This window comes from Solea senegalensis, linkage group LG1 (genome assembly GCF_019176455.1).
Source record: "Solea senegalensis isolate Sse05_10M linkage group LG1, IFAPA_SoseM_1, whole genome shotgun sequence".
Taxonomy (NCBI): Eukaryota; Metazoa; Chordata; class Actinopteri; order Pleuronectiformes; family Soleidae; genus Solea; species Solea senegalensis.
This window is the reverse complement of record NC_058021.1, coordinates 37,015,915-37,072,638: the sequence shown is the minus strand read 5'-3', so window position 1 is coordinate 37,072,638 and position 56,724 is coordinate 37,015,915. Positions and strand designations below refer to the sequence as shown.

Here is a 56,724-nt window from a genome sequence, read left to right as displayed (position 1 = left end):
TATATTGTATATATGACTGTCGATTGCGACAGTCGTCTAATCGACTGAAGTCAAAGGTGTGGAGCAGTTGTTCCACGAGTCCTTTAAAGGGGACATATTATGCAAAATCAACTTTTTAACCATTTTAACACTTATATTTGGGACTCAAATATAAGTGGTCCCCCTTAGTGTAAGTATACTACACAAGTATACTTTGACGAAATCCTACAGTTCTTGTAAATGTAGCAAGTGGGCGGGGCCGGACCTTCCAATCCCGGTGTGGGCGGAATTGGATGTCCAACCTCCCGCAGGCCGCAGCCTTTAGCACTTGGATCTTTCGGCTCCCAAACGGCTCTTCATTTTTATTTATTTTTTCATTTATAACTTTTATTTCAGCCACATTTAGCGCTATTTATGTATGTGTGTGTATATGTACATATATATGTATTCCTCTGTACTGAAGTAAAAGTAAAAAGATATGTTTGCATGGAGCACCTGTAGTGTGTATTAGTTAAAACAATCTTTCAATATCAACACATTACTGGTATTAAAGGTTTTCACCAATAATTATCCCACGATTGAATTACTGACAGAATGTTGTGAATTATATGACATATGTTTACAAAAATATATATACAATATACATGACAATAATAATTGTGTTTAAAGTGTTCTATACATAAATAAAGATACATGATAATAATTGTGTTTAAAGAGTTCTATACATAACTAAATAAAGATACATTATAATAATAATTGTGTTTAAAGTGTTCTATACATAAATAAATAAATAAATATTTGTACATGATAATAATAATTGTGTTATATTAATATTCAGGAGCATGAATGTAGTTTTTTATTAGTTAAAAAACACACAACAACGTTGTTTCACCGTGATGTTGCGTAATAAAGAGGAAACAATTGTTGAATCTGATCGTCTCACTTTTATTCAAACATATTTGTATATTGATATTTAAAACAAAAACACAGACTTTTTGTCTGTGTTTTTGAGATAAATCACAGGCGTTTTTTGAAGTTTCCATTTTGATCCAGAAGAACTTTGTCTCTTCACAGCTGTTACATCTTACTTCAGATGTCGCTGAGAGACAGAAACAGATATTTTAGTTGTTAGAAGCCGTCGGGACTTCACTGATGATAAAGTGATTCTTCTCTGTGATCCAAACATCGTGAACGTTCATCAAACATATCAAGCATCATGAACGTTCGTCAAGCATCATGAACGTTCATCAAACATCATGAAGGTTCATGTTTGATGAATGTTCGTCAAACGTGAACGTTCATGATGTGGGTCAAAGGTCATCTGCTCGAAAAAACAAACGGCTCCTACTTGAGTTTACAGAAGTCAAACGTGTCTCCAGGGAAAGAGAAATAAAGTCCAACTCCAGCATAGAGAGGCTGAGTGAACGTGGTCTGGACTCTGTGAAGCAGACTCATGGTGTCAGAGACTCTGTAGAAGGACAGAAGACCTGCAATGTTGTCTAAGTAAACGCCCACTCTGGAAAACTCGACGTCTGAGACTTTAGTCCTGATGGAGTTGTGATAAAAGTCACAGCTGTTCTGGTAACAATACAAAGCCCACGACTTGTCATTGTATCCAAATTTACATTTGTGTGAGTCTCCTGATCTGCTGATGCTCTTGTACGTCACGGCGACGCGGACTCCGCCCCCTCTCCACTCCACCTCCCAGTAACAGTGTCCAGTCAGACTCTCTTTGCTCAGGACCTGCCACCAGTCCGTGAACCTGTCCTTGTGACGAGGGTAACACTGCTTCTTCCACGTCGCTGTGACTTTTCGGTTTCCCTCAGACAACAACATCTCGTCATTGGCCGTGTTTGGATCCAGCGTGATTTCCTGTGAGTACGTGAGGAACTGGGCTCTGGTCTTTGGTTCTGAGGCAGAGTTCTCCACCGAGCACAGATAACAGACGTGCTGCAGGTCTGAACGGCAGAACATCTTCATCATCTTCACGTGACGAGAGCAGATGTTCTTCTGGAGGTGCTTGGACGGCTCCATCAGCTTGTGTTTCTTAAATGCAGGCGAGTGATAATGAGGCTGGAGATGCTTTTCACAATAAGACGCCAAACAAACCACACAAGACCTGAGAGCTTTGAGTTTCCCACACACGTCACAGACCACATCGTTCACTCCAGCAGGAGCAGCGTGGACCTCAGGCTTCTTCAGCTCCTCCACTAAATCTGCTAACATGAAGTTCTTGGTCAGGTCTGGTCTCGGTCTGAAGGTCTTTCTGCACTGAGGACAGCTGGAGATCGTCCTCCCGTCCCAGAAGGTCTTGATACAGTTCAGACAGAAACTGTGTCCACAGGGAATCGTCACAGGATTCTTCAGAAGCTCCATGCAGATCGCACAAGAGAAGTTTTCCAAACGCAGCTGAACACCTTTTTGCGCCATTTCAGAAACAGATCTGCAGTTAACCATCAAACACTCAGACTCAGCCTTTTTCCACTTCCTTGCACCACAGTTGCACGTTTTTCCCTGCAGCTTGAGTCAGTCACAAGTTTCACTAACTCTCTGTTCAAAGCCATCACAGGAAGTTCACCTTTGTGTTGTGGACAGACAAACAGACAGACAGACAGACAGACAGACAGACAGTTGTCCTTTCATGTTCCCAAACAACATCAAAGTCGCTGGAAGTGTCGCTGGAAGTTCCACCATTTTGTGCCATCAGATTTCCACAGAAGCTCCAACAGACGATGCTAACGAGATGAAACCACTTTGTCTAATGAAAAACATGAGTTAGAAAGTTATTGATTCTCTTTGAATATTTGTTCAGTAATAAAATGTTTTTACTTTCATTCTCACCTGCTGAATGTCCTGCAATGACATAAAAACGTTTGATTTATAGAATTAACTAATACAACGAAAGACACTATGAAAATGTAGATTATCCCTCCATCTATCCATCATCTACCGCTTTATCCTCTACCAGAGTGTCGTGGGGGGTGCTGTGCCAATCTCAACAACCATTCACTCTCACACTCACTCCTATGGTCAATTTAGGGTGTCAGCGGAACTTAATGGTATCTAGGTTTATATGGAGGACTAAGACCCCCAGAATTAAGTTAAGAGTCCTCCAGGGTACATATCAGGAAGGGGGATTGAAACTCCCCAACTTTGAAACTTATTACTGGGCAGTGCAATGCCGGGCAGTTTGGGTATGGAACGCAAACTTACAGCAACCCCCCCTCTTGGCTACAGATGGAACAGCAGGATATAAATTCTAAGTGTCTTACCTCAATCCCATATGTTCCTTCACTCAAACAGCTTCATACGCTGACAACAAACCCATTCATAAAACAAACCTATAAAACATGGTCTGAATTACATAAAAGACCCAAAGTGATCAAGCCCTATATAACCTTGCCCCCTTTCATACAAACCCCCTTCTACCTAAAGTTCTAAGAGATGGTATTAACCAAGTATGGTTAATAAAAGGGCATCAAAACATAGGACAGGGCCTTAGAGTCATTTGAAGATCTTGCAGATAAATACAGCCTTGACCAGTGGCATTTTTTTCAAATTGCTACAACTTAGCATTATATTCGATCAGAACAGAGAGGCAGACTTTTGCCTATCACAACACAACCCCTGGATAGTATACTGGGCAGCAAGAAGGAACTCAAGGGATTCGTATCTCACATGTACAACAGTCTGTTGGGAAAAGTGCTCAAGGCTAGGGGAAAATGGGAGGTCGACAATGTCACAATTTTGAAGATGATGATTGGATCGAGTTATTTGAAAAGGCCTAACGCTTCTCCTTTAATAGTAAACACATACTAACTCAATACAATTTGATACACATAATTTATTACACCCCGGAAAGGCTGCATAATATATATAATATACAGACAATCTCTCGATACTGTCCAAGGTGTAAATCGGAGGTTGGCTCTCTTATTCACATGTTCTGGTCTTGTTCACAACTGTCCAATTACTGGGGAAAAATACTTAAAACCATATCCAAGGTCAGTCATCATCTACCGCTTTCTCCTCCACCAGAAGGTCGCGGGGGGTGCTGTGCCAATCTCAGCTACATCGGGCGATAGGCGGGGTACACCCTGGACAGTTCGCCAGTCCATCACAGGGCCACACACACACATGGAGACAAACAACCATTCACTCTCACACTCACACCTATGGTCAATTTACCTAATTCCCACATTGCATGTTTCTGGACTGTGGGAGGAAGCCGGAGAACCCGGAGGGAACTTTAAATTACTTTAATTATAGAATTAAAGTAAAATACGGTATGAAAATGTATGTTATATAAAAAATGATCTGTTAGAGGAAGTGTGACTACTTCCTGTTACTGCTAATGTTTTTTTATTTTTATTTTAAACTAAAATATTAGCATCAACAGTAAAGAAAAATAAATGTTATTTGACCGAGGGCCCCCACATGAAGACATCCCATAATAATCAGTGTTGTTGCAGCTCTGAGTGACATCACATGTCTCCATCATTATCATTTATCACATTTTAACCCTCACACAAACTGCACATGACGCACGGACAGATCGGCTGTGGACACAGTTTGTAAAGCACTCACTCCCTCACACCAAACCTCATGGAGAAAATGAGTGATTTTAGCTGCTGCTCCTCTGCTGCCTCGTGTGGTCACTTTGTGTCACTGACGTAAAGCTGAACAAAGGATTTTAAACACTGAAGAGACAAAATCAGACATTTGAACTTAGTGATGGAGGCAACAACTCCTGTGTGTGTGTGATAGACCGAGACTGCTGGGGGATTTTCCTGTGGTGCACTCACACTCACTCTGTCACATTCACTCTCTCACACTCAGGGTATGAATATGACTTTTAATATGTCATTAACTTTGTCTCTTCCTCTCCCTAGTTTGTGTCTTTCCTTCCTTCCCTCTCTCTGTATTCTCATCATGCAGGTTGCGGGATCAAGATCAATTTTTCGAGGCTATCCATATCATCACCATTATTATTGTGCCATAATTGTGCCATAAAAGTCGATATCATTAACTGTATAAACTTGTAACCTGATACAGCTGTTGTGTATCTGCTCCTGGTCTCTCTCTCTTCTGTCTCTACCTCATCTCCCTCTTGTCCTTTCTGTCCCCCCTTTCTGTCCCCATTTTCTTTTCACCCCAACCGGTCGAGGCAGATGCTGCACATCTGTGAGCCTGATTCTGTCAGAGATTTCTTCTTCTCTCCACTGATGCCTAGTGTTTGCTCATTGTGTGACTGTTGTGTTTCTTTGCTCTCCTTGATGTTGTCTATATACAGACCTGAGATCATGTATGCTGCGATTTGGCGCTATACAAATAAAATTGAATTGAATTGAATTGATGTTAAAATCACTTATTTTCTCTCTGGACTTTGGTGTGTGAGAGTGAGTGGTTTATCAGTGAGATAAAGACATGGACACGTTCTTAAAGACATCGGCGATCAGCTGTGGACATTTTCCTCAAACACTGAACTGAAGCTAAAAGGAGAAACAAACAAAAAGGAGACATGGATCGTGATCGTGACTCTGGCATCAGACGATTATTTTGTCGACAAAATCTTCAACTGAAAATAAAGGAAACATAGGGGAGAACCTTCAAAATAAAAGCCTTGACACAAACACACAGCAGAGAAGTCGACCTTCTAAAATATTTGGTTCTTTATTTCCTGTTATTTTAATTTCATGAACTCATTTTTTCGTATGTTCTTCATCGTGAGTGGACTAAAGATTGCATTATTTAATAAAAACAAAAAACAGTCAAATGAATAAATAAAATGAGAATGAGAATCTCGTGTAGAGTTGAGGTTTATCACCACTGAGGCATGATGGGTAAATGCGTCGAGTGGATGTGTGTAAATGAACTGCCACCAGGGGGCAGCGCAGAGGAAAAGAAAACTGTGATTGAGCCAAAATGGAAATTAAAAATAAATAAAAAACAAAATCAGCATTTGTGTCTCACTGCGTTCCATCATTAAAGGGACAGTCCTGGTTCTAAAGTGGTGAGCGATGAGTTACTGACACGTTACTTTAAGTCTGCGATGTTTTTAAGACACATTCACGTCTTTGTCTCAATGTGAGACACACTTTTCTAACACACACACGCTCACTCTACCACACCAAAGTCCATGGAGAAAATCAGTGATTTTAACATCACACACACACACACACACAGCTACCTCCATCACTTAGTTCAAATGTCTTATTTTGTAAAATTCAGTGTTTGAAATCCTTTGTTCAGATTTACGTCAGTGACACAAAGTGACCACACGAGGCAGCAGAGGAGCAGCAGCTAAAATCACTGATTTTCTCTCTGAGGTTTGGAGTGCTTTACAATCATCAGTTTTGAATATGTTCTGAAAGATATCATAGACTTAAACTAACAGATTTTATTATTAAGTGGCTAAAGTAACATTCATGTGAAAAAAAAAATCATTTATTTTTGTTCTTTGAATCTAAATCAGAGCTCATCTTATCTTAAAAATCAACTTATCTTCTCAGAGTCCACCTGTGAGGCCGACGTTGCACTGCCGACGTCGTGGAGGAAAAAATGAAGTAAAGAAAGTCGGGGGACGTCCCAATCCAATACTTATATTTTCATTAAGAGACGCTGACGTTCACTTAAATAGACTTAAACAGCCTGATCTCGAGAGCCAGTGTGGGCGGAGCCGTCTCTCACCAGCTCTCCGTGTGCGAAACATTGTTAAACTGCAACTACATTGGTGGAAAAAGTTGCACGTTTGTCAATAACAGAGTTAACGTATTACAGATTTAAGTTTTGTAAAAACTGACGAGCGCCGTCACGCGTTCCCTTGCATTTCTTTTGCATTTAAAGAATGCAGCGGCCATTTTGTGAAATTATTTTCACATTTAGAGGGGAAAAAATACGATAAATAAACGTCCATGAACTTTGGTGTCAGTGAAAGCATTTTTGGGTGACTCCAAAGAAGAGTTGCGACAGTAAAGTTCAATAAATAAAAAATAAATAATAAAAGTTCTGCTACAGTCACAGAAGCCGAAAGTAGAAGTTAGTGGTGGTCACAGTTCTGATATATTTAAAATTTTGCGATCAGGAATGTTCATGCGCTCTTACGACTCATTTTCTTTTCCTAATTTTTATTTTAAACGGACAAAGGTCAGAGACGTCGATGTCAGTTTTTCCGTCTGCGTACGAAACCCTGACGACTATAAAACGGGAAACGTACAAAAAATATGTGAATCATTCGTTCTATATTTAACTGAGAATCTAAAAAAATTGAGAAAATAAATAACTATTTGACTCTGTTTTATGAACTTCGGAAAAACAACAAACGACGACAGCCCTTGAACCTTTTTACACGACAGATTCACAAATTTAATCGGTTATTTCGTCTAAAGTATGAGTTAATTTTCCCGCAATTCAGCGCGAGTGTTAAGTACTTGTGAGGCTAGCAAATTTAGCTAAATTACATTTTTTGTCCGAATCAGTTTTTCCTAAAATTTGTTGGTTTGAGTAACTTAAAAACACATTTGGACAGTTCCATGCACCGATTTTATCAGTTGTTGCACCATTTTACGTAAAAATGTACCATGATTTCTCTGAATTTAGCTAGCTGATGACTTCTAGTTCACAAATAAGTTGGAAAGAATTAAATACCCACATCAAGTTTCGCAAAATCACCCCATTTGCTATATTTGAAAAGTACGAAAAAAAATTTGGTTTCATTACTTTATTTTAGATTCTCAGTTAAATATGTGAATAACCACGGATTCGTAAGAACTAGTGTCAGCCATCACTCATGTCAGTAAAAAGCGTTAAAAGTATTGTTTTGTTGTTTTTTTGCGTTTATAACTAAATATGTAGACTCTATTTTGTTTATAGAAACGTTAACATGTACACAACGCTCGTGGAATTGGGACTTTTATTGTGATAGGTTTGTGGAAACTGCTGACGCTCAACAAATATGATGTGAATGAAGGTAACAATAATAATATGATCATTAGAATAATAATAATAATAATAATAATGACAATCATGGTGGTCTGCACCGTGCCGTGTAAACCTGGAGAAACTAAAAACAAAACAAAAAACACGAGAGCCTGGTTTCCACGCCTCCTCCCTTTGCTCCGCCCCCAACTCCGTCCACGGAAAACAAAAAAAACAAAGACGTGATTAAACAGAGGGAAGTGAAGATTCTCTGTGGCTTCTTTGAAGTCCGCGAGTCCACATGTTAGACGGACGACGGCCGACGTCGGAGGTTATGGCGGGGTTGGGCGGGGCGGGGCTTCCTGGAGTTCGAGTGCTCAGCGAATGTCCGCAGAGGAGGACTTTTTTTTAAAATCCCATGTTTTGTGTCCATCAAGTGTGTGAGTTCACAGCAATCACGTTAAAGGGGGCGTCGGCCACGGCTCACACCTGCCCGTTTTCTTTTTTCCTCTTGGTGTTATTTTTTTTCTCCTTAAATTTCGCAGTTTTGCTCAAACTTGTTTTTTAGCCAGTTTTCGTCTGACTCGCCTGCACGAGTTCGGTTCTGCGGTGGATTCTCAGGTCGTCTCATCCACCGCCGTCAGAGCGGCGCTGACGTAGCTTTGCTAGGATGTGAGAGAGGACCAATCCTGGAGCTAATGGATGGAAAAGGACGTGTGTGTGTGTGTTTGAGTAAAGACCTGTCCAGAAACGTCTCCTGGTCATCAAGAGACAGTCAGAGGGTTCAACTAGAGGTCGACCAATTTATCGGATTGGATCCGACATTCAAGAACACGCGGACTGTAAACTCTGATGGTGCGTTCCATTTATAAATGGAACAACTCGGAAACTCGGAGCAAATCTTGCTATGTCAAGATACAAACACGGCTAACTTTACCGATAAAATCACTTCTGACGTATTTGTTTCACGATAAAATACCACGCAGAGTTTACTCAACTGGACAGTAGAGAACCCCGACCTCCGATGATTCTAATGATCAGTTTCTCCATCAATCTAAGAATCCTTTAGTCCAGAAAACGTCGATCAAACCTGGAAATGATTAGGTTCTCAAATGTCATGGTACAGTTTCATCTAGTTTCAATGATTTCTTTGTTTTATTGAGCAAAGAAATCAGAAAATCATCAGTATGATAAATATACGTATGTGCCATTCATGTCGAGTTATTCTCACGTCTCCTTTTGTTCACTTTTAATTCTGTTTTTGTTATACAGAGCAAAGAAACCAGAGAAATATTCACCCTACTGTGAAGTCTGCGCTGCCTCATGTGGACACGCAGATTACCGCACTAACGTATTAGAATGCAGATTACAGCTCCAACATGTTATTAGAACACAGATTACTGCTCCAACATGTTATTAGAACACAGATTACTGCTCCAACATGTCATTAGAACAGGTCCGTTACAGCGCCACATATGGACGGGCGCGTTACAGCACCACATATAGGCCACATTGTTTTGAAGTTTTTGAAGAACTAAAAAGAAAACGTCTTTTTCTACACCAGCAGAAAGAAAAGTTTAGAAAATAAACCAAAAATCACTTCATGTCTTTTTCATTTTTGTGATTTAGGAGAGAGGGGACAGGGCTATCAGCCATTGTTATCAGCTGTCATGGTTTCATCTATTTTCACATGGGTCCACCTCTAGTTTCTGCGACTCCCTCGGCTCACAAGTGACAAACACACTTCTGGACAGGTCCTGTGTGTGTGTGCGTGTGTGCGTGTGTGTTGATGGGGCTAGTGTAAGTAATCGTCCACAGAGGCGAAGGCGCAGGAGCCGCTGCCAGTCCGTGCCATGATGGCGAGGCACTGAGCGGCCTGACCCACCGCCTGGGCCAGCGGGGGCTGTTTGGGCAGATTGTGAGTCTCTGAGAGAAGGAAAAAAAAAAGATTCTCAGGGTGACAGATCACACAGGCACACAGACAGACAGACAGACAAATGTGAGGTGTGACTGTAAATGTCTGGTGAGAATATAAAGACTGATGATGAATCCTCTGATGCAGATTAGTAAGTGAGATGTGACATGGTTCAGGTTCACATGTGTATATTGAGATGAAGATCAGGACTGACCTAGTATTGCACTGTTGAGGGTGGAGCAGACAGGTTCTCTCTGAATGGCGTCCAGCTGGTAACCGACTGGACTGTTCCAGGGGTCAGAGTAGGCGAGCAGACTGAAGGCGTCCTGTAACAGAGAGTACATGTATGAGCACACCATCACAACACAGGTACAGTTGTGCGTCAGCGTCACCTTCAGCATCTTCTTGTTGGTGGAGTTCTTCCCACACTCGCGGCGCAGGTGTTCGCTCATGCTCTGCAGCTCTCTGCCGAAATGGATCATCCTCTCAATGGCGGCCTGACTGCCGCCGCACAGCTGCCGCTTAGAGTGAGCGGACTCCACCTCTGCAGAGGACAAACACACACACGTCTTTATCTCACTGCTGCCTCACGTGGTCACTTTGTGTCACTGACGTCAATCTGAGGGAATTATTTCAAAAGCCGAATTCACTAAAATCAGACATTTGAACTTAGTGATGGAGGCAGCAGTGTGTGTGTATGATGTTAAAATCACAAATTTTCTCTATCAGGTTTGGTGTGGGAGAGTGAGTGTGCGTTTAAGTGTTAGTGAGTGAGTCCGTGTGTGTGTTAAAGGGGACTTATTATACCCTATTTCTCCAAGTTAAAATAGTTCCCTGGTGTCCTAATGAACATGTCAGTGACATGCTTTGGTCAAAATACCATAAGGATGAAGCACCATAGCAGTTCAATAACCCTGCTAAACCTGCCCCTTTCAGAACGCTTGGTTTTGTGCCTGGTCCCTTTATATGCAAATGAGACACAGGCAAACACACACCCACTTCTTCCAGGGGGTTTCTGATTTGTCCTTTTTACTGCGCTCACTCAGGGCCTGTTCCCTCCACTCCATTCCTCTACCCTCCCTCCACTAGTTCTCTGACAATAATCAATATGGCTGATGTTATGAGCTCTATTTGACCTTTTCTTAAAAATGTGTGTTTGTAAGTCGGTGAAATACACTGACTAAATACGGCGACCGCTGGCCGCAGTCTGACAAAGTGGTGCGAACACACAAACACACGTTTGCTGACTTTATCCGGCACATTAGCTTCATATATAAAATCCTCTGAGGCTGGAAGTTTGTGTAAAACACTGTGCTCCACTGTGCAGCCACTAACAGCACACTTGTCCCTCCACGTTGACATAATACCGCTCTTCCTCCCTCGCCTGCACTCTCGCAGGGACAAGGTGGAGCTAAGGTGGAGCTCTCGAAGTAAACTTCCTGGTGGGGCGGTAACATTCGCGGTGAAATGCGCATGCTGCCGTCATAAGTGCAGGGGATTCAACATTGCATGTTTTAATCGCCTATAATTAGACTAAGGGGGACCACGAAAAAAGGACAGAGTATTCTTTTTCCATGACTGGTAGAGCCTCCAGAGACCCAAATATAAGTATTAAAGTCAGTGTGTGAGTGTGTTTTAAAGTGTTAGTGAGTGAGTCTGTGTGTTATAATAATAATAATAATAATAATAATAAATATAATTTAAAAGCGCCTTTCAGGTCACTCAAGGACACTTTACAAACAGAATGACTTAAAATCGCACAATTAGCTAAACCAAAAAACATAAAATCAACACACTAAAATAGGGCAGTGACGGTAAAAGCAGGGAGGTTAGAGGGAGTAGGCAGTCCGGAACAGGTGAGTTTTGAGTCTTGATTTGAAGACGGGGAGAGAGTCACAGTTACGGAGGTCAGGTGGTAGGGTGTTCCAGAGCTGGGGAGCAGAGCGGCTGAAGGCTCTGCCCCCCATAGGGCTGAGGCGGGCAGGGGGCACAGACAGGTGGATGGAGGAGGAGGATCTGAGGGCACGAGTGGGGGTGGATGACAGGAGGTCAGACAAGTAGGGAGGGGCAAGGTTGTGGAAGGCCATGTATGTGTACAGGAGGAGTTTGTAATTGATGCAGTGTTTTACAGGGAGCCAGTGGAGGTGCTGGAGGACGGGGGCTATGTGGTGTTGTGTGGGGATCTTTGTGATGATACGGGCGGCTCAGTTTTGGACCAGTTGGATTTTATGGAGGCCGAAGGAGAGAATTGCAGTAGTCAAGACGGGAGATGAAAATAAGCAGTGCAGGTAGGGATGTTGATGTATGAGTGAAAGGAAAGTATGTGTCGAGGTTGACACCCAGACCCTTTACCTGAGGGGAGGGGGAAACTGAGGAGCAGTCAATGATGAGAGAGAAGCTGTTAACTTTAGATAGGGTGGATTTAGTGCCGAGGAGGAGGATTTCAGTTTTATTGCAGTTTAAATTAAGAAAGTTTGAGGTGAACCAGGTTTTTAATTTGGAGAGACCAGAGGTGAGGGAGGGGGGTGGTAGTGTGGAATTTGGTTTACAAGAAAGGTAGAGCTGGGTGTCATCGGCAAAGCAGTGGAACTGGATATTGAATTTACGGAGGATGTGACCGAGGGGGAGGAGATAGATGATGAAGAGAAGGGGCCCCAGGAAAGATCCCTGGGGCACACCTGTAGTGACTGGGGAGGGTTCCGAAATGAAAGATTTGAGCTATACAAACTGAGTGCTGCCTGTGAGGTAAGAGTGAAACCAGCTGAGGGAAGTGTAGGAGAGGCCAATGGAGGAGAGTCTACTGAGGAGGATGGGGTGTGAGATGGTGTCGAAGGCAGCACCCAGATCAAAGAGGAGGAGGATGGAGACAGAACCAGTCAGCTGCAATGAGGAGGTTGTTGGTGATTTTGATTAAGGCGGTAACCAGACTGGAAGGGCTCACAGAGTGAGTGGAGGGATAGGTGAGAGGGAAGTTGGGTGGTGACAGTTTTTTCTAGGATTTTGGAAATGAAAGGTAAGTTATAAATGGGGCGGAGGTTATCGTAATTGTTGGGGTCTGATCCAGGTTTCTTTAATATGGGGGTGACAGCGGCAGTTTGGAAAAGTGAAAGGACTATTCCAGATGAAAGTGGATATGAGGGGGAGCAGGATTTCTTTAGGGTTGTGGGGAGAGGGGATCGAGCTGACACGTGTGGGCTATGATTTGTGTATGAGGTCAGAGATTTCGAAGGTAGTGGGAAGAAGAAAACTGGAGAAGAGATGACAAAGAGGAGGAGCTTCAGATGGGGAGAGGTAGTGAATTGTGATGTAGGTGCTGATGAATGTTATGGATTTTCTGGTTGAAGTAGTCCATTATGGAGTTGCAGGTTTCCGTGGAATACAGGTGGCTGGAGGATTTTGTTCATAACAGAGAAGAAGGTTTTTGAGTTTCCTTCATTGGAGAGGCTGAGGCCGTGTTAAAGTGTTAGTGAGTGAGCAGCAGCTCCTGAGCTGACGTCACTGGTTTTCTCTGAAGCCATTTACAAACTTCCATTTTCAATTGAAAAAAGGCCGTGTCCTGTTGAAATTAAGTGGTGAACATGGTCGACGACACACACACACACCCACCCATGTCGGCTTCACAGTCGTCCGGCTCGGCCGTGTGTTTGGAGCTTCCGTTGAGGAAACCATTAGTGGAGGTTTGTGTGAGTCCGTTGGTGAAGTGGTCGACCTCCATGTCCACGTCGCTGCTGACGGAAAAAAAAAATGAACATTTAATTTATGAACCAATGCCATTCATTCAGGGTTAAATACACAGGAAATTACATCATGTACCTGCTTAAAGAAGCTTGACTGCGGCTGCCGTTAAGGCTGATGTCAGAGGCTAGGAGGGTGGAGCCAGAAGCTGGGGGGCAGGGCTTGTGACTGTGTGGGGAGGAGCTGTGGCTCTTACTGGACGTCACACCATTACAGCAGTTACTGTCATAGCCTAAAAAATAAGAGTGGAAATAAACAGTTGCAGCAACTCTGCGTGAAATAAATCACAGTTGATTATTACGTCTATGTTATCTTAACAATAGCTTTTTGGTGTTAGCTCTCATTGTTTCAAACAGGAAAACGAAGTTTGTAAACCACTCACTCTCCCCCCCACACACGTTGGACATTCATGACTTGAGGGGACATTGCATTGACTTACATTAATTTCTTGGAGACTTACTCTAACCTTAACCACAATTACTACTGGCCTAATCCTAACCTTACCTTAAAACATATCTTCACCTTCAAATGTAGTCATGTACGTTGTGGGGACACTCTCATTAAATATTGAGTAGTACGGCTGTGTGTGCGCGAGACCTGTGAGTTACGGCTGTGTGTGTATGTGTGAGAGAGAGAGACCTGTGAGGTACAGCTGTGTGTGTGGCCTGTGAGTGCTGTGTGTGTGTGTGTGTGTGTGTGTGTGTAACCTGTGAGGTACAGCTGTGTGTGTGTGTGTAACCTGTGAGTGCGGCTGTGTGTGTGTGCGTGTGTGAGACCTGTGAGGTACGGCTGTGAGCTGCTGGCTTTGTGACTGGGGCTGCTGAAGGGTCGGGGGGAGCCGGGGTAACTGTCCTGAGACTTTGGACTGCGTCCTCCGAGACACCTGACCTCACTGTCTGTCCCGTTCACCATCTCTATGAACTGTCTGACCCTGAGGACAGAGGACAGAGGACAGGACAAAGTCAATGATACTCTATAACAAGTCCACATTGGCTTCTCTACAGATAGAATAGGAGTCATACTTGAGCATGAAGAGAAGGTCTGGGTTCCTCTCCAGAAGGTTGGGGTAGAGCTGCTGGGTGGTCTCGATGGCCTCGCCCATTCTGCCCGACAACACCAGCTTCTGGATCTCTGCAGATCATGTGCACAGTTACAATAACACTGCTCAGTTTTTTTCAAAGTATATTTTTGGGCTTTTAATGCCTTTAATCGATAGTTTAGTGCAGAGAGACAGGAAATGGGGAGGCAGAGAGGGGGAACGACATGCAGGAAAGGACAGTCCGATGCGGGATTTGAACTGGGGTCGGGTGCAATGAGGACTGTAACCTCAACATGGGACGGCAGCTCTACCAAGTGAGCTAACGCCGCCCCACTGCTCAGTTTTAATCATGGTTACAGCAGAAAAGCCAGGACTCTCACTCTGTCGATTTTTGATGGAGGCCAGCTCCTCGTGCACGGCCTGGTCGGTGGATTTGGCAAAGGCTTCAGCCGTGGCACAGTAGCTGTGGTGAACCAGGTAAGACGCCACCATTCTGACAGGAAGAAAACATACAGGCGCTGATTAGACACAACATCCCAGTCGTGTTCTTGTAACCCAGGAACGAAATCCACTTCCTCTTACTTCTGGATCATGGACTGCCACTCGCCCTCGCGCTCTCCGATGGGGAAGTGGTCGATCTGAGCCTGGATCTTTGTCCTCCACTCCCGCATATAGTCCTCGATGTCGAACACAAATGGGTGCTGTCCGAAGTTAGCGTCCACCACCTCGCCCGGAGTCTGCAGGCCCACGGTCGGGTAAAGGTTCGGCTGCAGCGGAGAAGACAAAAGGAGAGTTTAGGACGGTGGAATTGACAAATGTAAACAGGAAGAGAGATGTTGTCAACGACTATCACTAAAAACTCAGGGTGTTTCCTGTAGATCTTATTATTGACTGTGGAAGTAACTTCCTGTTGTTGTGCAGCACTTCAAGGATTAGTTTCCTCCACGTTTTCTTTACAATGTCGTTAAAAAAGTTTTATTTAAAAGAGTTTTATTTTATTATTATTTTGTGCCGTTACTCGTGTGGAGGGTTGAATTAACTGTAGTGGCTGTCAGGTAAAGTTCAGAACCTCGACCGCTCTGTTGTCAGATCGACTTCACCACTCATCGGTGATGCATTCACTGACGCTCGTAAAATCCACTCTCACAGCACTGAGCATATTCACTTGTCGTAGTGAGGATAATGTGGCTTTGTCCACTCAGACCACACCCATATTCACGCATTTAAAAAAACGAGGGGTTTAAAATCATTTAATCAGTTCATGGGTCTTTGGGCTTGATCTAAACTCAGGCCATTGTGACAGACTACAAGAGGTCAGAGGTCAGGCAGAAATGGTCACATTTCAACAACTCTCTGGATGTGTCGGTGTCTTGGCCGTCGGGAAGCGGTGACTGCGTGAACGACTTCACACACTGCTAATTGTGTGTGTGTGTGTGTGTGTGTCACTGTGGTCCAGTTAACACAGGGGTCAGCTGTCGTGAGGCGATGATGCACTTCACTGCACAGCTACAGAAGTCAGCAACAGAAGTCCCTTCTGTACAAGTGGAAACATTGGTACTTACTGGTAGATCTGTGAAGGCGATACCTGGACAGGAGGAGAAACTGTGTCAGTGTTTACTCATCACATGATTTCACAGATTTAAATAGTTTTTACATTAAAGTTCCAGAGAGTCGTGTTATTGTTCAAGTGTCACTGAACACTTGACACTTGAAATAATTACGGCTGCAACTAAACGATTATTTTCAGTGCATGTTTGGTCCATAAAGTAAATAATGTTATATATGCTAAAAATGACTTGGCAGGTTAGCACCCCCCCAGAGGTGGAGGATAAACAAACCAGAGCAATATGGAGCAAGTGAGAAAAAGGTGAAAGCTCGTCATTAACTAGATTTGTGTTTCTTTCCTCGGTGTCCAGTGAAAGATGTGGATTTTTTTGTCCTCAGATCATTAAATACACCATTTCCTAAAGAATTATAATGCATTAAGATGAATTAGGGTTGTAATGGTATCATGAGGAACCTAAAGATGAATCAACATCCACCTCAGACTGATTCCATCCCTTAAAAAACCCACAGGTGTAAAACCAGAGCAAACAAAGCCGTCTCCTCCTCCTCCTCTTCACCTAGGCTGTGGCCGTTCTTTGTGTAGAAACACGTGTTGTTGATGAGGTTCACGCAGCAGCCAATCACGTCACCCGTCGTAAACGTCGGGCCGTAGGGCTGCCCCGTGCCTGACGAGCAGAAGGAGTGGCCGTCGTCACCATGGTAACCATACGAGTGCTTGTCCCAACCTGAGGAGGCAGAAATATCAGAGTGTGAGCAACAGCAGAAAAATGGAACTGGTAAAGCAGTCTTTTGGGATGAAAGTGAATCATTAGTTCCGATTCAGACACTGAAGTGAAATACCACTGAACGTCTGACACTGAAGTGAAATACCACTGAACGTCAAAAACACCACACTCTAAACATGGACATTTTACACATTTCCTTTGCTAAATGTTTTCAGGATTTTTAAATCTTTAGCTTTGATCTACAGTTGGACATTGTTGCTTTTACGTGGCTCTCATGACTCTTCAGTGACGACACTCTCTGACCAAGTACCGGTTCAGCTGAACCTCGTCAGAGCAGGAAGTAAAAAATGCAGCAGGTTCTATCACTGATGGAGGAGCTAAAACAAACTAAAGTTGAGTTTTGGAGAGATCTTCACTCTGCAGCAGTCTGGCACCAGTTCCTCTGCCTGTTATCTTACAGTGGTCAGACTGGAGCTGCTGGGTGGATTTCACTTCCTGTGTGGTCTGATAATCTCAGTGAGGTTCTGACCTGACATACGGAGGAACAAGGGGTCGCTCTCGCTCTCGCTCGCTCTCTCTCTGGTCTTAATCTGATTATTCAAGGGTGTCTAATTGAGTTATTTTAGTGTAAATATTCAAACTTTTCTTAGTGGGCACAAATTTGATTATTTTGGGGAATTAATTCAGATTACCAACTACTCAGGGAGTTGAAATCAATCAATTAATTTGGTGGTCTAGAATTTGGATTATGCAAGTTTACATAATCAAACTTTTTCTGTGCACACAATTGGATTATTACAGTGGATATACAATTACAGATTTTTGGATGTTGTCATATCACTATAAAGTATCTAAGACCATATACAGATATAATATCCTGGGCTTAAATATATTCATTATCATCATCATCATCATTATTATTATTATTATTATTATTATTATTATTGTTGTTATTAATAATAATAATAATAATAATAATAATAAAACCCTCAGCAGACACAAACAGAACCCTGGAGTAATGTATAGCTGAGACACCACACCCAAAGACACACAGTGTCATCTTACCTGGGAGCCTGTTCATGTTTACACCCTGAGCTGAGAGGCCGATGCCCATGTACCTGTGAGACACACAATGGAAGAGACAAGGGTCGAGGATCAAAGAGATGATGGTCAAAGTGACAAGGTCAAAGGGACGAGGGTCAAAGAGACAAGGTCAAAGAGACGAGGGTCAAAGAGACGAGGGTCACACTCAAAGCTGTTCTGGAGCGGCGAAGTATAAATACGAGGATTGGCGAAGTATAAATACGAGGATTGGCGAAGTAAAAATACGAGCGGTGAAGTATAAATACAAGGAGCGGCGAAGTAAAAATACGAGCGGTGAAGTATAAATACAAGGAGTGACGAAGTATAAATACGAGGAGCGACGAAGTATAAATACGAAGAGCGGCGAAGTATAAATACGAAGAGTGGCGAAGTATAAATGCGAGCGGTAAAGTAAAAATACGAGGATTGGCGAAGTATAAATACGAGGAGAGACAAAGTAAAAATACAAGCAGTGAAGTATAAATACGAGGAGCAGCGAAGTATAAATACGAGGAGAGACAAAGTAAAAATACAAGCAGTGAAGTATAAATACGAGCAGTGAAGTGAGGAGAGACGAAGTATAAATATGAGGACGTACAAATGAGGAAGTATAAATACGAGGAGAGACAAAGTAAAAATACAAGCGGTGAAGTATAAATATGAGCGGTGTAGTGAGGAGAGACAAAGTATAAATATGAGGAGCGACGAAGTACAAATACGAGGAGTGGCGAAGTAAAAATACGAGCGGTGAGGTACAAATACGAGGAGCGGCGAAGTATAAATGCGAGGAGTGGCAAAGTACAAATACGAGGAGTGGAGAAGTACAAATACGAGGAGCGGCGAAGCATAAATACGAGGAGCGGCGAAGTAAAAATACGAGCAGCTAGCTCATATTGTAGCTGGAAATTTTGTAGCATTTCCAGCTACAAAATACGTTGACAGAATTTGTCTTTGAGACCATGTGTGCACGGTCACAACATTACTCTTGAAAAGCTAAAGAAGCTATGGCCGTTTCTAGTAAAATCCTGTAAACAACGATCACGTTACATTTTGCCTGCTCAACGATTCTAAATTGACAACATCTGGCAATAGTCAATGAACACTGATGTTTGAGGTTTTGACGGCAGGAGATGTATTTTTAATGTGTGTGTTCTTACCCATCTCTGCCTTTACTGATGATCTTCACCTCAAAGTAGTAGACTCCACAGGCAGCTGGGATGGGATGAGTGGCACGTACAGATGCCGCATCTTTAGGGGTTTTGCCGTGACCTTGAGTTGAGGGTGAAAGCAGTGAGGTTGTGGTTATTGTGAGTGGATTCTGGATTATTCTGTCATCACAAAAGGGACAGAAACACTGAGACACAGATTCAATCAATTTAAAGTTGTGGGCGACGTGAAATGTTTGCCTCCGGTTGTGTTGCGATTTCGATATAACTTCAATTAATTGTTCGGCCCTTGAGAAAACAAACAAATCTAGGCAGAACATGAGTAACTATTCAATGAAGACAAAAATAATAACTGTAGGTACTTAAATACAGGCTGAAAAACAAAAGAATAATAAAAGAGTTCCTGCACTCAGCTCCAATTAAGCCTTAAATTACTGTTAAATACAATTTAAGGCTCAGTGCTGCTGTAAAAATACAGTCATTAAAAGAGTGTGACCTTGTTTTTTGTACTTGGTCGAAAAATGTGAATGTGTGAAAGTTAAAGCGTCTCAACATCTGTCTTCATGCTCTTCAAAAAACACACACACACACACACACACTGGAACCAAGTGTGTGTAGCTGGTCTCTCCAGAAGCAGAGGAGGAACACACCCAGGAAGCAGAATTACAACTTTTTCCCTGTTCTGCGTCACAACCGTCGGGCTCTGTGGTTACCAAACACTGGGTCGGGACCCACAGATGAGTCACAGGAAACACATTTGCAGAATTTTCCCTGGCTCTTAGTCAAGATTTAAGTGATTATGTTATAATTAACATGGATAAAGTGAAGAAAATTAAGCTGTGGGTGAAACAAAGTGACATCATGGTCGCAAGTTCGATTCCACCCCTGGCTGATTGGACTCAATTCCATTTTAAGTCGCTTTGGATAAATGACATGTAGTGTTAGTTTTTATTAATCCCCTTAGGGAAAGTATTCCTCTGCATTTTGACCCATCCTAGAATTAGGAGCAGTGGACTGCTGAGTAGCGCCCGGGGAGCATTGGGGGTTGGGTACCTTGCTCAGGGCCTTTTTGGCCAGGTGGGGATTTGAACCGGCGACCCTCTGGTTCCCTTTCCACTTATTCCACTAATGTAACATCAGATGCTACTACATTACACACACATTTTCTTTTGTTATGATTTGGGTGGCGATCATTTGCCATTTCCAGTACCGTCCTACATTAAAATGGTGTTCAATAGATCCACTACTTTATCCCATTACACGTTTATATTTATACAATGTTCTTAATGTAATGTTAACATACACCGTTTAAATCGAGCCAAGATCACAGTCCGGCTACTATGGGTTAGGGTTAAGTAAACACGTGGAGGAGAAAATCGATTTATTGGTTGTGTACGTCTGACTATCTCTGTAGGTGGCGCTGTATCCCTCTATAAGCTAGTGTGTATTGAAAGAGTTTCCTGTTGACCTTTACTTTACAGAAAAACAGTGGACTGTGAGATGGACAGAAATTAGGGCATTATGGACATGTATCTCTCTTGTGGTTGTTGTGCTGTCTGACGAAAGACGCCTCCTTCTACTTCAGGGTCAAAGCCCGGGGAGGACAGTTTGGTGCTTAGTCTGACTCCAGTCTAACTAAGCTTATACATGCAGGAGCAATCGGACTATGAATCACATTATCCAGGGATGTTAGTCCAACTAAGACTCGCTAGATTTGAGTTGGACTAAGGTGTTTACGTGACATAAAAAAAAGACTAACAATTGTCTTAGTCTGACTAAAATCAGACTTTTAACATAAACTCACTGAATGGTGCGTTCCATTTGTAGTCTGATATTTCCAAACTCAACATGGGGTTCCAAGATGGCTGCCTACATACAAACACAGCTACTTTTCACATTTGATTCCCTTTTTTTTTTTTACTGTTATCTATAGACATGTTATAAATAGCCTGAAGAGCTTTGTTATTTGCATCCATGTTTTTGTTCCTAAATGGGTGAACGTGGGTGGGGGTGAAGTCACTCCAAGTTCCAAGTACCAACTTAAATGGAAAGCAGCATAAAAGCTAAACATCTACCTGGTCATTCAATTCTGCTTCAGTGGAATGTAAAGAAGACAGGAACAATTAATCCATCATGAAAGAAATCAACTAATTTGATAATTGTAGACTACGCTTTAGTGTTTTAGAAGTAATTAAAGCAAGAATTAGATTTACAGCTTCTTAAATGTGAATATTTTCTAGTTTCTTTGCTGTCAAAATGATTGTCTTGCTTTGTGGACAAATGACTTAGGGTTAAAGATTAAATAATTATTAAAATCATCATTGGTTGCAGCTCTTATAATATACGATATCTGCATCATGACAAATTCACTCACACTAACTTTGTTGTCATGAATGCTTATCAGTATCATCGAGAACGTGGAAAATCTTTCGTATTTCACATGTCACTTGAAAATGTCATCTCACTCACCAACATGCAGCGCTAGTGATTTATTTTTAAGGGGGAGATGTTAAGAATCCTAACAATAATAATAATAATAATAATAATAATAATAATGATAATAATATTAATAATGACAACAACGGTCAAAAAAACTTTAAGATGCCAACCAAATGAGGTTGGATTACAGACGGAACACTCTGCCCTTTTCATTTATTAATCTAGAAATTAGATCTGGGTGATACAGACGAAAACAACAATCTAATTTAAATGTTATCCACTAAGACAATTTTGTCGATTACATGTATTCCATTTAATCAATAAGAGCAGATCTTATCTGATGTCACCATATATAAAGGTATAATATCCATAAATAAATGTGTATATATTATAGGCCACCATTGTTGTTATGATACAATAAACTAAAAACATACGTGTGTAAATATAGCTACATATGTAATCTTTCCTATTGTCGCGGTGCTAACGTGAATCGTCAATATTTTAGGTTTCAGGTTAATCCTGACAAGGATTTTTCATATCGGCTCATGCCTCCCTGGAAATGTGATCAGCTGCACCGAGTCCAAACATAATATGCGTCACCGTATTTTTCCCTGATATTTAAAAATCACCCATAATGCTACATTAGCCCAACCAGGAGGCTACCTAGTCCGAACCGTGCTGGCTAATAAACATGACACGGATTGACAAAAAAGGTGACTCACGACTTAAGCTTTAATCAGCATTGGATGCGACAACGGTTCAACTTAAACGGGTGTTTTTGTTTTATGCCGAGCCGTGACAGCCGTGAAGGCGTACATACAGTGACAGTCAACGTAGCTGTTATTAAGGGCGAAGCTGCCGAGCTAATGGGTCGACTGTGGCCGTGGGAACACCTCGCCAGCTGGTCGAGTTGCAAGATGTCCTCTCTGTCTTGTTGTTGATAAAAACTGTTAGCCCACTTTGTTTTTAGCCCACAGCAGCAGCAGGCTTCCACCAGCTAGCAGCCCCCGCTAAGCTAACGTTAGCAACCTTGGCGTTAGCATGGGAAAGCAAATAATAATAATAAAATAAAATGTGTTAAAACGGGTGTGAGCCGCCGTGTCATACCTTTATAGTGCACACGCAGGTTGTTCTGGGAGAGGCCGATGTAACTGAATTTGTCCTTCGGGCTCCAGGAGCGAGGGAGCGGCGTCTCGCTCTCGTTGACGGCCGGATAGAGCCGTCGGAGTCGTTGGTTGAGCTCCTTTTCCTGCTCGTTCAGAGCCGCGTCTCCGTGGACAACCACCGACATGAGGAAGCCGCAGCCAGACGTCTGTGCGGACATGGCAGCGACACGAGTGTTAATAAAAAATGGCTTGTTACTAAAACAAGCCAAAGCCACTTGTGTCAGTCAGTGTCAAGTTTGTTAAGGAGGGGGAGGAGGGAAGGGGGGTAGCTAGCAGGTTAGCTTAGCGGGCTAAGCTAACTAGCTTCACTGTTAGAAGGCTATGCTAAATGACTCCGCTGGCCAGAGCTGGTTTATCCGAGCAGCTAACGCGCTTAGCTTAGCCACAGAGGCGAAGCGACCACCGTCACTGCTCAGGCAGACCTGAGCGCCCACAGCGGTGAAGAGTACCGAGGGGGCGTCTATCGTGGCGTGTGATGGAGGAAGCGGTGAGAGGACAGTGGCGAATGTGGCGGTGCGGAAAGGAGCCTCAGTCAGCGCTAACGTCAGAGGACGGGTCGACTCCGGGGAGCTCGGCTTGCCTCGATCTTTTGTTTGTTGTCTCAGAGATATCCGTGAATGTGATTGGCTGACAGAGTCTCCACTCACTTCCTATGCGATTGTGATTTTCTTTATTTTTTTCTTTAATATCGCCAAGAAAATGCAGCGGAGAACGCTGACAACGTGTTTGTTGACGATCAGTAATGAGTAATCACGCTAATACCTTTGATCTGTAATCACTGCTGTCTCAGCATAGTGATGATGATGATGGTTATCGTAATAATAATAATAATGATAATAACAGTAATACTAGGAAGAAGAGTAATATAAAGAAAACAGGATCAAGGCTAAGAATTTAAGAACTATATGCTCTTCAACTTGTTTTGTTTTTTTCTTTTTCCATCAGTGATAGAACCTGGTACCTGGTGTTTTCTACTTCCTGCTCTGACAGGTGAGCTGAGCCGGCCACTCATTGTCAACAACACACTGGAATTATAAGTAGAATTTGGAATTATACGTAGATTATCAGTAGAATTTGACAACAAAACTTTTAGAAAACAATGACATGTAATGTAGAATTTGGAACTATAAGTAGATTCAAAAGGGCGTGGCCATGGTAAACATTGGAATGTGGCGAATTTCGTCCATTCACCAATAAAACAGGAAGTGACCTGTAACTATATTAGTAAGGTATATTGATCGATCTGCTCAAAACTTTCTAAATGAGATTAGAGACCCTGCGAGAAAACATCAGCACATGAAAACTAAGTGTAGCGCCACCTGATGGCAGGGTGGTGGGTGCACAATGCTGCTTGCAGCTTTAATTCTAAATTATTACATTTTATCTTAAATTTCTCCCAAATGAAAACAACTTCACATACATTTTACACACTGGACCTTTAAGAGAACACTGACATCATCACCTGTGTTCATCACATCGTCACATGAATGATCATCACTGTTTTATTTCATGAGCACATCTCAAACATCTGATGTGTTTACAGATGAATTAAAAAGAAACAACACAATTTTAAAAAGCAACAATTAAAGGGGACATTGTTAAGAAGTAATAATAATAATAATGCACTTTAATGCCATAGTTTGAATGTTTGTTACTTTATCTCACAGTTAAACAGCCACGTCGACTGGAAACTGAAGTTTGTAAACCGCTGACTCTTCCACACCAAAGTCCATTGAGAAAATCAGTGATTTTAGCTGCAGTAGACATGCGAGTGGTGGTCTACTGCTGCCCCTTGTGGCAAGATTGTGTCAGTGGAATAATCCTAAATGCAGGATTTTAAACACAGACGTGACAAATTAAGACATTAGAACTTAGTGATGGAGACAGCAGTGGATCAACAACTCCTGTGTGTGATGTTAAAATCACTGATTTTCTTTATGGACTTTGGTGTGGGAGAGTGAGTGGTTTACACACTTCTGTTTCCTGTTGTAAAAGTGTGTCTAACGGTGAGATAAAGACGTGAACATGTTCTCAAGATATAGAGATAGATTCCTCACATAAATCTCACTAAATGTGTCACGCTGAGATCCAGTAAGGATTGTTTTTTTTGCCACTGGAGTAAATGTCCGTGTGGACAGTTACACTGTTACAGCCCCATTAGTGGATTCTGGACATCTATTGTCAAGCATGTTCAAAGCAAACCATTGTCCGTCCATCTGCCACCACTATGGCGGAATACAGTGCCTGAACTCATGGAAGACACACTGGCAGAATCCATACACCATGACCATGACAAGGCTGGCAGGAACCAGGCTCACCAGCAGAACCCCGAGCGTTGTTCTCTGCATGATGAGCAGATAAACCCCCATGGGCAGAGAGCTGAAGTACAGCAGCCCCAGCAGCCACACCAGTGCCCGGGCCAAGGTCTGGCACAGAAGTGCTGCACAGGTCCATACTGTCCACCTCTGCGCGATGGACGCTATGGAGTCAAGGCTGGACGAGTGGTAGCGCGGGTGGAGGACACGCAGGTCCTGGTTTGAGGCCGGCACCGGAGGTGGCTCCATGATAGTGATAACCACAAAGTTAGGGGAGCTCCTGATGGAGGAGTAGGTGGTGGCAGAGGAAGTGGAAGGGGACATCATGGGTGTGTTGCTACCCATCAGCGAGCTCAGGTGCTTGGGGCTAAGGAGCAGCTCTCTGGTGGACTCTGGCTGGAAGTGGAGGTTCCTCTGGTTCCTGCTTTGGAGGGACAGCAACGCCACCAAGTTACGGTCGTCCGGCAAACTGCTCACCGCCTCTCCTGGGAGTCTGGTGATGTAGCGGCAGAACGGGCACACCGTAGCGTTTGGAGGTGACTCACCCAGATCGAGGATCTTTGCAAGGCATTTGGCGCACAGGCGGTGGCAGCAATCCAGAACTTTTGGCTTGCGACTACCGAGGTTGTACGCCCAGTAGCAGATCTTACACTCGAGGTCCTCAGTGCTCAGGACGTCCACGTGTCCACAGCCACCAACGCCGCCATCTTCTGCACTTTGTTGCTCAATCATTGTCCAGCTCACCAGGATTTACTGGGGCTCCAGATCAGCAGAAGGTTCAAACCAAAAACCTAGGTTCAGGGTCAGCACTGAAGGACGTGAAGACGACGGTCCAGTCCACCAAAGCTCTGGAGTTCATTGTGACGGTCCGAAGGGCTTTTGAGCAACTCAGCGAGTTCACTCGCCTCTGAACTGCTTCGTTTGAGGCAGAAACCCTTTCATGGACCGCACGAGGAAAAAGAGAGAATGTGCATGAGTTTGAAAGAAATAGACAGAGAGACAGAGAGAGAGAGAGAGGGAGGGGGAGAGATGGTGAGAGAGAGAGAGACGTGAGAGAGAGAGATAAGTGTGAACACGGCAGCAGAAGAGAACAAACACACGAGAAAGGACAACAAAGCAGAGTCTGTACAAACCAAAGCTGGAATTTTCGAGCTGCATCTTTTGTTGCTCAGTGAAATTTGGTCCAATTAGTGTGAATGACACACACACACACACACATACACACGTACACACACGCACACGCACACACGCACACACTCACACACACACATTCATTGACATAATACCTTCCCTGGTCCCTTACCCTAACCATCATGACAGAATGTGAGGTCCAGCCATATTGTCCTGACTTCCTTAGTTTTGGTCCTCACAAAGATTCCTATACACACACACACACACACACACACACACTGCCGTTTGTGCAGCCATTCTTCTTAGGACTCTTCATTGACTTTGACTCCAAAACTTAAAGGAGGTTCTGCCTCATTAGGACCAGATTTAGGTCTCCATTAGGGTCACCTGGTCCTGAGAAGATCAGTGTTTACAACAGAAAAGATCCTAAAGAGGTGACTCACACACACACACACACACACACACATTCGCTGGTTTCCAAGACTTCAGAGGACATTATATTGACTTACATCCATTTCCTGGAGACTCAATTTGTCCTTTAGCATAACTACTACTGACCTAATCCTAATACTAAACCTAACCCTGACCCCTTACATTATGGGGACTTGATTTTTGTCCCCATAAGGAAGACAAGTCCTCATCATGTGAGTGTGTGAACAGGTGTAGGTCCCCACAACATGAGGAACACACACACACACACACCTGACGTCATTGACTGAACCTCAACAAAAGCAGCAGATGAATTCTGAAGTCAGACCGGAAGTTAGGAGATTCATCTTATCTTTCACAGTAAAGGTCAACACACACACACACACACACACACACAGCGACTTTGACATTTTAAAAAAAACATTTCTGCCATGGTTCTCGCTGTGAGTTTTATTTTGAAAACCCCATCCCCGGAAACACTGTCGTAAACGCTGCCGTTGACTTGACGCTGGTTTCTCTGCTGGAGCAGCGGAGGATCCGCGGGCGTTTACCAATGAGAGTGAGCCGGGAAGCAGGAACCGCGAGCCCGCCGGGGCCGCCGGGGCAGACATGCGGAGACAAGGAGGCTCCTCCCCGGGGAGCAGGGAGTCGCCTCAGCGGCCTGGTGAACTGGAGGCAGAGACCGTGCAGGACTTCAGCTCTGTTTACTGCAGCCAACATCGCGATGTGGTAAGAACCGTGACGCAGGGATTGTGATGAGAGACACATACACACGCACACACTGAACAACGAAAACTCTTTTTTGCCATAAAAAAAAGAGTTTTCATTTAACTCAAACTCAGTAAATCTAATAATAACAAAAATAATTACACATTATAAATGCATTTAAATGTATTATATTCATATATATAATTAATGTATAGCTGTAATTTTGTATGATTAATTGTTGACGTGTGTGTTTGATGATTTTTTTGGTAAATCAAAAATTGAAACTATCTAAATCTAAAACAAAGATAAAACACTTACCAAAATAAAAGATCAAGCATAAATAAAAAGATAAAAAATATAAAGATAAAAGAAAAGATTAAAAAGACAAAGCATAAATAAAAAGATACAAAATATAAAGATGAAAGAAAAGATTAAAAAGACAAAGCATAAATAAAAACATATAAAAACCATGACAAATAATCACATTAGATTGCGAAGTAAATAAACTAATTTTAAAGTAAATACAAAGTAAACATTCAGTTTTTTCTGTGTTTTATTTGCAGGTTTGTGACCTTTAGCTCACTCAGTGTTTACAGTCTTCTGGCCATAATCTTCGCTGTGCTGGTTGCCATGGTAACCATCAGAGACGTTGCACAGTCCATCTACACAGGTGAAACACATTTATATAAATTAAAATTAAATTATATTATGTATATTTGCCTTAGACGACCTCTAGTGGCTGAAGTAAATATGACAGGAACAGAGGAAGAGGTCACCGGGCTTGGAAAATGAAAATAAATGTTTAAATGTCACATGAACATGTTATTTATTACATGAGGACACATTTAATTAATAGTATGCTTTATAGTCTTAATATACTTCATGTAAATATAGTCTAAAGTCTGTTAAACTACAAAATATACAAAATAACACGTTTATTTTATTTTCCACAGGAGTTCACTCATGGAGGAGCATGACTTCAAGGTAGGTGTGTGTGTGTGTGTGTGCGCGCTTAAATATAGTTTTCTATTGTGTTTTGACTCTCCCACACCAAAGTCCAGAGAGAAAAACAGTGATTTTAGCTGCTGGTCCTCTGCTGCCTCGTGTGGTCAGTTTGTGTTACTGAGGTTAATCTGAAGAAAGGATATTTAATGCCGAATTAACAAAATCAAACATTTGAATGTCGTGATGGAGGCAGCAGTGGATCAACAACTGCTGTGTGTGATGTTAAAATCACTGATTTTCTCTATGAGCTTTGGTGTGGGAGAGTGTGTGTGTGTGTGTGTGTATGTGTGTGTGTTCGGTTTACTGTTGAAAAAGTCTCAATGAAGTAAGCTTTTATTTGGTGAGCCTTTTGTTAAGTTGCTTGTGTGTCCATGCTGGCAGCCATGGTTTCACTGTGGATTAATTCACAAAAAGCTGAATGTAGATTATTACAAAACATCAAACATCTACAAAAAGTTTTAGTTTCAAGGACAAGAGGGTTTTTATTTTCAATAAATACTTCATATCAAGTGTGTCTTTAAAAAAGGTTATAGGACAGTCATGTGTTCATGTGTTCATGCGTTCATATGTTCATGTGTTCCCACAACAAACAAACACAGGGTTTCTTAAGGGTTGTGAAACCTGAGCACAGTGTGTGTGTGTGTGTGACTCAGCTGCTTCTCAAGAGGTGTGACATGAAGCAGTCGAGCCAATCAGATCACCCGATACAGGAGTGGGCGTGTTTTACAGCAACGCCTCCCATTGGACAAAAACGTCGCCTGGTGGAAAAACAACAACAAACAAAGTGTTTCATCACACACACACACACACACACACACACACAAACACACACAAATTTGAAGTCTTTGAAATTAAATGAATATTTTAAATCTATATAATCCCTGTCCCTGGAACTTTCTAGCTCATTTCTAATCCTTGAGTTCCCACACCGTGTTTGACATTTCCAGGACCAATTTCCACAAATTCAAGGACAGAATGTGCTGACTCAGCTTAAGACGGAGGACAACTTGTAAGAGTCTTCGTCTATGATGGCGTCCTCTTTTATTGATGTGCAGCAGCAGCTCGTGATTGTCCTCGCTCTTGTTTAGACTTTACTCGCTCGTTGTTCTGCGTGGAATCTCATGTCAAAGTTGACAGAGAGAGAGGCAGTGAACTGTAGGTGGCGTTGTCACCAACAAAGAAGACATTTACCTAAATATTAACTTCACTTCTTTACTGCACAAAATTCAAGCACTTTCAATGACCCATGTCTATTTAGGGCAATACTTTCAAGGATTTCAAGGACCTGTGGGAACCATGAAGGGCACGTCAACGAGGGAGACATGTCTATTAAGGGCAATTTAAAAAACAACTTTCAAGGGCCTTGACAAAAAAGTTCAAATTCAAAAACTTTTAAGGATTTCAAGGACCTGTGGGAACCCTGAAGGGCGATTTTCAAAAGCTTTTTTCCAAATTCAAGGCCCTTGATAATCGCCCTTCAGGGTTCCCACAGGCATAGACATTATATTGAGGCCAGACTTTCAAGGATTTCAAGGACCTGTGGGAACGGTGAAAGCCAGGGGACACTTTGGACAGGTCACCAGTCCATCACAGGGACAGCGTGGACAGGTCACCAGTCCATCACAGGGACACTTTGGACAGGTCACCAGTCCATCACAGGGACAGCGTGGACAGATCACCAGTCCATCACAGGGACACTGTGGACAGGTCACCAGTCCATCACAGGGACACTTTGGACAGGTCACCAGTCCATCACAGGGACTCCTTGGATAGGTCACCAGTCCATCACAGGGACACATAGAGACAAACAATTGTCCACTCTCTGTGGGAGGAAACCTGGAGAACCTGGAGATTTGTAAGTTCACACGTTCATCATGTCACCATGTGAGACACACGTGTGTGTGTGTGGACGTGTCCTCCTGTCCTCCAGGAATGCATGTGTGACTGAGTTATTTTTAGCCGTGGCAGCTTGAAATACTGCGAGCAGCTTCACTGAGGACAAACAGGAGCGTCTCTCAGTCTGACTCATCCACACTCACACTTCTGTCCCGTCCAGGGTCAAAAACACAAAAGTTGTGGGTGTGAGGCCGACTTCATCCGTGTGACTCCAGTGTGAGGCCGACTTCATCCGTGTGACAGTAGGTGTTGATTCTCCAGTGTGAGGCTGACTTCATCCATGTCAGTGAGTCCTCTAAAGGCACCTGAAGCTCCTGAGATGTCTCCAAAAGATCGAGGGACTGGAGTTGAGTGAGTTTTTTTGTTGTTTGATTTCTTCAGCTGATGATGATGATGATCAGCTGATTTTGATGATAGTTGTTGGTTGTTTGGGTTTTTAAAAGAAAACACTGGAGTTGAGTGAAGATTCGCCTCAAACAGAAGCTGGAAATTAGACATTTTATACGTTTGGAAACTTGTAACCAGCTTAAGACAGACATGCTCGCAGGTCAGGGACAAATGTCTTTAAGAACATGTTCACATCTTTTTGACACACTCACTCTCCCACACCAAAGTCCAGAGAGAAAATCACACACACACTGCTGCCTCCATCACTAACTTCTAATGTCTGATTTTGTCACTTCGGCTTTTAAAATGCAACGTTCAAATTAACCTTAGTGACACAAAGTGACCACACGAGGCAGCAGAGGACCAGCAGCTCCTGTGTCCCTACAGCTAAAATCACTGGTTTTCTCTCTGAGGTTTGGTGTGGGAGAGTGTGTGTGTGTGTGTGTGTGTCTCACAATGAGATAAAGACATGAGCATGTTGTTAAAGACATAGTATGATGGCAGTGGGGCCGGCAGGGGGTGCACAAGAACCTGAGATGTGATGTGTCAATACCTCATGCAACAACGTCTGATGTTGCTCGTGAAGACAACATGTGTCGTTCGCCGATGGTGTCGTTTTTAAAAATACACACTTGATGACCTCATGATCTCGTCTCACACAAACATTTAAACACGATCTTTGTCCAAATCTGATCAACAACGACGTGTGTGTGGGTGTCACTGAAAACACACTTTAGCTTCAACACATTCAGAGTAATTTTTCAGTGGTACACACACACACACAACGACAGGTGGGTAAACATACACACACACACACACACACACGTGAATGTTTTCCTCACATTGTTAGTCTCAGTCTATTTTTAACGTCATCTCTGGGCTCATTCGGTCATTTCAGAGAATCACTGATTGGGTAAAAAGTGATATCAGTGCAACAGCTGCTCACACCGGGGCAGACGCTGTGATGATGAGTTGGGCTGTTTTTCTGCCCATGGACGGTGCTGGAGTGACACATGACTGTGATACCGTGATACTGTTCAGTACCTGGAGTGTTTCGTGGAACTCATGCAGCTCATGTGATGTGAGGTCAGCAGTGAGGGTTCAGGAGTTGTGGAAACATTTACAGAACGTTCAAATGTGTGTCACTGTGTGTCTGTCTGCCTCCGTGTACTGCATTTGGGTCCTTCCCTGACTCATGACAGTACAATCTGGTTAGACATGGACCCAGCACACAACCCCAAGCCGATGGCCCGCCTAGGGTGGGTGGAGGCCCAGCTCCAGCACCACAAGGCTATTCTCGCTTCCACCACGACAGATGTCAGACAAGCAGCAGCTTGTCAGGAACAGGCACTTGCTATGCTTACCTCCCAGGTGCAGAAGCTCACCACAGCTCTCGCTCAGTCCATCGCTCAACCTGCCCCTCCGCCACCACTGCCACCGGTACTGGTCCTTCCTGGTCCTGTTCCAGAGCCTCGAGTGGGGGTCCCTGAGCGTTATGCCGGGGACGCAGAAGGCTGCACCCCGTTTATCACCAACTGCTCCATCCTCTTCACTCTGCAGCCTCATACCTTCGCATCAGAGGAGGCCAAGGTGGCATTTGCCATCGATCAACTGAAGGGCTGCGCATGACTGTGGGGGGCAGCCGAGTGGGAGCGACACACGCCAGCCTGCTACTCCTTCCACGCCTTCGCCACCGAGCTCTGCAAGGTGTTCGTTCGGGTTGGCATCTTGGGGCCTCTATGTCTCTGGTGGTCTCATGGGTCTCAGCCAGACGGATTACGCCATAGACATTCGCACACAGGCTCTGTTGAGCGAGGCGGCCCAGTGTGACGCTTTTCTTTTGGGGCTTGCCGAGTATGTGAAGGATGAGATGGTGTCACATGACCTGCCCACCTTGCTCGACGGGATTATCGAGCTGGCATCCCACCTTGACAGATGCATCCTGGCTCAACGGAGAGAGAGACGGCAAGGATGCCGCCCATCCACCCGTCTTCCAGACACTCCCAGGCCGTCGTCTTCCCCGGTCAGCCCACCTCTGAGAGACTCTGAGCCAATGCAGGTGAGTCATGCCTGTCTCACCCCGGAAGAGAGAGAGAGACGCTGCATGCAGTGAGGGAGGAGGACCTGGTGAGTCATACTGCTAAACCCTCCTCCAAGAATCAGGAGATGGAGACGGACCTCCGCTGCATGACGTCCCAACACCCGTCGTCCTGGTCCAAACAACTCCTGTGGGTTGAGTATGCGCACAACACCTTGACCAGCTCTGCAACGGGCCTCTCCCCCTTCCAATGTGCCTACAGCTTCCAGCCACCCTTGTTCCCAGCCCTGAAGAGAGAGAGCGTTTGTCCATCTGTCCAGGCTTTCATGCATCGCTGCCGCAGGACTTGGATCCAAGCCCGAGCCTCCTTTATTTGGGCCGCCGGCCGCTACACAGCCACTGCCAACCGCCACCGCTCCCAGTACCAACCTGGACAGAGGGTCTGGCTCTCCAATCGTGATCTTCCTCTGAGGGTGGAGTCCAAGAAGCTGGCTCCTCGGTTTGTCGGGCCGTTCGAGGTCCAAAAGATCATCAACCCAGTGGCAGTGAGGCTCAAGCTCCCCAGGTCCATGCGGGTCCATCCCACCTTCCATGTCTCCAAGATTAAACCAGTACAAAAGAGTGCTCTGGTTCCTGTTTCTCCGCCTCCTCGCCTCGTTGATGGGGGCCCCGCTTACACCGTTCATCATCTCCTGCGGTCCCGGTGGTGTGGTAGAGGGCTCCAATACCTGGTGGACTGGGAGGGCTACGGTCCAGAGGAGAGGTCCTGGGTCCCTGCAAGGCAAGTATTAGACCACACACTCATCAGAGAGTTCCATCAACGCCACCAGGATCAGCTGGCCAGTACCGGTCATACCCCCAAACCACGGGCTCCTCCACTCCACCCACCCAATGCTGATGACATAGGTCATCAGCATTCTCCACGCATTCTCCACAGCCGAAGATGAGGGGATGGATGTGGAGGTCTCTGACTTCTGTGGAGGTCTTTCTGTCTGCTTGATCCAGTGGCGGAAAAGCTCTGCACTGGACCTGTCATCTCCCTTGTGTGGGCTTGTTGTCTTGGGCTCAAGTTCCCTCTGCATTTCACGGTGCGGAGCTCAGCCTACAAACCATTGTGTGTGTGTCTGAGCATCACACACCAGTCTGCTTCCCCGTCCACCTACAGCAGACACGCTCTGTCCTCCTCAGACAACCTGAGATCGTCAGTGAAACCAGCAGGGTTTTCATTGAACTATCGCTGAACTTGGTGTTAAATAAAAGTCATTACCAACTGTCTGCCTGCCTCCATGTTCTCCCCTGACTCATTACAGTAAAAACATGTTCCCGTCTTTATCTCACTGTGAGACACACTTTTCCATCAGGAAACTGAAGTTTGTAAACCACACTCTCGCACACTAAACCTCATAGAGAAAATCAGTGATTTTAACATCACACAGACAGGAGCTGTTGATCCACTGCTGCCTCCATCACTAACTTCTAATATCTTATTTTGCAAAATTTGGCATTTGATTGACCTCAGTGCCACAAAGTGACCACACGAGGCAGCAGAGGACCAGCAGCTCCTGTGTCACTGCAGCTAAAATCACTGATTTTCTCTATGAGGTTTGGTGTGGGAGAATGAATGGTTTACAGGTTGGTAAGAATGATGAGATAAACAGACCAACATATGTGATGTGTGATGTTGTGTCGTAGGTTCGGTCAGAGACGTGTCCTCTTGTGTTTGTGTGATGTTGTGTCGTACACTCGGTCAGAGACATGTCCTCTTGTGTTTGTGTCCCTGCAGCTGGCAGATCATGGACTCAGGAGCAGAGAGTGGCTCCGGTCCTGGACCTCAGATCAGCGACTCGCTCAGACTCTTCCTGCAGGAGACGTCGGCGTTCAAACAGCAAAACCCCGGCAAGGTGAGGCGGCACAGGTGACCACAGACACACTCCCGTTAAACCACGTAGGTTTTAGTTTAAACAGAAACACAACTTTCCCGATAAGATCTTTTTCTTTTTCCTTCATCAAAAGTTTAACGCTGCAGTACACACGCCCGCCTGTGTGTGGCGATGTAATGCTGCCACAGAAGAAGAAGAAAAAGTAAAGGCATGAGCATAAAGCTTGCAGAACTGGGGTACGACATCTGACGTTTCCCAAAGTTGCCTCTTAACTTTGGGAAGCGCAGGATCAGAATTACCCCAAATTCAGGTAACGTGTGAACAGAAGACTCCGCCCTCTTCCTGTTACAAGCAAATGTTTTACATTACATCGCAATAACATCGTGGTTTGCCGTGGTGACAGGAACATTTTATGGTCCCATACCAACCAAATCGTACGTGTTGAAAATGTGAAGATATTTTCTGTTGGTAGGAGGAGCTTATTTCTCATTTCTTTCTCTTTCCTGTGGTTTCTGTAGTTCTGCCTGCTGGTTTGCAGTCTGTGCACCTTCTTCGCCGTAATCGGACGCTACATTCCAGGGCTTATCATCTCATACGTTCTCGGTGAGTCACCTGACATGAAACCCACGCTCTTTTTTTTCAGTAAACAGCAAAATTGAGTCTCGGAAAAATAATTGGTGCTTTTTTCTCTCCCGTTGTTTGACTTCAGTGCTCTGCTTTTTCCTGTGGCCTCTCGTCTCATCTCATGAAGTCGGTTTGTGGCTGGAGCCAGTTCTGCAGAAGCTGGACTTTGGCATCGCAGACTTCCTTCAGCGGATCAAAGCAAACCATGGTAACCACGACGAGTACATTTGATTTGCTCTTTTAGATCGTTTTTGTTTTCATACGCTGTCATTTATTAGCTCATCTGTTGAAATAGGTGGTGACGTATATTTATCATAGTGTCATCAGCGTATAGTGAGACTCTGAGATCATTGAGTTTCTCCATAAAACGAAGAAATCATTAAAACTGAATCCTTTGAGAAACATTTTCTGGAGCAAACATGGACAAAAGAAATTGATTAATGTAGAAAATAATAAATAAGACTTTTTCGATGGCTGTCAGGAAGTGATGCTTTTAAAATGACAGAAGAAACCTGAAGTCTCCGTGTTTTTCTCCCAGCAGAGAAGAGAATGAGGATTCAGGCTCAGACAGAGAAAGAGGGCATCGAGTCAGATTTGTCCTCCATGTTCCCCAAGGTTTGTCCATTGTCTCCAACTCCAGTTACAGCTAAATCAATCAATCGATAAACGTTAGCGTCTGAAAGCTAAAAAACTCCTCACACTCTTCTGCATGTGTTGTTCTCAACAGCTGGACTCCACGGTGTGTAAGGAAATGTCCGTGTCAGACACCGAGGTGTCTGATGTGACGTGGACAGACAACGGCACCTTCAACCTGTCAGAGGGACACACGCCTCAGACAGAGAACTCAGAGGGTGCGTTTGTTTTAGCTAACCCTAACCTGGTGACATCATAGCTGATGCTGGTGCAGCCATAAAAATGAACTTTCCAAGAGTCTTCTTCAGTTCCAGACCTGAAGAAGACTCTTGGACAAGAGGTGAAAGTCTAATTCCTGAAGATGACTGAGAACCTTCACAGACTTGTATCCTGTTCTGTCTCCACCTCACAGACCTGGACAGAGAAGAAGCCTTCAGTGGTGGTCTCCCAGAATTCCCGTCACATGACAACGGCACGACAACCAACGGTGACGACGACTACGACCTCAGCCTCGGCCTTCCCGCGCCACACTCAGAGTCCAACCAAACATTTCCCCGTCCTCCTCGTCCTCGTGATGACCCATCCGCAGACAAAGCCCTCGAGCTGGTCAACCAGATGGCGGGAGACTTAATCGCCGTGGCGGTCACAGCCGCCATCCAGGAGAGAATAGAGACGGCGGTTGGCTTGGTGAAGATGAGGAATGAGCAGGAGTGCCACAGACTCCAGGAGTCCAACAGGCTGCTGGAGCTGGATGAGGACTCAGACAGCGAAGTGGAGGACTTTGAACTGCTGGACCAGTCGGAGCTGGAGCACCTGGACAAGGAGCTGGGGCTGGAGGAGAAGAGCCAGAGCGACGAGGCGACCTCTACTGGATTCTTCACCAAACTCCTCAGACGCCACTGACCGACGACAGAGTTAAATGTTTCCATTTTCCTGTAGCAAGATTTAAAAACGCGACATTTCTTTAAATGGGGTGAATATTTAAAGCTGGGATACGCGAGTTTAGCATGGTCGTAAAGACGAGTTTTAGCTTTGCCGATTATTGTTATTGTTCTATATAATTATTACGAGATAACTTTTTAAAGAAAACATTGCTTATATTACCCACAATTCTGCTGGTTTGATTAGTTATTTTTTATATTTTCATTTTTTTATTTGAATATATTCTAGTTTGTTTTTTTAAATGTAGTCACTTCGTCGTCAGCATTTAAACTCAGTTACTGGAAAGTAGTAAAAGAAGTATGAGTTTGCATAATCAGTGGTGTTGAATGTTTCTATGTTTTAAATAAAGTTTGAATGAATTTACACAAACATCTCTCAGAAATGATTTGTCGTAGCTGGTTTGCTGCAGAGGACGGAGGACAGACGTCGGAACCATCTACTCTGACGAGGTTCAGACAGACTGAAGGTCATTGATCGGTGAGAGTCGTCACTGAAGAGTCAAAGCAACAAAGTCCATCTGTAGATCAAAGTTAAAAAGACTTCTCGACACCTTGTGTATGTGAACAACTGAAAACAAACCTATGGTGGAAAAGTGTGAAATCAGTTACTGTTTAAAACTAAAGCCAGTTTCCCGGTCCAAACCTCAGAGGCGCCCCCGTGTGGACTGGGAGACGGCTTTTTGCAGTTCTGTTTGGAGTTCTGTTGCGCTCAGAGTTGTTCATTGGTCCAGGCGTCACATCAAAGCAACCCAGCACATTGAAGTACGTCGATTCCTTTTGTTCCTTTGATATTTGACAAACTTTTAAAACCGTGATTAAGAACTTGTTTTTCAGGCTGCTGCTCTTCTGTCTGGAGCTTCTGAAGAATCCAGCGACAACTCCCTGTGGACACAACTTCTGTCTGGACTATATCAAGACCTACTGGGTTGGGAGGACTATCTCCAGCTGTCCTCAGTGTTGAAAGACCTTCACACAGAGACCTGATCTCATGAAAAACAACATGTTAGCAGATTTATGGAGGAGCTGAAGAAGACTGAATTTTACGCCCCTGTGTCACGAGAAGACAGAGGAGGAGCCTAAGAGCTGGAGGATGCAGCAGCAGCAGCATCGTTCCAGATTTACTGTAACTATGATGACAGCGGTAAAATGTTGGTGGACAAAAGTGTAACTACATGTAAGCACTGCACAATACGTGTTACTTATGCTAGCAGCAGCACTTCAAAGATGCTAGCGCATCTGTGGAGACATCAGCTCAGTGACAGCTCAACAGCTTCTCAACAGTAATGAGGGTGTTTAAGGTGTGCAGTCTTATTTCGTGGTGGAGGACGCAGGATTTCAGCGTATGATTAAAGTCGTTAATATTCCATCTCAGTCACTCCTGAACTTTATGAATTGTCAAAGTATTGTCCGAGACAGCGTCCGGGGCTCTGACTACAAAGGGATGGAGCTCCAGAGCCACTGAGAGGTTTCTAACTGACTGCTCATTACTTCATTCAGAGAAGAGGAAAAGCTTTTATAGACCCGCCCACTTTATGAAAAACACACAACTGAGCATCACACAAGCACTAACACAATGGAAACTAGAATAAATCTAGAAATATCTCTGGATTGTTATGTTCTTCATCACGCATTATTTCATTTTTTGCAAGATTGCATGACATGTCTAAGAATATCTGATAAGAAAAATAAATCTATTCACTAGGCTATAGATCTGATACATATTTTTACAGTGTAAAAATAGAAAAAAACCTGCTCCACCCTTACTTATCATCAATCACCAGCATTAAAGAATCACAAGCTTGTCCAAGAACCTCCAGGAGAACATCTGTGATGGACATGTGTATCCGTCATCTCTGCTATGTGGGCAAACAAATTCCACTTGTTTACTTGATTATTGTTTTGTGCCAGAAAAAAGAGAAATTGACGATGAAACAAACATTTATTCAACATTTATATAAAAAACCTGAAAATGAAAACATTTAAGATCAAGACTTTTCTTTATTTGAAGAATTAAACAGATCAGTTATTAGAACAGTTCGTAGAGTCGGTGCAACGCAAACTTTTCGCGAGAAAGACAACGTTCGGACAAATCTCGCAAACACTTTTTTTTAACACATTTAAATTCCATTGAACAGGAAGTGAGAGAGGAAAGAAAAACGTACGATTTTTTGAAGTTTGACAACGAACTACTGACGGAAGGGTTCACCCCCACTTTCAAAGGAAGAGCCTCTGACGTCGGCTTCCAATGGCGGGAAACGGAAAATGTTTTTACGAACATTTTTTTAGTTGTCATTCTGCAAAATTCATATCAGAAAGTCACTGCACTTTGCAGAACAAATGGGTTTTCCAGTAACAGGTGAGTCAGTTAGCTTAGCATTAGCACCGTTTTTGCATCTACTCACGCAGTGTAAAGTAGAGATGCAGCATATTGGGACTTTTTGCCAATATCTCATGATCGTTTTGGGCCGATGCCATAATATTTTTGGATGTAACTGTAGAGGGCGCTAAAGCCAATAATGTCATCCTGGAATTATCAAAACGTCCTTGGCTTTTCTCCACACCCACGTCCCCTGGACTGCGATCCAAAGCACTCCGTCCTCTGTATTCACCGCGGCTCACAAACGTCTTTCTTCCCACCTGAAAGCTGTGGTCTCAGCAGGTTTGATTCTGCTGCTTGTGGAGCCATCGCTTCTTCAGCTTCTCTGCTTTGACTCGTTCCTTTGACGCTGAAAAACTCAAACAAAGTGGCCGTGTTGATATTTGACGCAAAGCGATACACAGTTCACGATACATCGCGATATCTGTCTACAGAGAGAACAAAGTGTGGAACATGAGTGAACACAAGATTTCACAATAAAAGCCTTGGTCTTAAGGTTTCCCACCTTAAGAAAAAAAAATAAGCTACAATAAGTTTGCATATCCTTCCTATAATTTCACAATAAAAGCCTTGGTGGCACTTTGAGGTTTACCACTTTGAGGCCCATAAAAAAACAAATAATATTAATTAATTAACACCTCTCACTGAGCCCAAATAGCTGATTCTGGGTGGTAAAAAAAACCACTGAAAGGTACAAAAATTTTCACAATAAAAGCCTTGGTGGTGTTTTGAGGTTTTCTAGTTTGGGGCCCGTAAAAAATACAAACAATAAAAACAAAGTGCTTGAGTCATGCCAAAACACTGATTCTGAAAAACAAAAACCACTAACATGCTACACAAATGTAGCATGTTAGCACAAAATTTCACAATAAAAGTTGAGGTGGCATTTTGAGATTTAAATTGTGTTACCCTTTTTTGTAGTGCACCGTTGAAATTAATCATTTTTAAGATGCATCGTAAGATTCTTGATGTGACGCTCCCACTGCTGGTGGTGCGAGCAGAACACATGACTTTTTTCACACCCAGAATCAGTGTTTTGGGCTCAATGAAAACCTCAAAACACCAAGGATTTTATTGTGAAAGTTTCATAGCGTGGTCTGTTTTTCTTTGTCATCACATGAAACTGTCTTTAACGTCTGTACAATAACAGTCTTTAATCTCAGGACATAACTCACCCCAGTCTTTCCTGACGAACTGCACCGCAGGACTTTTATTGAGACACTTCTTGTTCTGCAGAGAGAGAAGCTCGTTGTCTGAAACAAACACACAAACGCAAACTCATGAGTCATAGGGAAACGCATGGAATGTTGCCGTCATCCGCAGAAGGAATTCTCCAGGAGAACAGGAAAACCTCAGTGGGACGAGACGGAACATCACTATAGCAATGCTCAAATTGAGACAGATCATGGTCCTTGCAGACTTCTGCCACAGAGTGTAGCGTGCATCGAGATTATAACAGAAAACATTTAATCTAGGGATGTCCCGATGTGATATTAATATCAGATATGGGTCCGATATCAGCCCAAAACCAAATATCGGATTATAACGGAGTGCCTCTAAAATCTCCGATATAAGCACACCGATAAAACAGTCCATTCTGCTCCAGCACTTCTATCCAGCAGTGCCTGTTGTGATCACGTGGGCTCTGCGTGTTGGATGCATGCAGATCACAACAACAGCATGTGTGCTACTGCTATTTCAAAGGTTAAACATTTTTCTTTAACCTCTGAAGTCAGAGGCTATGAAGCCGCACAGCGAGCCCGAGTTAGCCATTAGCACCATGCTAGCTCATCCTGAGGCGAACTGCTAAAACAACATTATTTCATAAACCAGCGCCACTTGTCGACTTTCAACAGCCTCCGTTTGTTAATTATAACCCAAAAACCAGCCATGCCAAGAGCTCTGTGTGTTTTAAATGTGCTCCACAGACAGAGCTCAGCAAGTCTGCGGGGGCAGTCCTTGGGCTTACCTGCGGGATGAGTCACTCACCCTGTGCGGGTTGGGCTATTTCAAAAACAAGGGGGGTGTTCTCTGAAGACACGCTGTTAACTTTGAAACACGGGTGCTCTGAATACACCACCATGAGCACTTGGTACTTTCCTCTTGACGACTGTATGAAATTAACCCGGGAAAAAATCCAATATTCTTATGTTGAAGGTTAAAATTGATGTAATCCATTGGTTAATAATAAATGGGTTTCTCCTCATACCTGCTGTTGCTGATAATTGTTCTCTGTTTAAGTAATATCATTTGATCAAGCCTATTCTAGCATTCCACACTACAAAATAAGTCATTAAAGTGTGTTAAGTGTGTGATTCATGCTGATATTGTATCAATATTGGTATAGGCCAATACTCAAGGCTGCAATGACGGTATCGTATCAGAAGTGAAAAAGTTTTATTAGGACATCCCTAATTTAATCTACCACAAAAGGACATCAGGAATTTCAGGATTAAAACCCAGGAACATGGATTTGTAACTTCAGGATTAAACAGCGAACATGGACTTTTAATGTCAGGATTAAACCAGAAACATGGATTTTTAACATCTGGACTAAACCAGGAACATGGATTTTTAACTTCAGGATTAAACCAGGAACATGGATTTTTAACGTCAGGATTAAAACCCAGGAACATGGATTCGTATCTTCAGGATTAAACCCAGGAACATGGATTTGTAACGTCAGGATTAAACCAGGAACACGGATTTGTAATTTCAGGATTAAAACCCAGGAACATGGATTTTTAACATCATGATTAAACTAGGAACATGGATATGTAATGTCAGGATTAAACCAGGAACATGGATTTTTTACGTCAGGATTAAAACCCAGGAACATGGATTTTTAACTTCAGGATTAAACAAGGAACATGGATTTTTACCGTCAGGATTAAACCAGGAACATGGATTTTTAACGTCAGGATTAAAACCCAGGAATAAGGATTTTTAATTTCACGATTAAACAAGGAAAATGGATTTGTAACTTCAGGATTAAAACCCAGGAACATGGATTTGTAACTTCAGGAGTAAAACCCAGAAACATGTATTGTTCTTACTGGTGGTCCTGCAGCTTCCTGGTCCGTAGAGTCTGGACTTGATGAAATCCTCGGCCGCCTGCTGCTGGACTGACACAGACGTTCCCTCCTTCACTGTGGTCACCGTGTAGCTTCCTTTAAAACTGAAAACAGGAAACCAGTCAGTTAAAATAAGTGAGGAGGTGGTGCAAAGTGAATTGTGGGACGTCAAGAGTCGGTTCCTCAACGTACTTTCGAGAATCTGGCAGTTTCTTCTGCCTCTTCTCTCGTCGCTCTCCGTCCTCGTCTTCAGCTGCTGAGAACAAGTCAAATTAAAAACAAGAACATGAGTCATGAGGGTTCCACACGTGAGTGACGGATGAGGAGGGAGGAAGACTCACCTGGGTCTTCAGGTCGTTTCCTCCTGCAACGTGAAAATGTAGATGTTCAGAGGAGAAAACATGGAAAGAGAACGAGTGGAGGAAATAAACTCACCTTGACCAAGCAGCAGAGCCCATTTCCTCCAACACATCGTCGGGTAGGAGATGTCGTTTCTGCAGGAGGAACAAGGTCAAAGGTCACACGTGTGTTCATCCTCAGGACGAGGATTAGCAGGTAGCCAATAATTCAAATACTAAATTAAATGATAATTAAACTGTGAAACATGGATGTTTAACTTAAAGGCGACATAGAATGCTTGTATCACACATATATGTCAGTTATGGAGGTCTACTTACATATATGAACTTGTTTTCATGATTAAAAACCTCCTAATCGCTGCAAACGAGCCGATCAAAATATCTCCTCACTGACACTCGTCAGTTTCAGACCAAAACCACACCCCCAGAACGTGGACTGTGTTGTGATTGGCCAGCCAATGAGAGCTTTGCCACTGTCCTGTGATTGGCCAGGTACCTGGAAGTGACGTAATAGATAGGCCAGCTCTCAGATACACAGCTCCCCCTCTGGCACGGTGGATGCTCTGCATCTCAGCAGCTACAACGAGAGTAGTTCTTCTTCTTCTGCGGTTGAATGTACGCAACCGGATGTGCCCGGACTAGTGCCCGCACCAGGAGGCGCTACGGTGGTGAGAGGAGTGGTGAGGATTTTTTGATGACGACATCAAATTAAGGAAGTCCCGATCCGCTTCGCAGAGCCCAGGAAAACAATACAACCCTATTTTCTCAGCAGTGGCTGAAGTGTTTGTTCTGAAACTTTAGGGTTTCATAAACGAGGTAATGACGCAGATACACACACAAACGCAGCGTTAATTGGAGCTTCCGGTCTATGTGGGCTTTGAGAGAACTTTGAGATCATCATTTCCACATTTGACAAACACTAACTAAAGCGGCTAAAAATCGACAGATGAATACATTTATTGAAATAATAACTAAAGAGTGAAGGTCTCACCTTCTGCTCCTGGAACAGTTCATGTCTCCTCCTCCTCTTCTCTCTTAGCGCCTCCTTTTCCCTTCAAGCAGAATTTAACAACTGTAAAATGTATACATTTACAAAAGCGACAATTCACAATACAACATTAACGTTGAATGTTAAAGTAGCAGAGTGTCTGTCTGCAGTTCCTGAATAAATAACCAAAGTCTAGATTGAATTAAAAAATAATTATTAAAATAGTTGGCGATTAATTTATGAATGTAACGTAATTTAAATCACATTTCTTCCTCATTCTGACGCTTATTATCAACAACAGAGTCTCTGTTCATACAGAACCATGCGCGTTTAGTTCTGCTGTGTCGAGAAACTTTTTTTCACACATAATATAACATCAATATACGCAGTAACCCACGTCGATATGAAAACAACACCTAAATAAGTCCGAATGTGCGACTATTAAGTCTCTAATTTGTGAAAAATCCGAGCATCTGTACGAAAAATTATCAGTTTTTCGAATGGGATTTCGGATGCGACTCGTTTAGCGGCTCGTGTTAGCTACCTCCTGGCGGTGTGCAGCACCTCGTTGATGCTGCGCAGAGCTTCGCTCTTTGACTCTTCGAAGGTCACCTCTTCGGGTGCCTCGTCGTCACTGGAGTTCAGCAACAAAGAGAAGTTTTCAGCGTGTTCTTCCATGTTCTCCGCCGACACTACTGTCTCCCCACGTTGTTTCTTCGCCATGTTGGCTCCGCGTGTGACGTCAAAATGACGCATGCGCCGCCTGCCGTCCAGTGGTTAGGAGGGGAACACCGCTACCTAGTGGAATGGAGTGGAGTAGGGGGGTAAGGCGATATGAAAAATAATTAAAATAATTAAAATAAATAAATAAAAGCATGAAAGTATTTTAAAGACTCTTAGCTGTTTTGAATTATAATTTTAAGCGTATAGTGGTTGCATTTTATTTTGAAGGTCACACCCGGAAACAGTTGACAGCAGCAGGAGCAGCAGGAGCAGACGGGACCAGTTAACGGACTGAAACGTCATGCAGCGACTGTTGTTCGTGTTCTTGGCCACTCTCGAGGCGTCGGTTCTCGGCCTCCCCGGGCTCCGTGAGTCCCCGGCGGCTCCCGAGCCCTGCGCCGCCCCGCAGCAGTGGGAGGGCAGGTGGGTCGTGTACGACCACGGCACCGGCAGGAACAACCGCGCGGCCGTGTCCTACGATGCCCTGAACCTGAGGCTGCGAGTCCTGGAGCAGCATAAGAAACACACCCCGTGTCAGAGGTGAGAAAAAAACACACTATTAAGTTTGATTTATTCACATTGTCCTGTTTATGTTGTGACGGTGAGAGAATATACGAGACATAAGTTAATTTAAGTGCGATATCTCATAAATATGAACCACTCACTCTCCCACACCAAAGTCCATAGAGAAAATCAGGGATTTCAGCTTGTGGTCTACTGCTGCCTCCTGTGGTCACTTTGTGTCAGTGACCTGAACCTGAACAAAGGATTTCAAATGGCGAAATCGCTAAATAAGACATTTGAACTTAGTGATGGATGCCTAGTGCTTGCTCATTGTGTGAACTGTTGGGGGTCTCTGCTCTCTTTGATGTTGTCTATGTACAGTGCCTTGAGATAATGTATGTTATGATTTGGCGCTATACAAATAAAATTGAATTGAATTGAATTGAATTGATGGAGGCAGCAATGGATCAACAACTCCTGTGTGTGTGATGTTAAAATCACTGGTTTTCTCTATGGGCTTTGGTGTGGAAGAGTGTGTGGTTTACAAACTTAAAGGGGACATATTATACCCTATTTCACCCATTAAAATAGTTCCCTGGTGTCCTAATGAACATGTCAGTGACATGCTTACCATAAGGTTACCATAAGGATGAAGCATCATAGCAGTTCAATAACCCTGCTAAACCCGCCCCTTTCAGAACGTTCGGTTTTCGTGCATGGTCAGCCACCAACAGCACACTTGTCCCTCCGCGTTGACGTAATACCACTCTTCCTCCCTCGCCTGCACTCTCGCAGGGACAAGGTGGAGCTAAGGTGGAGCTCTCGAAGTAAACTTACTGGTGGGGCGGTAACATTCGCGGTGAACTGCGCATGCTGTCATCATAAGCGCAGGGAATTCAACATCACATGTTTTATCGGCTATACTTACACTAAGGGGGACCACGAAAACATGACTGAGTATTCTTTTTCCACACTTTGGCGACTGGTTGGGCCTCCAGAGTCCCAAATATAAGTATTGAAATGGTTAAAAAGTTGATTTTGCATAATATGTCCCCTTTAACTTTCCTGTTGGATAAGTTTGTCTCACAGTAAGATAAAGACGTGAACATGTGACATAAACGTTGTAGACTTAAACTGACGTAGATTTCATATAATATGTTTTTTTTCTTTTGTAAAACTTTTGTATGTAAGCCACTCACTCTCCCACACCAAAGTCAGGGATCAACCCTTGATGTGACGAAGAAAACAGCGTTCATCTCTCTCATCTCCGCCAGGTATTTTGAATACATCTACCTGTACCAGAACATGGTGATGTTCCAGATCGACCAGAAGACCCAGGCCTGCTCTAAGCTCGCTCTGACGGAGGCCTGGGATCCCTTCGACATCCCCGACAACTCCACCTTTGAGGACCAGTACATCATTGGCGGTCCCGGGGACAACGTGGAGGTCCAGGAATGGTCGGACAGGAAGCCGGCTCGCAAACGTAAGTCTGATTTATTTATTTTTTTGTACCGTTTTTGTCTTATGATTTCTATACATGTTTTGCACATAAGGATTAGAAGTATGCCTTTGCCAAGTTTGAAGTTTGTAACCCGCTCACTCTCCCACACCAAAATCTATAGAGAAATAGCAATGTTAATCCAACTGAGCTACCGTTGCCTTATTTGGACGTTGGAATCACATGCAGATCAAAGTCCATCGGGCACAGATTTACTTTGGCTTTGTTCCTGGAAATGTTTTTGCCGACTGGAACGATGTCAGGGTAAAGCAGGTAGATACACATCTCTGTTTAGTCTGTGCCACATAAAGACCCTGGACATGAGCTAAAGACACGTCTTCTACATTATAATTGGGTGAGATTTACCCGTTCCACAGCTAGGAACTGTCTTTGAACCAAAAAGGTTCCTTGTAGAACACTCGGAGAAAACCCACACAAACAGAAACATAAAAAAGAATAAACACTGTACCACAGTCTCATCCTGTCTTTCAAACGTACTCTAAAAGACTACAGAGGGTTGAGTCGGAAAGAGAGAGGAAGAATGAAACATTGCTGTTGAGATCAGCAGGAGCACGCCCAACCAGAAGGTACTTAAAACAGGGACCTTTTTGGGGCCACATCGATCTACCTGGTAGCTCCATTTAGTTCCTGTGGTGGAAACGTTGCGGCTCCAGTTGAGTGTTTCTGCTTATGTCTCCTCCAGATGAGACCTGGGTGGGCGTTTACACTCTGAAGGACTGCTATCCGGTGCAGGAGACCTACATCAAGAACAGCAGTGTCACCACCTCCACCCGCTTCTTCAACCTGCAGCTGGGTATCAGCGACCCCAACGTCTTCACCCCGCCCAGCACCTGTCAGTCTGCCCGGCCCGAGAGGATGGCAGAGGCCCACTGCTGAGGCCTCGCCGCGCCTCACCTTTGACCTTAGAAGCTGAACAGCACTGTGACTCTGAGGCTGAAACCACAACCAACTATTAATTAATTAATAATTTAATATCATTTGGATTGCAAATTACAACGGGTACATTTAATGCACTACATGGTAAAAAAAGAAGAAGAGTGTGCATGATTTTGGATACAACCTCTGTCTTCCTTTCTAGAGAATTTCGTTGTTGATTTGCTGCTAATTTCCTTGAGTTGTTATGCTAACAGAGGTGTAACGGTTCGCATGTGTTTAGTACAGTTTGTTCTGTCTATAGTTTGCGTTGTTCAAAGATTAGAACGGAACGTCATTACAGATAGAAGTGCTAGGTTATTATGATGCTATGTGATTAGCTTCATGGTAAATTGTGACTTAAAGTAAAAGAATTTTATTTTTATTTTTAATAGGGTTGTGTTTTGCTTTTAGTCTGAAATAAGGTCCATTGTACACATTAGCCTGTAAGTGCTATGATACATGCTAACAAAAAGTTAAATGAGAGCGGAGAGTTTGCCAGAGAACTCGCAAGTTTGTCCTCACAGACTCTTTTAAGCTAGTACCAACTTGTTGTATAAGCTTTCTGCTTCCTGCAAATAAAACACAAATCTGACTTGTTCTCATTTGTGAAGATTATGATAATGTGGGATTTATTTAAATGATGTTATTTTCTGCAACAATACAAAAAAGGATGATGCTAATTTATGGTTTAGCCAACAAATACACTGCTGTACGCTGTTAGTCACTAAGCTGCCAGCTAGTTTACTCCAGCATTCCAGCGTTAGCTAGTGTTTTTCTGCTTATGGCGGACATTTTCCTTTATTCGTAACAAGCAGCTCATTTTAAAAAGGTTGTGATCATGGATTGTCCAGCCTTTAAACCGGGGCCTCAAACTCAATATGACCTGGGGGCCAATGAACTTCTAGTTTGGTCAGGAGGAGGCCGGTCAGGTGAAAAGAAGTCCCAAAAGTTTGGGGAATAACTAACCGTTTAGAGATCTCTTTAGCCGTCCTGGAGTCGGGAGAACGTTTTTTACTGGGTAATAACGGTGCAGTGGAGGACATTGAAGAGCTCTTTACCCGGGTGATTTATTTCCTGCAGTGACGAAGCTCTGAGGTGAAGCAGCAGATCAGATCCCAGCAGGAAACTGGAGTGAGTCGAGTCAAAGACGTTCAGAAGAAGCTGTAGAAGCTTCTGAACTCAGAGGATCACACCCAGTTTCTCCTCAACTACCGCTCACTGTCAGCACTCAGTCCATCTACACACTCGTCCACCATCAACGTTCAACCTCAGAGATACTGTGAAGACATGAAGGCAGCTGTGGCAAAGGTCAGAGGTCAACTACAGGACACTGACTGAGACATGGACAAATGTCTTGCTGACAGTGACTCTAGTGGATGTTTTACTGCCACAACCAAAGTCAAAGAGCAAAGCTGAGCAAAACAGATTATAGACTTAGACCTATCAGAGGCAGGTCCTCCAGACGTCCATGTAGCAGTGACGTACAAGAACATCAGCTGAGGGTCCTCAGATGATAGCTTATTTGGATATAATGACAAATCTTGGGTGTTTCATTGTAGCCGTAGCCGTTGTTACTTTATTCACAACAGTGTCAACACTGAAGTTTCTTTATTTTGGTCCTACAGACTGGTAGTTTACCTGGACCAAAGTACAGGTCTTCTGTCCTTCTACAGAGTCTCTCTCCTCCACACAGTTCACTCAGCCTCTCTATGCTGGGGTTGAGCTTAGTCATTGGTCAAGTGTTGAGACACAGCTGAGTGAGATCTGTGAACTGAGGGAACAGTGAGTTAAAGATAGAGTTTGCAGCACTCATGCTCAGCCTGCATTTAAACAGGGAATGCCTCCAAACATGTTTGTGGTCCAGCTCTTGTGTCTTCGACTCAAGTGTTTCCCACATCTACATTTTAAAGATCACTCAAATGACAATATGAATTGTGATAAGCGCAAAAATGTGTGGAACGTAAGCAACTTCTTGACTCCCATGTCTGTAACATGTCTAAGTGGTAATCAAATCCTCTTTAACTTTATTTTCTTAACTAAAAAGCTTGGGAAAATGTTTCAAATTTGTTTAGAGACTAAACATGTCTCCCACGACCCATTTCTGGGCCCCAACCCAGACTTTGGGAACCATACGTGACCCCACCATTTACATATATTATATGTTTCTTTTCATTCAGTTAACTTGTGCTCTACACAATAAACATGATTTATATGTCTTTCTGTCATGTAATAACTGTTTATATAACTTCTTAGGTAGTTGTGGGTATGAAAAAGGCAATAATCGATAATAATCTGCATCTGTGTGTCATGATATGTAAAATAATACATCCTGATATATACATGGTATGTGGAAGCCACAAGGCGGCGCTGGTTAGTAGAATAAAAGTTTTGACTAAAACCTTCAACAGGTCTGTCGTGCTTGCTCCTCAATAACATAACAAAACACAGTGCTGAAAAATTAACTAATGTATTTCTACTTCCGGGGCTACACTGTTAGGATTGAGGCTCAAGGTGGCACTAATGCGGCAAAGACCTCTCCTCAACCACCGTCAAGTGAAAACGCAAAGTAGAAATTGACCCACGCATGGTGGATCGGCGGAAGTGGAAGCGGATGAGACGGACTGAGATGGAGGGAAAATTGAACAAGCTACATGGTTTTGTTTTGTTTTTTTCTTATTTTGTTTTTTTCTGGCATAATCTGGTTTGTGACTGGGTCCTGTTGGCAAGCCAGGCGGATGACGATGAGGATGATATGCAGTGTGGAGGCTGGACACCAGTTGCTAGTAGGAGAGAACAGGGACAGGGGCAAAACAAATGGGAGGAAGTAAATCAAGGCCATAAAAGAGGGTGGACAGAGGACAGTTCGGATGAGGAGAGAAGATTTAACCTTGAAAAGGTTGCAAGGGAGGAATTCAAACTAATTCTAAAATTTAAAAAGGAAGATGAGCATATCAGTCTAGGACCAATCGTGCTATCACGGGAATTGAAAAACATGGTAGGGGAAGTGGAAATGGCTAAGATCTTGAGAGATGGAAACTTGTTAATAATCTGTAAAACAGAAGAGCAGAAAAATAAAGCATTACATATCAAAAAACATTTGCGAAAAATGGACAAGTGAAAGAAGGGTTCGTTAATGGAGTTGAAATAGGCAGGATTAAAAGATTGCTTAGAAACGTCAATGGAGAGCGGATTAACAGCATTTCTCAGGAGTTTCTCAGCAGTTTCTGGAGTCCACACTTCCTGATAAAATCGGTATCGGATGCATGAGTTTTCCGGTCAGACTCTATATTTCTGTTACAGATGTCAGAGATATGGTCACATTGCAGCGGTGTGTAAAGGAAAGCAGAGGTGTCCCAAATGTGGAGGTGAACATAGAATTAAAGAATGCGGAGAAAATGTACTGGAGAAATGTTGTAACTGAGGGGGAAACCACAAGGTGACATATGGGGGGTGTGAAATCAGGAAGAGGGCTGTGGAAATCGGAAATGTAAAAGCAACTAACAACATAAGCTACGCAGAAGCAGCAAAAAGAGTACAGGGACATAAAATAAGGAATGTAAATGACAGATTGAATCAATTCCAAGCATCAGGGATAGGCCAAGCTGAGAAGAAAGACAAAGAAGCTCTTAATATAGATAAATTGATCTTATTCATGTCATTAATTGCACTGATCAAGCCAAACACAAAACGAAGAGATAAGATAAGTTTTTGGGGATAAAAAACATGTGCTGGGAAGACATCAATAAAAAACTTGAAATGGAAGGGAAACTTGGAAACTTACAACAACAAACTGATTATCATACAATGGAATGCCAGGAGTTTAATTACTAATGGCCAGGAATTTAAACGATTCATTTACAAGTATTCAGATAAGCCAGATATTATATGCAAGAGACATGGTTAAAACGTGAATTAGAATTTGTAATCAGGGGTTATGAGGGTATCCGTAGAGACAGAGACGGAGGCAGTGGAGGGGTATGCGCAATAATTGTAAAACAAGGAATACAATATAGCATATTAGGTAAAGGAAGGCAGTTTGAATATATAGCAATTGAAGTCTGGACAAGAACAGGAAACATAAGAGTGGTACATTTTTACAATCCATGTAAGAAACTTTCAGTAGAAGCAATGGACGAATTTAATGCATACATTGAGGGGAAAATTATATGTTGTGAAGATTTTAATGCGCATAGTACACTGTGGGGTAGTAAAAATGATGATAATGGTAAAGTGATTGAAGAGCTGATGGATGGGGAAAACCTGGTATGTTTAAATGATGGAAGAAGCACAAGAATTAATATCAGATCAGGCACAGAGTCAGCGTTAGATCTTACACTGGTGTCAGACTCTCTAGCAGGTGTGTGTTCATGGGAAGTGATCAGAGAAACAACAATAGGAAGCGATCATTACCCCATAGATACGAAACTAGGGATTGACTTTGAGGAAGGTGGCAGGAATCTTGGGAGAAGGAAAGGAAGGGAAGGGCATACTTTTTAGTGCAGGAAATGGTAAATAAAGACAAGTGCACTTTTAGGTATAGTAGAAAAGACTCAATCTCAAGATTGATGCTTGGACACTGTGGGGTGAGAAGTGGGCTGGCTCTGACTGGTAAGCATCCTGATGGCAAATGTGAGTGTGGAGACAGTGAGACAGTAAAACATGTTCTTCTCCAGTGGAAACTATACTCCAGTCAAAGGAGGAATCACCTCAGGAAACTTGGAGCAGAAGGGGAAACGCTTTTAAATCTGGATTCTTGGATTAAAACAAAAACATTGATGGATTATCTTCACAAAACAGGATTGTACAAAAGGATTTGATGTAGGTCTCAATAACAACCAGTAGGGGCAGCAATACGCCATAGCTGCGTCCGAGCCTGCCATACTAAAGAAGAAGAAGAAGGAGCAGGAGCAGCTCCACGCGTGTTAGGAATTCGCGTCTAAAAAGCACATTTTATCAGAGAGGTCGTTTCGCCGAAAAAGTAAGTGAATACAGACCGTTGTGTGGTCTTGTCTAGAATCACATATATGTGTGTCACGTCTCAGAGTTGGACTGTTTTTACCTGAAGTCATTTATAAAATGCATGGAGTTTGGTTTGCTAGTTGCTAGCCAGCCAGTGCCTGAAGTTTGGTTAGCTCGTAGCTAACACGGGAACACGGTTTCCGTATAAACGTGTCATAGCAGCAGGTTAGCAGCTCATGTTTAAGTCCATTTAACTGTCTTAATGTTACATGTGTTGTCCTTGCGTTTCACTACAGATATATTCAATGAACGTCGTAGCTCGCTGGTTAGCTCGCTGGTTAGCTCGCTGCTTTGCGGCTAGGCTAGCGACATTGATGTTATGAAACTGTCACTGTAAACGTCTTTTCCGCGTGGCACAGAACGTTTAGAGTCGGTTAATTTAATATTTGAAGTAAAAAAAATATTTTGTCTACATTTTATCACGGGCTCGTAGACCAGGAAATATTAAAATTGAACAAATATATATGGTTAAACAATAGTTTATATCACTAGTGGAGTAATTTAGAATTTGGTTTGAGTGTTTTTCAGCTTCTTAAATGTGAATAAATGTTACGCAATCACTCAAACTTTTATTTTTTGGACCAAACAAGACGTTGAGAATGCCTGTATTTACAGGTTTGGTCCAATATTTCGGTTCATAGACCAAATAACTAATAAATAAATCGAAGAAAAAAAAGCCTTTATTGTCATTGTCAGTGGCGGCTGGTGACGTTTTATTTTGAGATGGCGCAATCAGCAAGTCAGTTTTTCAGATGGACTGTGGTAACATAGTCCAGTGGTGATATGCAGTTACCGCATATCACCACTAAAACACACCAAAGCACCGTTCTCATGCCTGATACTGTAATTTTAAAAGATTCACTTAAATGAAACTAAAACTACACAACAAATTTTAAAGTTTAAAGTTTTTGTCTGTATTTTAATTTTGCCTTCTCTAGTACTCCTTTGTTCGCATAACATTTTCCATATATGTCCTTGTCCGGCATTAGGCCATGTCCACTCGGCCGTGGGAGGTCTCAGTGATGCATCAGTGCCTACTTCTTTGTCCTCATGTTTGGCTAAAATCTCAATGGGTTTATTGTCTTATTTTTGTTGTAATTTCAGGCTGTCATGGCGTCCTACACGTGCATCAGCTGCAGAGTTGCGTTTGCAGACGGTGAGGTGCAGCGGGCGCACTACAAAACCGACTGGCACCGCTACAACCTGAAGCGCAAGGTCGCCGACATGCCACCCGTCACAGCCGACAACTTCCAGGAGCGCGTGCTGGCACAGCGGGCTGCCGCCGAGCAGCACCTGAGCAATGCGGCCGTCACGGAGGGCTGCGCCGTCTGCAACAAGAAGTTCTCCAGTGCCAACGCCTACCAGAACCACCTGCAGTCCCACAAACACCAGCAGGCGGAGAAGCAAGCGCTGCTCGCCGCGCAGAGGAAAGTGGAGAAGATGAATGAGAAGAACCTAGAGAAGGGACTCGGCGACGAGAAGGCGGACCGCGATGCTAGGAACGAAGCTCTGCAGCAAGCGCTGAGGGAGCAGCAGAGGTCGAGCCAGACGCCGGAGGGAGCGGCGAAGCAGAGGTCGGAGAAGCCGGACGTAGCGCCGCGTTTGATGTGGCTGGAGGAGCAAGCTAAGAGACGAGAGGGAGGAGAGGGAGCCACCGCTGAGGAAGGTAAGGGATCTGTTTATCTGTAAATATTTTACTGCTGATTTCCTCAATCAATTCACATGATCCCGATCAGGGATCCACAACATTATTGTTATCGGCCAATGTTGACTTTGTCGGATATCAGCAAAAACTAGCAAAGACCTCCGGTTGCTAACAGCTTGTGGATATCATGCGAGATTATCGTCTCGCTGATAGTCTACGATATCTACGTCACATGTTCACGTATTTATCTCACTGTGAGACACACACACTCTCACTCTCCCACACCAAAGCCCATAGAGAAAATCAGTGATGTTAACATTACACACACAGGAGTTTGAACACAGGAGTTCAAATATGTTATTTTGTCACTTTGGCTTTCAAAAGTCTTCAAAAGTGTGTTTTTGTGAGAGACAGAGACTTGAGTTTCCAGGCTGAAAATCTGTGTTCTAAAGAAGCTGGTTTTTAATGTAATTATGTGGCCTCGTTAAATGTGTTTTTGTGACTTCATACAATAACACGACTGTAGCTTCAACTGAAACGTTATCAGTCATAAATAAGGTCATTGTTCTGTTTCCATATCCATCTTCCAGAAGAGTGGGTGGATGTTGACGAGGAGGACGACGATGATGATGAGGAGGAGGAGGAAGAGGAAGAAGAAGAGCTGATGGACGAGGAGGAAGCAGACTCGGCGACTTCCTCTGAACTCCACCCTGCCGCGCTGCCCGGCTCCATCCCCGTCACCGACTGCCTCTTCTGCTCCCATCACTCCAAGTCGCTCGTGAAGAATGTCACGCACATGACCAAAGTCCACGGCTTCTTCATCCCTGACGTGGAGTTCCTCGTGGACCTCAGGGGCCTGGTCCGGTACCTCGGTGAGTCTCAGTAGTGGTCTGTGGTCTTAAGTGTGAGAGAGTCAGGACCAGCTGAAAAAGTGACTGTTTTTCTGTGACAGGAGAGAAAATCGGTGCTGGTAACGTTTGTTTATGGTGCAACGAGAAGGGGCGCTCGTTTTACTCCACAGAGGCCGTTCAGAGTCACATGACAGACAAGAGTCACTGCAAACTCTTCACAGACGGCGATGCCGCCCTGGAGTTTGCTGACTTTTACGACTTCAGGTATGAAAGACTTTCTAAAGAAACTCAAGTATTTTCACAGTTAGGATTTGTTTTTGTTTCTGAGAACAAAGAATGTGTCACTTGTAATAATCGGCCGATTATTATGAATCAGATATGACAAATATGGACCTGATTCATCTGGAAACATTGGTCAGCTTTATGGGGAGTATTTTTCTGTTTCTTGCTTTAATAATAACGAGGGGAAAAAATATTTATATTTATATATGAACCCGACGTCAGAGTGGACTCTGCACATGCCTGCAATCAAACTGTGGACGGAAGATTTCACTCATGAGGATGTTGTTGTTGTAAACATGTTGTTGTTGTTGTGAACATGTTGTTGTTGTTGCGGTGAACAGGAGCAGTTACCCTGACAGGAAGGAGGCGGAGGACTGTGACATGAACGCAGACCAACTGCCCGACGACAACAACCTGGAGTACGACGACGACACTCTGGAGCTCACGCTGCCATCAGGTGACCTCTACTATTATCATTGTTGTTATTGTGTAGTGTCATTGCCGTGGCAACCAGTTTCATTCCCACAACACAGAAAAACCTATACTTCAACGTCACTTTGTTATATGTGCAACAAGGGGGAGCTGTGTGTGTGTGTGTGTTTGCTGTCTGCAGGAAGTTTACCATGTTTGTTTCTCTGTGTTTCCTGTCTTTGGTCTCTGGTCAGGCGTTAAGATCGGACATCGCTCGCTCATGAGATATTACAAACAGAGGTTTGGAGCAGAGCGTGCTGTCGCCGTGGTACACAACAGGAATGCCGTGGGCCGCGTCCTGCGACACTACAGAGCTCTGGGCTGGAGAGACACAGGTAATAAAAGTCATTTAAACTTGTACTCACAACCAGAATTAGGAGCGTCTCGTTAATCCTTCAGATTATAAATTTTCTGTGGATTTACGGTCATGTTTGAGGAGGTTAACGAGCAGAAAAACTCCTGAAACTTGGCATGAAAAAATACGATACTGGGCGTAGATCCCGGACCTGTGCGTTGCTCAACATATATGTGTATATATATATGTATATATATGTGTATATGTATATATATATATATATGAATATATGTGTGTATATATATATATGTGTATATATATGTATATGTATACCTCTACAGGAAGTCAACCATTTTGAATTAGGGTGTCTACTTTTGGCTTTTTATTCTTTATATTATTCAAACGTCATGGAAATGTGTTAACTGTGCGTTGTCTCACCATCTCCTAGGCAACGGCTCCTTCTATCAGAGGCCGAAGGACATGCAGTACGTGCAGATGATGAAGTCAAAGTGGATGCTGAAGATGGGCATGAGTCACAACAGCACCAGACAGAAACACTTCAGAGCTCAAGTCATGTTCTAAACAAACACGTTTACTAAATCTCATTAATAAATGGCTTTCATATTTATTGTAGACACTTGTCTTTCTTCAACTTAATAATAACCCTTTTATTTATATTTTTGTTTTCAATGAACTCCCAAAAACCACTCGCTCTTCAGGAGCTGCTGATCCTCTGCTGCCTCGTTTGGGCACTTTGTGTCACTGAGTTAAGTCTAAATCAAATATTGGAAATGAAAGGCCCCAGCATATATCGTTTTTATATTCACATTGATGAACATATGTGAATATAAAAACGATTCATCACACACACACATACACACAGACTGCAATTGTATAGCTGTGTAGATATACAGTATGTGTGTATATGCTCTTCAATGTGAACACCCTCCGTGTGTGTATATATATATAGATAGATATATATGAT

The 56,724-nt window shown here is 43.4% G+C and overlaps 7 protein-coding genes across 12 annotated transcripts; 3 read left to right on the top strand and 4 right to left on the bottom strand.

The window, feature by feature from the left end:
- Positions 1–1,007: 1,007 nt before the first annotated feature.
- Positions 1,008–2,877, bottom strand: LOC122779324 (tripartite motif-containing protein 16-like). Its single transcript, XM_044041521.1, has one exon. The coding sequence runs from the start codon at positions 2,434–2,436 to the stop codon at positions 1,324–1,326; it is 1,113 nt and encodes a 370-aa protein (XP_043897456.1). The 5' UTR covers positions 2,437–2,877; the 3' UTR covers positions 1,008–1,323.
- A 4,997-nt stretch (positions 2,878–7,874) lies between these two features.
- On the bottom strand, positions 7,875–23,346 carry ranbp9 (RAN binding protein 9). Of its 4 annotated transcripts, none has more exons than XM_044028208.1 (14): positions 22,672–23,344; positions 19,117–19,228; positions 17,942–17,994; positions 16,709–16,876; positions 16,148–16,170; positions 15,168–15,352; positions 14,966–15,078; positions 14,569–14,677; positions 14,323–14,477; positions 13,625–13,778; positions 13,418–13,539; positions 10,204–10,355; positions 10,026–10,137; positions 7,875–9,822 (listed from the first exon to the last, which is right to left on the bottom strand). In XM_044028208.1, the coding sequence occupies exons 1-14, from the start codon at positions 22,886–22,888 to the stop codon at positions 9,692–9,694; spliced, it is 1,806 nt and encodes a 601-aa protein (XP_043884143.1). In that variant the 5' UTR covers positions 22,889–23,344; the 3' UTR covers positions 7,875–9,691. The 4 variants fall into 4 exon arrangements, with proteins under 4 accessions (XP_043884143.1, XP_043884150.1, XP_043884136.1 ...); XM_044028215.1 differs by having other exon boundaries at positions 13,418–13,536; XM_044028201.1 differs by having other exon boundaries at positions 10,026–10,355; positions 13,418–13,536; positions 22,672–23,346.
- A 1,365-nt stretch (positions 23,347–24,711) lies between these two features.
- Positions 24,712–26,220, bottom strand: rnf182 (ring finger protein 182). Its single transcript, XM_044037138.1, has one exon. It carries the CDS (start codon positions 25,775–25,777, stop codon positions 24,956–24,958), a length of 822 nt encoding a protein of 273 aa, XP_043893073.1. The 5' UTR covers positions 25,778–26,220; the 3' UTR covers positions 24,712–24,955.
- Positions 26,221–27,025: 805 nt separating this feature from the next.
- Positions 27,026–37,089, top strand: retreg1 (reticulophagy regulator 1). Of its 2 annotated transcripts, XM_044020067.1 has the most exons (9): positions 27,026–27,334; positions 27,877–27,983; positions 28,267–28,297; positions 34,423–34,540; positions 35,038–35,122; positions 35,229–35,351; positions 35,685–35,758; positions 35,871–35,994; positions 36,189–37,089. In XM_044020067.1, the coding sequence occupies exons 1-9, from the start codon at positions 27,159–27,161 to the stop codon at positions 36,677–36,679; spliced, it is 1,329 nt and encodes a 442-aa protein (XP_043876002.1). In that variant the 5' UTR covers positions 27,026–27,158; the 3' UTR covers positions 36,680–37,089. The 2 variants fall into 2 exon arrangements, with proteins under 2 accessions (XP_043876002.1, XP_043876053.1); XM_044020118.1 differs by lacking the exons at positions 27,026–27,334; positions 27,877–27,983; positions 28,267–28,297 and adding an exon at positions 30,189–30,565 and having other exon boundaries at positions 35,682–35,758.
- A 1,606-nt stretch (positions 37,090–38,695) lies between these two features.
- Positions 38,696–44,281, bottom strand: nol7 (nucleolar protein 7). 2 transcript variants are annotated; one of them, XM_044037477.1, is made up of 8 exons: positions 44,060–44,281; positions 43,519–43,579; positions 42,604–42,662; positions 42,510–42,532; positions 42,361–42,424; positions 42,151–42,272; positions 40,270–40,347; positions 38,696–39,443 (listed from the first exon to the last, which is right to left on the bottom strand). In XM_044037477.1, the coding sequence occupies exons 1-8, from the start codon at positions 44,269–44,271 to the stop codon at positions 39,370–39,372; spliced, it is 693 nt and encodes a 230-aa protein (XP_043893412.1). In that variant the 5' UTR covers positions 44,272–44,281; the 3' UTR covers positions 38,696–39,369. The 2 variants fall into 2 exon arrangements, with proteins under 2 accessions (XP_043893412.1, XP_043893421.1); XM_044037486.1 differs by having other exon boundaries at positions 42,361–42,421; positions 44,060–44,280.
- Positions 44,282–44,487: 206 nt separating this feature from the next.
- epdr1 (ependymin related 1) lies at positions 44,488–47,768 on the top strand. Its single transcript, XM_044037500.1, has 3 exons — positions 44,488–44,778; positions 46,017–46,225; positions 46,944–47,768. Exons 1-3 carry the CDS (start codon positions 44,540–44,542, stop codon positions 47,135–47,137), a joined length of 642 nt encoding a protein of 213 aa, XP_043893435.1. The 5' UTR covers positions 44,488–44,539; the 3' UTR covers positions 47,138–47,768.
- A 4,281-nt stretch (positions 47,769–52,049) lies between these two features.
- znf622 (zinc finger protein 622) lies at positions 52,050–56,372 on the top strand. The gene is made up of 7 exons (XM_044030216.1): positions 52,050–52,154; positions 53,300–53,861; positions 54,431–54,712; positions 54,793–54,955; positions 55,315–55,430; positions 55,639–55,779; positions 56,188–56,372. The coding sequence occupies exons 2-7, from the start codon at positions 53,306–53,308 to the stop codon at positions 56,319–56,321; spliced, it is 1,392 nt and encodes a 463-aa protein (XP_043886151.1). The 5' UTR covers positions 52,050–52,154; positions 53,300–53,305; the 3' UTR covers positions 56,322–56,372.
- The last annotated feature ends 352 nt before the right edge of the window (positions 56,373–56,724 follow it).

Excerpts from the sequence above, each read along its gene's own strand:
- retreg1 (XM_044020067.1), top strand. The coding sequence starts at position 27,159 with ATGAGAGTGAGCCGGGAAGCAGGAACCGCGAGCCCGCCGGGGCCGCCG. Across the intron at positions 28,298-34,422 it reads TGGAGGAGCATGACTTCAAG|CTGGCAGATCATGGACTCAG; the intron begins GTAGGTGTGTGT and ends GTGTCCCTGCAG. Across the intron at positions 35,352-35,684 it reads GCGGATCAAAGCAAACCATG|AGAAGAGAATGAGGATTCAG; the intron begins GTAACCACGACG and ends TTCTCCCAGCAG.
- znf622 (XM_044030216.1), top strand. The coding sequence starts at position 53,306 with ATGGCGTCCTACACGTGCATCAGCTGCAGAGTTGCGTTTGCAGACGGT. Across the intron at positions 54,713-54,792 it reads GGGCCTGGTCCGGTACCTCG|GAGAGAAAATCGGTGCTGGT; the intron begins GTGAGTCTCAGT and ends TTTCTGTGACAG. Across the intron at positions 54,956-55,314 it reads GCTGACTTTTACGACTTCAG|GAGCAGTTACCCTGACAGGA; the intron begins GTATGAAAGACT and ends TGCGGTGAACAG.
- epdr1 (XM_044037500.1), top strand. The coding sequence starts at position 44,540 with ATGCAGCGACTGTTGTTCGTGTTCTTGGCCACTCTCGAGGCGTCGGTT. Across the intron at positions 44,779-46,016 it reads AAACACACCCCGTGTCAGAG|GTATTTTGAATACATCTACC; the intron begins GTGAGAAAAAAA and ends CATCTCCGCCAG. Across the intron at positions 46,226-46,943 it reads CAGGAAGCCGGCTCGCAAAC|ATGAGACCTGGGTGGGCGTT; the intron begins GTAAGTCTGATT and ends TGTCTCCTCCAG.
- nol7 (XM_044037477.1), bottom strand. The coding sequence starts at position 44,271 with ATGCGTCATTTTGACGTCACACGCGGAGCCAACATGGCGAAGAAACAA. Across the intron at positions 42,663-43,518 it reads AACTGTTCCAGGAGCAGAAG|AAACGACATCTCCTACCCGA; the intron begins GTGAGACCTTCA and ends TTCCTCCTGCAG. Across the intron at positions 39,444-40,269 it reads GTTCGTCAGGAAAGACTGGG|CGTCAAAGGAACGAGTCAAA; the intron begins GTGAGTTATGTC and ends TGAGTTTTTCAG.
- LOC122779324 (XM_044041521.1), bottom strand. The coding sequence starts at position 2,436 with ATGGTTAACTGCAGATCTGTTTCTGAAATGGCGCAAAAAGGTGTTCAG.
- rnf182 (XM_044037138.1), bottom strand. The coding sequence starts at position 25,777 with ATGATTGAGCAACAAAGTGCAGAAGATGGCGGCGTTGGTGGCTGTGGA.
- ranbp9 (XM_044028193.1), bottom strand. The coding sequence starts at position 22,888 with ATGTCCGCACAGACGTCTGGCTGCGGCTTCCTCATGTCGGTGGTTGTC. Across the intron at positions 15,353-16,147 it reads TCGCCTTCACAGATCTACCA|CCGAACCTTTACCCGACCGT; the intron begins GTAAGTACCAAT and ends TCTCCGCTGCAG. Across the intron at positions 9,823-10,025 it reads CCTCAACAGTGCAATACTAG|AGACTCACAATCTGCCCAAA; the intron begins GTCAGTCCTGAT and ends TCCTTCTCTCAG.